This window comes from Sprattus sprattus (assembly GCF_963457725.1).
Source record: "Sprattus sprattus genome assembly, chromosome: 1".
Classification (NCBI taxonomy): domain Eukaryota; kingdom Metazoa; phylum Chordata; class Actinopteri; order Clupeiformes; family Clupeidae; genus Sprattus; species Sprattus sprattus.
Window position 1 is genome coordinate 43,285,795 of NC_137920.1, and position 72,089 is coordinate 43,357,883.

The following is a 72,089-nucleotide window of genomic DNA, read 5'->3' on the forward strand; positions in this document are numbered from 1 at the left end:
CTCGGTGCATTCGGTTCTTGTTGGCGTCCTTTTCGGCGTCTTTCCCCCCAAATCGTCTCCCCACTCGTCTGTCAGATTTTCAGGTGCCTCCTCTTAACTCAACTGCGGCTCGCGGGCTTTTGACAGAAAAAGGCGTTTCGGGGGGGTGAACGAATAAATTGCCTTTTGTCCGTCGCCTCCCAGGACGTTTTACGCGCGTCTATCGCATAGCTTGTTTCGTTCCGGTTTTGTGTTTTCAATCGTTTTCTCTCTTGTCCTTCGCTGTTTAATACTTAATACAACGTGCAGCGGCCGCCCTTTCTGTGTCGCCGCGTTCCTGTCTCCAACGCATTTCTCCCCTGCGTGCACTGAGATGCAAGCCGAAGGAGAGGAAAGGACTGCGGCACGCCACACAAATGAAAGTATGAAATGAAAATGTATCATGTAAGGTGCATGCCAAGCCGAACAAACCAACGTAAAAAAAACTCTCCAGATGTTTCTTCCTCTATTATCTCATCCACGTTGTTAAATGTTCCCTTCACATATTATCAGTTGTTGAAAACCTTACGAAAGTCGTGAAATAATCTTAGCCAGAGAAAGAAGAGCTGAGTCAGAGACGTCACTCCTTTCATACAACGATATGGAGGACTCACACACACACACACACACACACACACACACACACACACACACACACACACACACACACAAACACACACACACACACACACACACACACACACACACACACACACACACACACACACACACACACACACACTCACACACACACACACACACACACACACACACACACACACACACACACACGCACGCACACACACAGCCGCAGCCACACACACATCCGTCATTTGCGACAAGGGCACGTTAACAACAATCCTTCCATTCAGAAAGAATCCGACACTGTACCCCCGCCCCCTGATGGGCTTCGGTGCGAGGAAGAGAACACTCACACTAAAACACGAGAGAACATGACTGATTTTAGAAAACTGGGTTACAGAAAAGTGTTAAACCGTTGGCTTATTGCAGTCATTAAACTAATCAATCAATCAATTAATTAGTTAATTGCATTTGATACTGAAGCTGAAAAACGTTTTGAAAAGGTTGCGATGAGATGCGATCAGAGTGCATTTGCCATTGCCATCCAGTCATTGTGCCACGACGGCGGTTATTAATAAAGATAAAGTGTTTAATATCAACAGTCTCTACAATCTCTCTCTCATTTAACGCACATTTAACGCTCATTTAACGCACTTCCAACCTGAAGCCGCTGCAGCGCTAGCTCCGTATCAAGCCAATGGGCAGAAAGGACGGGCGTCTCGGACGAGCTGATTGGAGCTCATCACAGACTGGGGAGCTGGCACAGATTAGTTTGATTGTATTTATTTGGTTGTTCTTAAGCAGGCACCAAAACAATGAACTTAAAAGTGCCATTCTTACTTCACGTATTTGTGTCTCTACTACTGCAACTCAGTAAGGATCTCAGGCGTGCCAAGACGAAATTAGTCCAGTGAAATTACTGTTGAAAAAAGTTCAAAAAAAGTTGTTTTATTGTATATTTTAAATTTCCAATGAATTATCTTTAAAATAAGGGATACTTTGTATATTTTGGTGCAGCCAATCTAAACAAATGAACAGAGAAGTTTAAGGGATCATCAACATCATCAATAGAAAAGTGTTGAATCAAGTAAATTGAAATGAATGCACAGCCTACTTCCTACCTCTGAGTCTCTCCTCTGAGTCTCTCCTCCTCTGAGTCTCTCCTCCTCTGACTCTCTCCTCCTCTGAGTCTCTCTCCTCCTCTGAGTCTCTCCTCTGAGTCTCTCCTCCTCTGAGTTTCTCCTCTGAGTCTTTCCTCCTCTGAGTCTCTCTCCTCCTCTGAGTCTCTCCTCTGAGTCTCTCCTCCTCTGAGTCTCTCCTCTGATTCTCTCTCCTCCTCTGACTCTCTCCTCCTCTGAGTCTCTCCTCTGACTCCATTCTCCTCAGAGTCTCTCCTCTGAGTCTCTCTCCTCCTCTGAGTCTCTCCTCTGAGTCTCTCCTCCTCTGAGTTTCTCCTCTGAGTCTTTCCTCCTCTGAGTCTCTCTCCTCCTCTGAGTCTCTCCTCTGAGTCTCTCCTTCTCTGAGTCTCTCCTCCTCTGAGTCTCTCCTATGACTCCCTTCTCCTCAGAGTCTCTCCTCTGAGTCTCTCCTCTGAGTCTCTCTCCTCCTCTGAGTCTCTCCTCCTCTGAGTCTCTCCTCTGAGTCTCTCCTTCTCTGAGTCTCTCCTCCTCTGAGTCTCTCCTCTGAGTCTCTCCTCCTCTGAGTTTCTCCTCTGAGTCTCTCCTCCTCTGAGTCTCTCCTCCTCTGAGTCTTTCCTCCTCTGAGTCTCTCCTCTGAGTCTTTCCTCCTCTGAGTCTCTCTCCTCCTCTGAGTCTCTCCTCTGAGTCTCTCCTCCTCTGAGTCTCTCCTCTGAGTCTCTCCTCCTCTGAGTCTCTCCTCTGAGTCTCTCCTCCTCTGATTCTCTCTCCTCCTCTGACTCTCTCCTCCTCTGAGTCTCTCCTCTGACTCCCTTCTCCTCAGAGTCTCTCCTCCTCTGAGTCTCTCCTCCTCTGAGTCTCTCCTCTGAGTCTCTCCTCCTCTGAGTCTCTCCTCTGAGTCTCTCCTCCTCTGAGTCTCTCCTCTGAGTCTCTCCTCCTCTGATTCTCTCTCCTCCTCTGACTCTCTCCTCCTCTGAGTCTCTCCTCTGACTCCCTTCTCCTCAGAGTCTCTCCTCTGAGTCTCTCCTCTGAGTCTCTCTCCTCCTTTGAGTCTCTCCTCCTCTGAGTCTCTCTCCTCCTCTGAGTCTTTCCTCCTCTGAGTCTCTCCTTCTCTGAGTCTCTCCTCTGAGTGTCTCCTCTGAGTCTCTCTCCTCCTCTGAGTCTCTCCTCCTCTGAGTCTCTCCTCCTCTGAGTCTCTCCTCTGAGTCTCTCCTCCTCTGAGTCTCTCTCCTCCTCTGAGTCTCTCCTCCTCTGAGTCTCTCTCCTCCTCTGAGTCTCTCCTCTGAGTCTCTCCTCCTCTGAGTCTCTCCTCCTCTGAGTCTCTCCTCCTCTGAGTCTCTCTCCTCCTCTGAGTCTCTCCTCTGAGTCTCTCCTCCTCTAAGTCTCTCCTCTGAGTCTTTCCTTCTCTGAGTCTCTCCTCCTCTGAGTCTCTCCTCTGAGTCTCTCCTCCTCTGAGTCTCTCTCCTCCTCTGAGTCTCTCTCCTCCTCTGAGTCTCTCCTCCTCTGAGTCTCTCTCCTCATCTGAGTCTCTCCTCTGAGTCTCTCCTCCTCTAAGTCTCTCCTCTGAGTCTTTCCTCCTCTGAGTCTCTCCTCCTCTGAGTCTCTCCTCTGAGTCTCTCTCCTCCTCTGAGTCTTTCCTCCTCTGAGTCTCTCCTCCTCTGAGTCTCTCCTCTGAGTCTCTCCTCTGAGTCTCTCCTCCTCTGAGTCTCTCTCCTCCTCTGAGTCTCTCCTCCTCTGAGTCTCTCCTCCTCTGAGTCTCTCCCCTGAGTCTCTCCTCCTCTGAGTCTCTCCTCCTCTGAGTCTCTCCTCCTCTGATTCTCTCTCCTCCTCTGAGTCTCTCCTCCTCTGACTCTCTCCTCCTCTGAGTCTCTCCTCTGAGTCTCTCCTCTGAGTCTCTCTCCTCCTCTGAGTTTCTCCCCTGAGTCTCTCCTCCCCTGAGTCTCTCCTCCTCTGAGTCTCTCCTCTGAGTCTCTCCTCCTCTGAGTTTCTCCTCTGAGTCTCTCCTCCTCTGAGTCTCTCCTCTGAGTCTCTCCTCCTCTGAGTCTCTCCTCTGAGTCTTTCCTCCTCTGAGTCTCTCCTCCTCTGAGTCTCTCCTCTGAGTCTCTCTCCTCCTCTGAGTCTCTCCTCCTCTGAGTCTCTCCTCCTCTGAATCTCTCCTCTTCTGAGTCTCTCCTCTGAGTCTCTCCTCCTCTAGTTCCCTCACCTCCCCTCTTCCTCCTATCTGTCCTCCTGTCTTGTCTGTATCCTGTCCAACTCCCCACTCCTCCTCACTTTCCACCTCTCTGCCCCTCTCTTATTTTGCCTTTATTCAGTGATATCTGCTATATCCATCTATCTCTTGCATTTCTGACATTTGAACCACAGTGTAAACTTACCAATGATTCACTCTCAGGCTATTATAGAGAGCATGAAGACTGCACAGGCCAGAATGATGATGCATAAAAGGTGTACTGCTGTTATTGTTGATTGTGGTATATTATCTTTACGTGTAACTCATATATAATTAATTCACCATTTTTCTAAAACATCAATTGTTTAAATTCTACTTTAAAGAAACATTAGCCTAAGTAAAAGTGGCAAATATCATGAAAGATTTGAAAAAAATGCTAACAGTGCAGGTTTGACCTTCACATGTTCTTCAGTGCTGGAAAAAAGTTCTACAACTTTTATATGTTTGTTTCTGCATGCCAACTTTAGGTGAGTGTGTGTGTGTGTATGTGTGTGTTTCCCAAGCGCGAGGGCAACACCTCCCTGCTTTAGCGAGCCTTTCTGCAGCTGTTAGAGGGAGCTATTGAAGTCTGCAGCAGCCAGCGATTGTGGTTCGCATCAGCGGAGCCCAATGGCTGTGGGTCGCCCTCTGGGTCGAGTCTCAGTCGCTGAATAGAACCACAAAATGGCTAAAGGACTCGCCGCCTTGCGGGTGTGAAATCGGGAACGTTTGTGTTAAAGTGTTTGGAATGCGTGGAATTCCATTCAGCATTTAATAGACTCTCTGGTAAGAGCTTTTAGCAACTTACAGTGGGTTACTGAAAATGGAGGATATTTTTTAGGCAATGTCATGTCAGGAGGATCAGGCTTCTGACCAGGGCACCGTCTGACAGGTCGGACAAACAGACAGACAGACACACACACACACACACACACACACACACACACACACACACACACACACACACACACACACAAACACACACACACACACACACACACACACACACACACAAACACAAACACAAACAGCGAGAGGGACGGAGAGAGAGAGAAGCAGAGAGGGAGAGAAAGAGGGGGAGAGAAAAAAATCAGAGAGTGAGAGGAAGAGAGAGAATAAGAGAGGGAGGAAGAGAGGGAGGAAGAGGGAGAGAAAGAGGTAGCGAGAGAAAAGCAGAGATGGAGAGAGAAAGAGGAAGAGAGAGAAGCAGAGAGGGAGAGCGAGGGAGGGAGAGGGAGAAAGGAAGAGGGAGAGAAAGAGAGAGGGAGAGAGGGAGGAAGAGAGAGGGAGAGAGAGGAAGAAAGTGAGAGAGGGAGGGAGAGCGAAGGGAGAGAGAGAGAAGGAGGAAAAGGGAGAGAAAGAGAAAGAGGTAGAGAGAGAAAAGCAGAGATTGAGAAAGAGGGAGAGGGAGAGAAGCAGAGAGGGAGAGAGGGAGGAAGAGGGAGAGAATGAGGTAGAGAGAGAGAAGCAGAGAGGGAGAGAGGGAGGAAGAGGGAGAGATAGAGGTAGAGAGAGAAAAGCAGAGAGAGAGAGAGAGAGAGAGAGAAGGAGAGCAGGTAAATAATACAGACATTACATCAAACATCATCATGTAAACATCATGTTAGGCATCTAGCATTAAAGCGCACTATGAGCATCTGACCTAAACCAGCGCATCTCTCCAATCGAATGAACTCTTATGACGCACCCTGTGTTACACACTCGTAAAACATGAACTCTGCCGCCATCTGGTGGTCACAAGAAAAATGAGCCCATCTTTTGAGACGTACAATGATATATAGACGTTTAGGAGTTGATCAATGAGATTAAGAATTAAAAGATGCTGTGCATTCAGAAAGTATTCAGACCCCTTTACCGTTTCCACATTTTGTTATGTCACAGCCTTAAGCATTTAAAAAATCATTGAAATGAATTTCCCCTCATCAATCTCCACTCAATGACTCCCATAATGACAAAGTGAAAACAGGAAATATCAAATTGATATAAGCATTCAGACCATTGAATTAGCACTTGAAGTTGAAGCACCTTTAAAGCTCAGAGTCTTCTGGGGTATGGATCCACAAGCTGAGAGGCTGAAGGAGGTGCCAATCAGAGAGCTCAGAGACAGGGTTATAGCCAATCAGATACCTCAGAGACAGGGTTGTCGCCAATCAGAGAACTCAGAGACAGGGTTGTAGCCAATCAGAGAGCTCAGAGACAGGGATATAGCCAATCAGAGAGCTCAGAGACAGGGTTATAGCCAATCAGAGAGCTAAGGGACAGGAGTGTATCCAGTCGCGGATCTGAGGCTACGGAAAGAGTTCCCAAGAGCACAGTGATTAGTGATTCCATAATTCTTAATTTCAGTAAGTTTGGAACAATCAGGACTCTTTCTAGAGCTGAACAATCAGGAGAGAAGGGCCTTCCTGGAGCTGTCACCCAGCCAATCAGAGCAGGAAGAAAGGCCTTCCTAGACCTGGCGACCCAGCCAATCAGAGCAGGAAGAAAGGCCTTCCTGGAGCCGGCCACCCAGCCAATCAGAGCAGGAAGAAAGGCCTTCCTGGACCTGGCCACCCAGCCAATCAGAGCAGAAAGAAAGGCCTTCCTGGAGCCGGCCACCCAGCCAATCAGAGCAGGAAGAAAGGCCTTCCTGGACCTGGCCACCCAGCCAATCAGAGCAGGGGAGATGGGCCTTCCTGGAGCCGGCCACCCAGCCAATCAGAGCAGGGGAGATGGGCCTTGCTGGAGCTGGCATATTTTTCATGGGCGCACCCGACATACTCAGCTCAGCTGCTCATCCCACAAATGCATGTTCCTTACAAAGCTGGCACCATTTAAAAGGAAAATAAACAGGCTTTCCAACGGTATAAGATTTATTGCCAAGAATCATTGTTACAACAAAGAAATAATCTACCAAACACAAATGTCCTTACTTTTTGTGCTTTGTTTATGTGTGTGTGTGTGGTGTGTGTGTGTGTGTGTGTGTGTGTGTGTGTGTGTGTTTGTGTGTGTGTGTGTGTGTTTTACTGGAATATTTCTGGAAATCCATAATAATTAGTAAGGTTATCAACAAAGACTTCAAGATTTCATGCACAGCAACACGTCGAGTATAATCTGCAGGCTGTAAAATATGATCAGCAAACTGAACCTGCCATAATACTCCGGTCCGTTTGGGGGTGATGTTGCATACGTTGCTGAGGCTGTCACAAGGCGATTACTTTCACGAAGAACAAATCTGAGGAAGGACAGGACGTTCAGACCAGCCTCCTTAGAATCCATCACCCCGACGGGAGGTGTCTGTTGCGGTTCTCGGGTGCACATCGGTTCAGCATCCCGGCTAAGCGTCCGCGAGACGGGCAGCATCCATCACCATGGCTCTCAGGTCGGCGAGCATGCTCCTCGGATTCACGCGCATGATCCCCAACAATGCGTGGAATGCCATGCTTTCGGTGCACGGATCAGCTGGTGAGTCCTCAATCATTAATAACGCCAGTGGATATTTAGGGGTGCCTTTTAATAGGACTGTGATGCAGACAATCAAACAGGCTTTTAGAAACGGGTTACGATCAGACCTTACCGCAGTTAGGTAGTAAGTTATGTGTGTGATTAGGTAAGCGTCTGCTCTACCCAGCAGCGGTCTTATAATAGCTAGCCGGTTAGCTATACCTGCCGTGATCTACTGTTGGTAACGTGCGGACCTCCACCGCACAGGACCTCTATCTATCTCACCGGGAAGCCCGGAGCACGAGATGATGACCTTTGTCCCAGTGGCAGTTATAATATTTATAAATAGCTTACAGTAGCGCTGCTCTGGGGCTGTGTTTAAGTTAAGGTAAAACACGATGTGAGCCCTGATCTTCTTTGATCACACCAAACACACACACACACACACACACACACACACACACTGGATCTACTTTGGTCAGACCAAACTGGGCCGTGGGCATTCCAGCTTCACCCTGAGGGTGTAGTCCTCGTGCCTGTGTCAGGAATGCATCTCTGTGTTTACCTAGACTATACGCACACGCACACATACACACACACACATATACGCACATACGCACACACACACACTTGTGTATCCGCCATATCAGGGCCAGATCAGAGCTCGATCTGTTATGCTGTGTGTGTGTGTGTGTGTGTGTGTGTGTGTGTGTGTGTGTGTGTGTGTGTGTGTGTGTGTGTCGTTCGTCTGTCTGTCTGTCTGTCTGTCTGTCTGTCTGTCTGTCTGTCTGTCTGTCTGTCTGTCTGTGTCTGTGTCTGTGTCTGTGTCTGTGTCTGTGTGTGTGTGTGTGTGTGTGTGTGTGTTGTAGTTGACACATCTCTCTGAGCTCTGTGTGTGTGTGTGTGTGTGTGTTTCTTTATGTCTCATGTTTGTGCTGATTTCTCCTGTCAGCCTTGCTGCTACAAGCTCCTTTGCTCTGATTGGTCTCCTCTTCCTCCCTCCTTTCTTCTTCCTGTTTGCAATGAACCCTCTCAGCTGTGTATCAGTTACAATCCATCCAGCCACTCGCCACCTTCTCCTTCGTTCTCATCCATCCTTCCATCATCATCCCTCCCTTTCCATCCTTCCACCATCCCTTCATCTCCATCCTTCCACCACCATCCCTCCATCCCTCCATCTCCATCCTTCCACCATCATCCCTCCATCTCCATCCATCCCTCCCTCTCATCCCTCCATCTCCATCCTACAATCATCCCTCCATCCATCCCTCTCCTCCCTCTCTGATTGTACTCTCATTCTTATTGGTGTTTTCAGCTGTCCGTCAGAAGAGCACCATCCAGTACGCGTCTCGTCCTGAGCTCCCGCGGCTGGCGTACCGGAAGGTTCCAGGGAAGAGCCCGGGCGTCCTCTTCCTGCCAGGCTTCGCCTCCAACATGGGTGGCCAGAAGGCCGAGGCCCTGGAGGAGTTCTGCACGTCACTCGGACACGCCTACCTACGGTGAGAGGAACCAATCACAACACAGAGTCTCCCAAGACCAGCCAATTACATTCAAACATTTTTGCACTAAAAAGGCAGCATTAATGTGGTGCATATCTGGACTGCTGATATTTCACTACACAATGAGAGACGAAACAGCCAATCAGGTTGATTATCTCACCTCTTGAGAGATGGCCAACATTCAAGTAGATTTTTTCTGTTTATTAAAGGTTTTTTATTATAGTCCATTGTTCTTTTCATTAAATGCAGCGAGTGACATTGTTTGCACTCAGAAAAACTCTGGTGTTGTGGCTCACACCGAGCCAGAAACCATTCCAACCAATCAAAACGTGGCTTCAGGAGGATGAAAGGGAGGGCTGTCATCTGATTGGCTGTTGAGTTCAAACCTCAACAACTTTTCGTTAAGTTAGTGACTGAACCCTAAAACTAGTAACCGCTGTGTTCTCGGACCCCGTTGCCTAGTAACCGCTGTGTTCTTGTCCCCCGTTGCCTAGTAACCGCTGTGTTCTTGTCCCCGTCACCTAGTAACCGCTGTGTTCTTGTCTTGCCAGGTTTGACTACACCGGCTGCGGCTCGTCTGAGGGCAGCATGGCAGAGTGCACCATGGGAACCTGGAAGAAGGACGTGCTGCACGTGCTGGACGAGCTGGTGGAGGGACCCCAGGTGTGTGTGTGTGTGTGTGTGTGTGTGTGTGTGTGTGTGTGTGTGTGTGTGTGTGTGTGTGTGTGTGTGTTGCACTGCACATGCTGGACAAGCTGGTGGAGGGACCTCAGGTGACACGTGCTCCCACTGCATCATGGGACGGGGACAACTTGATAAACAAGCAGAAAGGAACGTAGACGGATACATCTCACCTGTATTTGCCTCTCTGCACTGGCTCCCTGTCAAAAGTAGCATGCACTTCACAGTACTTCTTGTAACATACAAAGCTCTCAACGGCTCCAAATGACCTTAGGGAAGTAGCTGTCCCCTCCTGCCCTCCTAGACCCCCTCGTTCCTACACACACACACACACACATACACGCACACCTAACACAGAACGCTGCTGCTCACTCCTAGACCCCCTTGTTCCCAGGGTGCAGGCTGTCGTGGCACGTAGGAGACCATTGAGCCCCCTCCTGTGGAATAATCTACTTGTCTCCCCACTCGCCTTTTTTTACCTCTCTACTCGGCCATTCCCAAGCAGATGGGTCCCCCATATGAGCTGGGTTCTGCCCAAGGTTTTTTCCTGTTGAAAGGGAGTTTTTCCTTGCCGTGCTGCTCTAGGGGGTCAGGCTCTGGGCTCTGTCAAGCGCCTACAGACAATTTCAGTTGTTATTGGTGCTATATACAATATAATAAAGTTATAAGCGCTGTGGAAAGCAAGCATCAAACAAGCCAATAAAAAAGACTGGGTAAGTTTCAGTGGGTTTTCTGCGCTTTAACCCTGAACACCATATTTTGTGTTTTTTTAATTTGTATTGTGTTGAGTTGCTCGTCAGTCAGTCAGTCTTGTAGCCTGGATACCAGCCCGAACCCCGCCCACACATTTTTGGCCCTTTTTGGTCAGGGAAGTTCGGTCTGGCTTTGAGCAGTTGGGGAGAGAGTTTCAGAAGTCAGGATTCTGTCGTACCAATCAAATTGTCAGGGCGGGCTTTATACGATGATGGACAGATGACCAACCAACGCTTGAGTTGATTACATAGATAGATCAGAAATCGTACCAAGATGGCGGCGGCTCGGGAGCTTAGTGGGACATATTTTATGTGATTTAAGCTATCTACACAACTTTTTTATGTCTACATTGACTCGGTTAGTTGTGTATGTGCAACATGAATGTTGCCGAGGATTGTAGGTCTTAACTGAAGCGCTCCAGACCATTATTGCTTAGACAAAAAATCCATTGAAACTAGGGCTGTGCAATTAATCGAATTTTGATCGCGATATCAATTTTTGGGCCAAACGATCTCCAAACTCATATAATTGACTTGAAACGATTAATTTCCGTAATTCAGTCTTTCCCCCAAAAGCATTCAACGCGGCGAGAGGGAGTTAAATCTTAAACTGGTGTGTGACATCACAAAGTTATATGCCACTAGCCGGACATGCCAGTGAGCCGCCAATCAGCAGCATCAACCGTTGACAGATGTTCATGACAGCACAGGCTCTAGCCAATCAGATCACGATTATTATTATGTCAAAAGCGAAGCAAAAAAAACTAAAGATGGGTGACCAAACTCCGTAGATGGTCTCATTTGCACCTAAAAGTTGGTTGTTTTTACCTTATATTTTTATAAAGTTACTGAGAAATAAGCACTGGACAATGTCAAACCCCCATTATTGTAACTCAAAAATATGTCTGAGAGGATTTGCAAGGTGTCTGAGCTAACTATCATTCACTTTGAATGGGGATCCGTCAACCTTGACTGTTCAACGCATTCCAACGCATATAGCGTTAGACAACAAATACAATTTTTAACGGAAATTTCAAAGTTCTCAGTAAATAAATGCGTCATGTTTTCAAACTCAGAATTAATCGTTTGAATAATCGTGATTTCAATATTGACCAAAATAATCGTGAGTATGATTTTTCCCATAATCGAGCAGCCCTAATTGAAACACATAGTAGCTAGCTAGCCTTGCTGCTAATAAGTACGTGAGCAGGCATATCTCACAGATATTGACAGTGCATTCATTTTGAAAGAGGAACAGAGAAACGCGATCAAGGCATTTGTCGATCGAAAAAATGTTTTTGCCGTCCTTCCTACGGGATCCGGTAAAAGTTTTAATGTATCAGATGGTCATACTATGTTGCTCTGATTGGTTGTAGGTAATCAATTGAGCGAAGAGGCATTTTTTTTCCTGGTTCGTTGAAACACGCCCCATAATCACAGCCCAATGGGTCAGTATCAGACTCATATTCTGACTAGAATTATGAGTATGACCGTCAGGCTATCAGTCTTGATCACTATGTGTTGAATTGTCAGTCAGTCAGTCAGTCTTGATCACTATGTGTTGAGTTGTCAGTCTTGATCACTGTGTTGAGTTGTCAGTCAGTCAGTCTTGATCACTATGTGTTGAGTTGTCAGTCAGTCAGTCTTGATCACTATGTGTTGAGTTGTCAGTCAGTCTTGATCACTAGGTGTTGAGTTGTCTGTCAGTCAGTCAGTCTTGATCACTATGTGTTGAATTGTCAGTCAGTCAGTCAGGATCACTATGTGTTGAGTGGTCAGTCAGTCAGTCTTGATCACTATGTGTTGAGTGGTCAGTCAGTCAGTCTTGATCACTATGTGTTGAGTGGTCAGTCAGTCAGTCTTGATCACTATGTGTTGAGTGGTCAGTCAGTCAGTCTTGATCACTATGTGTTGAGTTGTCAGTCAGTCAGTCTTGATCACTATGTGTTGAGTGGTCAGTCAGTCAGTCTTGATCACTATGTGTTGAGTTGTCAGTCAGTCAGTCTTGATCACTATGTGTTGAGTGGTCAGTCAGTCAGTCAGTCTTGATCACTATGTGTTGAGTTGTCTGTCAGTCAGTCTTGAGTCTTTATGCAAATGAGTTCCCATCCCCAGATTCTGGTTGGCTCCAGCATGGGGGCGTGGCTTATGCTGCTGGCCTCCCTGGCGCGTCCAGAGAAGGTCGCCGCCCTGGTGGGCATCTCCACCGCTGCAGACCACCTCGTCACGGCCTTCAACGCACTGCCTGTAGAGGTGAGCAACACACACACACACACACACACACACACACACACACACACACAGACTCACAGACACACACACACACACGCACTGCCTGTAGAGGTGAGCATGACACACACACACACACACAGGCAGACACAGGCAGACACAGGCAGACACAGGCAGACACAGGCAGACACAGGCAGACACAGGCAGACACAGGCAGACACAGGCAGACACAGGCATGAACACTTCCCAGTCTTTGGTTATTTGAGTTTGGTGTGTGCGTGTTCCTTTGTCAAAATGTTCAGGCCAAAAAGGAGATTGAGGAGAAGGGTGCCTGGACCGTACCCAATCGTCACGCAGAAGAGGGTCATGTGACCCTGAGTCTTGACTTCCTGAAGGAGGCGGAGAACCATCGCGTGCTGCAGAGTCCTTTGCCTATGTCCTGCCCCGTGCGCCTCATCCACGGCCTCAAGGACGCCGACGTGCCCTGGCACATCTCCATGCAGGTGGGACGCACGCACTCACACACACACACATACTCACTCACACACACACACATACACACACACACACACACGCATGCACGCACACACACACACACACACACACACACACACACACACACACACACACACACACACACACACACACACACACAGACCATCTGGTTACAGAATGATTCATTGATTGCAACTTTTAAAGTAATATATGAAATCCCCTGACATTCTTCACACTCTGTAGTTAGAAGATGGTCTGTAAGTTGCTTTGGATAAGTTGTGATGTTCACATAATAATGAGTGTCTGTTATCAAACATAGATGCTGAAAAAGAGGCATTTGACATATGAGAGCTGGGAATAATACATTGTCTGGCCATATGCTATGTTTACTGTATATTATCCCACTGACTAAAATATGTATGGGACAGTATTTTTAGCGATCACTTAGCCTCCTTATGTGTAGGCCTATCACTTTAAATAGGTACGCACCTGGATTGTAGGGGAGAGGTGAAGGCACAAAAGGGGGAGGTTTGTTTATTCTCACAGTGGAGTTTGAATGGTGAAGTGGCGGCAAGCTAAGTTAGAATCTCAATACGACTTAGACAGCAAATGCCAGATGTTATAGCGATCTTTTGTTTATATGTATGTTTATTTAATACATTCCACCAACTGCTTTCTCTGGACCGATCCACAAAGTGAGACATAGGAGTACAATAATTCGGAAGGATTTACTCAGCTTGGGATCTGGTGAGCGAAGCGGTAATTTGTTCCTGGTTTTTACTGCGGTAATGAATTGATATTTTTTATTTGGAAGAGGACTGTTTTACTTCTTGGGACTGTGACTACTTACCTACTTTTTTCTGGATACATTCTAAAGACAATCGCGGAAATAGGCCGACACTGTGGCCTTGCGAGACTCACTGCGAGGTTCACTTTGGACTTGATCACGGATCATTATTGTTTTGTTGTATAAATAACCACACACGCATGACATCGAACACAGACAATATATGTATTGTATGATTGCGGTGTATGTGTTTCTGTTGTGTTTCTTTAGCCTATTGGGTGACATGAGTCAGGAAGATGCAGAGATACTTGACGGGTATAACCCTCCTACCCCTGCCCAAGGAGATTTTGTTACATTTAGAGATCCTGTAGCAGAGGTGGCCTCCTTGAAACTGGGGAAAAGATAAAGTCCTTGGAGGCAGATTTTAGAGGATCAGTAGAGGGCGCTCTAACAAGAGAAGAAGGTTTCAGGCACTATGTAGACACCAGGTTGCTTGAGATGGAAAGCAATGTACAAAAGTCAATGGTTGCACTTGATGAAGCAATTGTGAATTGTTTCCAACAACGAGATGTGCAGTGGGAAGCACGACTCAGCAAGATAAAAAAACTGCTCCATTCGGCATAGCTCTCCTCTAACTCGTTCTGCTTTTGATCAATCATCTGTCTCCAGTGTAGCACAAAGACTTCCTGTTGAAATTGATTTCCCCAGATTTAAAGATTCAAGGGACACAGGTGATGTGTTAAACTTTATTGAGAAGTGCGAGAACTTTTTGACCTTAAGACCCATGACCGATGGTGAACTGACAGGCACACTAGGCACTATCTTAGAAGGGCCTGCACATAGTTGGTGGATGGCGGAAAGAAAGAAAGTCTCCAACTGTGCTGAATTCAGGGAAGCCTTTCTTGGTGCATTTCTCTCTGGGGATTACCAAACGGAAATAGAAGAGAAACTCAGAACCATGGTCCAAGACCCAGAACAATGTTTGAGAGATTTTGCCTATGACTATCGAGCATTATGTCTAAACTGGAAGCCAAACATTGATGAGAGTGATGTGGTCAGAAGAATACTCAACAACTGCAATCCCAAGCTAGCCACTAGTCTGAGAGGTACAGTCACCACGGTAGACCAATTGGTTAAAGTTGGATCTATGGTGGAAAAAGACTGGGCGTCGACCAAAGGCTACTGGAAGAAGGTGCAAGAGCAGCCATCCTCAGAAAGGACACAGAGAAAAGGTCCTACACCCAAGGTCAGCCTGCAGGTGTCAGTAATGGACAATAAAGTTAGGTGATAAGACGACTAAAGGGGCGGATCTTACAATACTGGTAGTTCCCATTGAGGTGCGCGGCTTGAAGCAATTTTTGACACTGGCTTCACTTACTCTTTAATGACTCAACAGCTCTGGAAACAGATTGTGCCGGAAAGAGAGACGCTTGAACCCTGTTCTAATCAGTCCTTTGTGCTTGCAGATGGAAAGGTGCATGCTCCACTGGGGAAAGCTAAATTAACGTATGTCTGGCATGATACTTGCTGGTCACTGGAGACCTATATCATGGATGACAAGAACCTAGCTTTTGCCTTGATTTTGGGGCTAGACTTCCTTTCCAAAACGCACACACACCGTCATCTGGGAGAAAATGAGTACGGACTGCGGGACGTGGTTCACAACAGGTACCAATACTTTCCCTTCCTACCCCACAATAAAGAAACCCTCACCTGGAAAAAGGCCAACACTGGATTATACATGTCGAGTTTCAAGGATCTTCCCATGAGCGGGACGAGAGGAATCTACCAGCTGAGATGCTTCCTCTAGCCAGGAAGTGGGCAACAGTGTGTTCAAGCCAGCTGGAAAGAACTACCCTGGAAGAGCACCGGATTCCAACCACAGACCAAATGCCGGTGCGGAGTCCGGCTTACATGGTTCCACCTTTTAAGAAGGATATCATTCAAGAGCACATTAAAAAAATGTTAAAAGACCAAATCATTGAACCATCCTCATCAGCTTGGGCATCACCAGTAGTTCTAGTGGCTAAACCAACAGGAGAATATAGGTTCTGTGTTGACTATCGGCGTCTGAATGCCAAGACTCTGCAAGATGCCTACCCAATGCCTCTGATTCACGAGATCAGTGAATCCTTGCATGGCGCCACCTGCTTTAGCACACTTGATCTTCAATCGTGATACTGGCAAGTGGCAATGGCAGAAGTAGACAAGGCTAAAACTGCTGTTGTCACCCCTTTGGGGCTATTCAAGTTTCGCTCCATGCCATTCGGATTGCGGAATGCTGGTGCCACCTTCCAGCGTCTGATGGAGCGTGTGTTAGGCAACTTAAGAGGTTGTAATTGTTTTGTCTTCATTGATGACATAATTATATTCTCTCTAAGCCATGAACAGCACCTGAGGGACCTTGAGGCAGTCTTTGCAAGGCTCCATGCTGCCAACCTTTCCTTGAATATGGCCAAGTGTCATTTCTTTCAAGACCAGATTACCTTCTTGGGCCATGTGATCTCTTCAAAAGGAGTAGAGATTGATCCAGCAAAGACATCGGCTGTGACGGATTACCCTACACCAACTAATCTTAAGTCTTTGCAGAGATTCCTTGGCCTTGCAGGATGGTAACACAAGTTAATTCCAAACTTTGCAAACCTTGCAGCACCATTAAATAAGTTGAAACGAAAGGGGTGGAATGGAAATGGACACCTGAATGCGAAACAGCCGTGGAGCAACTGAATAATGCTTTGAGGATGCCTCCTGTACTTGCTCAGCCAGACCACCGTCTAACCTTCCAGGTGCATACAGATGCCAGTGATTTAGGATTGGGAGCGGTCCTGACACAGAGAAGACCAGAGGGAGAAAAGGGTGATTGCATATGCCTCTAGAGGTATCAGAGGGGCAGAATGCAACTATTCCACCTCTGAGAAGGAATGTCTTGCTGTTGTCTGGGCTGTGGAGAAGTGGAGGCATTACTTGGAGGGAGTTAAGTTTGAGGTCTATACGGACCATGCTGCCCTCTCCTGGGCCTTCAATTGCCCGAAAACAAGTTCTCGGCTCACTAGATGGATCTTACGGTTACAACAGTTCAATTTCACTGTCTTCTACAGGAAGGGATGTTTGAACATGGTCCCAGATGCCTTATCCCGGGCGATTACACCTTCACAAGGCTTAATGGCACCATGTGTGTCCGTCACCAAGGCTAAGATCTGGGCTGACATCCCAAGCTCTATGGGGGAGATTTCCCAAGCCCAAGCCAAGGATGATGACCTCACAAGCCTCAGGCCAGTGACTGACTCCGATGACAGAAGTGATCGGATCAGTTTTGAGGAACACCAGGGTGTATTGTACCGACGATTACCCAGTACGGAGGGTGGAGCCAAATACCAATTAGTTGTACCTAAGTCTATGGTTGATGACTTCCTTGGATATTACCATGAAAATCCATTAGGAGGGCATTTGGGCCGGATGAAGACATTGCTGAAAATCATGGACGTTGCTTGGTTGCCGTCCATCCGAAAAGATGTATGGTCCTACATCAAGAATTGCCAAACATGTCAGCAATATAAACCATCCAACCAAAAGCCAGCAGGTCTTCTTCAAACCACAGTCGTAGAAGTGCCAAACTACATGCTGGGGATTGATTGCATGGGACCCATATAAAGTAATACGATAAGGAAGTGTGTGCTATAAGGTAACAAAGTGAGTGTGCTATAAGATAAGGAAGTGTTGAAGAGTGTGATCTAAACAAGATGAAATATGTAGCATTTACCAGTTAGCACTGGGTGGCATTAACTGTTCATGCAGGTGTGTGTAGCATTTAGCCGAGTTAGTGCTAAGCCTCAGCTGGTGCAGGTGGGTTGTGACATTCTGGCATAGGTAAAACTTTTGCACTGCAAATGAAATGTCTCATCTCATTAGTACTTCTGAAGTTAATTAGTATTGAGTCTGTGTAAATCTGCTAGTTGCTAACGGTATTAGCCTAGCTTAGCCTAGCTTGCCTGCTAACTGTGTGTGATGCCGGCCTCCTCCTTCCCAGGTTGCAGAGCGGGTGTTGAGCAACGACGTAGACGTCATCCTACGGAAACACGGACAGCATCGCATGACGGAGAAGGACGACATTAAACTAATCGTTTATACCATTGATGACCTCATCGATAAACTCACAACTCACTGAAGCCGTGGCTGCCGATGAAGCTGCTGGTAGTCTGACCACTCTGGGCGGACATGTGTACGCATACAAAAGACTCAAGCCTACACACACACACACACAAGAAAGGACTCGGACCTGATATAGATTTTATTACTACAATACACACACACACTCTCCCATTCTTACAACACACACACACACACACACACACACACTCTCTCCCATTCTTACAAAACACACACAAACACACTCCCATTCTTACAACACAAATACACACACACTCCCATTCTTAGTATTTCTAAGGCCTTTTTCTTTTGGCCGCTTTCATCTTAAGTCTGTTTACAGTTTCTTTTTTCTGTTTGTTTTTAATTATTTGTTTAGACATATGTTACCATGGCGAAGTTCAGTGTCCACACAGACACCGTTATCCACCGATCTTTCCTGCTGTTGGCATGGAAACACTTCCTGTTCTTCCTGTCTGTTTTTGGTGTGTGTGTGTGTGTGTGTGTGTGTGTGTGTGTGTGTGTGTGTGTGTGTGTGTGTGTGTCTGGGGGGGGGGGGTGTCAAATCCCTCCCTACCACTCGTAGCCATTACATAGTACTGTTAGACAAACGTGTGTGTGTGTGTGTGTGTGTGTGTGTGTCTGTGTCTGTGTTACAATTGAATTGTCTACATTGAACATGTATTTTTGTGTGTGTGACTTGGCATGGACATTTCAATGAATGTGTGCGCTATCTGAATCAATCTGTGTTTGTGTGTGTGTGTGGAATGGCACCAGTATTTAAAATTGCATGAGTGTGCGTGCAGGCCGGTGTGTGTGCAGGATAGATTTGATTGATTAACCTAGTCAATCTCGTGTGTGTGTGTGTGTGTGTGTGTGTGTGTGTGTGTGTGTGTGTGTGTGTGTGTGTGTGTGTGTGTGTGTGTGTGTGTGTGCGCGCGCGCGCGCATGTGATGGGGAGAGGGTAGGCAATCGGCAACATTGATTTGTGTGTGTGTGTGTGTGTGTGTGTGGGGGGGGGGGGGGTGCACACACTAAACCAACCTACCGACTGACCTCATTTTCATTTATGACCGAACTGTTCAGTTCTGTGTGTGTCAGTTCTCGAAATGGGCAGATTTGGATTTGTTGAACTTTATTTGTAGGTTTCAAATATAAATATTCATCAATATATACAAATACTCGTATTTTGTATATTAATCAGGTGCGTGTGCGTGTGCGCGTGCGTGTGTGTATGAGAGGGAGTGTATGTGTGAGAGAGTCCGTGTGAGAGAGTCCATCATATTGGACAGGAACTCGAAGCTGTCTTATGTAATAATATTTTGAAGTTGTCATTCATCATATTTTATATTGTACAATTTGCCAATAAATTATTTTTCTTTTGGTTAAAGTTAAATTGAAAATGTTTTCTGTTTTTGCTGCTTTCAAATGTAATGTAGGTATGTAGGTGTGTGTGTGTAAATGATGAAAATGAGTTCTATCATAAATCTCTGAGCACTTAGTTCTCTATCTTTCTCTGTGTGTGTGTGCGTGTGTGTGTGTGTGTGTGTGTGTGCCTGCCTGCCTGCAGTGAAGACACACACACACTGCAGTATTCAATGGAATCTTCACGACTCCAATCTAGAAAGCCTTTCAGCACGCTAGCCCATAATGCACATGGTTTGGAGCATGATGATGTTAATATGTATGGCGTGTGTGTGTGTGTGTGTGTGTGTGTGAGTGTGACATTTTCCAAAATGAGCGAAAGCTGTCTTAACACACACAACGTGTGTGTGGGTGTGTGTGTGTGTCACTCTGGGTTAGTTAGTTAGTAGTTATTTTTGGATTGAGCCTGAGCCATTTATGATGATAACAGTAGACCATGAAACTGAGACAATGATGAGCATCATCTGAATGCGCAGAAGGAGCTGAAGCCTTAGGCACAGAGGTGGAGCACAGGTGGAGGTGAGTGTCACTGAGAGACAGCTGACTGTGTGTGTGTGTGTGTGTGTGTGTGCGCAGAGGTGCTAAGTGCTCCCTCTGTAAAAGAGAGAGGGGCAAAGCACTTCATCCGGCTAAACGACAGAGCCCCAATGTTGCTCACAATCACTGGGGCTACACAATCCAGGAGCGGGTAAGATACCCCTCTGCTCATTTAGCCGATAAATTATAATTTATACCATCCAGGAGCAGGTAAGATACCTAAAGGTTGTTGCTTTTCATTTTGGTTTGCAAACTGTAATGTGCCACTTGGTGAATGTTTTCACTTGTTTCTAAACCAGTATTAAGTGACTTACTAGGTTTCCTGCTAATAAATAAACAAACACTCATTTACATTGATGTCTGTGGCAAATCTACATTATTCCCATTATAGCCATCCAATCTCTTGCTCTCTAATTTGCAGGATAAATGATGCACACAATGCTCTCTCTTCTTTGGAAGAGCCTTGGATTCTTGCAACATTAAATGTTTTTCCTAGATTTAATCTACTTCTCCACCGCCAGAGAAATGAACTGGTAGCTATTTATATCTCAACTGGAATACGTTTGTATTCTTTCGTTTTCCACCTCTGATGCAAAAGTGATGTTAACTTTCCAGTGGAGATAGGAGAGAGGGTGTGTGTGTGTGCGTGCGTGCGTGCGTGTGTGTGTGTGAACAGACGGTAGAGGACCACTGGAGGAGAGGGAGGCGTGGACGCAAGAGAGCGACAGAGCAGCATCCATCTTTGCCCATACTGTAGGCTAAGTACCCCACCACAAATTAGCTTTGCTTACGCGATAGTTTACCAAATCTAAACTTACGAATTAATTTTGTGATCGTTGGCGTAGGTAACATAACTACTGGACAGTCTACGCGGGATTTATTTACGTGGATTTGTTTATGTTTTGTTGAAACCCTGTCTTGGAGTCGTTTATAAATAAACGTCAGCGGTGAGTAGTGATAACAGCATCGTCATAGCGTAAGGATATTTGTGCAGTTTTTGTTTTGGAAGGATAACTTTACGGCTACGTCCAGAGATTCATGTTTTAGCCTTTTGTTATTCATATTACTGGAATATTTTTTTCCGAGATATATAGAAACGAGATGGTTTCTGTCTTTGTCGAGCTCCTTCATAAATAAAATATGAAAAATGTTCATGTTGTGTGTGTGTGTGTGAGAGAGAGAGAGAGAGAAGGGGGGAGGGGAGAGAGAGAGATGAGGGGGTATGGCGAGAGAGAGAGAGAGCTTTTCTGTTTCTGTGACTTCAATGCCATCCACAAACTTACAGGTACCACACATAGATGGATACAAATGGATGCAAATAAATGGATGAATACTGTGGGAGTAAAGGTCTCTCCCTCTCTCTCTCTCACTCTCCCTCTCTCTCTCCCTCTCTCCAATCTCTGTAATCTCTCCATTATTCTCTATAGTTCTCCTCTGTGTCTCTCACTTTACAGCTCAAAACCAACTAACCCTAACTCAACATCTATGGATCTGTCTGTCTGTCTGTCTGTCTGTCTATCCACCAACCATCCTATTTTCCTATTTCCCCACACACCTAACCCACCCATCCAGTTGAGTGTAACTCTATTCATTCGGTAACCACAACCTCCATATATTCGTGGTCGCGGTGAAAATGGCAATGTTCTTGAGTGTGTTTTATTAACCACATCAACCTGCTTACACAGGCCTTTGCCCATGTTTATGAGAGATAGTAATACTGTGTGCGTGTGTGTGTGTGTGTTTGTGTGTGTGTGTGTGCAGTCATGTCTAACCGAGGGCCCAGCTACGGTCTCAGTCGTGAAGTCCAGCAGAAGATCGACCAGAAGTACGACCCGGAGCTCGAGAGCCGGCTGGTGGACTGGATCATCGGTCAGCTGACCAATGGGAGCGCAGCGTCCGGGGTGGAGAAGCCGTCGCCCGGGAAACAGAGTTTTCAGGAGTGGCTGATGGATGGCACTGTGAGTGGAGCGTTACCGTGTAAACAGCCTCTTGCAGACAGAGAGTAGGGTGGGAGAAGGAAAGGAGGGGTGTCTCCAGGGTAACATGGATGGAGGGATAGTGACTTTTGACAAACTGAGACACAGTTAATATATAGACATGTACTTTATACAGCTCTGAACCTTACCTTGAAAGAACAGACAGCTAATATAGACGTGTACTTGATACAGCTCTTAACTTAACCTTTAAAACTAAAGAACAGACAGTTAATATAGACGTGTACTAGATACAGCTCTCAACTTCTCTTATAAAACTAAAGAACGGACAGTTAATATAGACGTGTACTTGATACAGCTCTCAACTTTACCTTTAAAGAACAGACAGTTAATATAGACGTGTACTTGATACAGCTCTTAACTTTACCTATAAAACTGAAGAACAGACATGGTAAACTTTATAGACAAACATGCACCATTCTTGAACAAGCAACTTATTCAAACTACTACTCTACTCTACTCTACTCTACTCTAAAGACACTATACTCTACTATCCTCTACTCTTCCCTCCCTTTCATAAATGTGCACATAGATAAATAGATGGATTGTCAAGTAGCGGGATAGATAGATAGACAGATACAGATATTGTCCGAGAAATGGATTGTTGATTGATTGATGGATTAACTGGATGACTGGCTGATGGATGACCAGCTTTGGCTGTGTGGTGTTGTACAGTAAATCCTTCTGCAGTGCTGTGTCATCCTTTATGCATCAGAGAGGGGACGCATGGTGTTGGAATGGGCAGCAAGATATCACACACACACACACACACACACAGACACACACAGACACACACAGACACACACACAGACAGAGGTCTCTAACAGTCCAGTCAGGCACAGTCCACATTCTGACGCAGTCATTCTCTGTTGTGTTTTTCCCTCTCTCTCCCTTTCACTTTCAGTCTTATCATTCTAGTTTCATCTGTCTCTCATTCTTGTTCCATTCTCTCCATGTATGCCCTGCCCCCTGTGAGGAGTGTGTGTGTGTGTGTGTGTGTGTGTGTGTGTGTGTGTGTGTGTGTGTGTGTGTGTGTGTGTGTGTGTGTGTGTGTGTGTGAGTGTGTGTGTGTGTGTGTGAGTGTGTGTGTGTGAGAGAGAGAGAGAGAGAGAGAGAGAGAGAGAGAGAGTGTGCGAGCGTAAGTGTGTGTGTTTGAGCGTGAGTGTGAGCGTAAGAGAGAGAGTGTGTGTGTGTGTGTGTGTGTGTTTTACACTCCCCACTATGCTCACATAGGGTACCATCTGTTCTCTCTCTCTCCCTCTCTCCTCTCTCCCCTTTGTCCCTCCCTCTCTCCCTCCCTCTCTCACTCCTTCCTTCCCTCTCTCTCTCCCTCCCTATCTCCCTCTCTCCCTCTCCCCCTCTCCCTCTCTTCCTCTCTCTCCTCTCTCCTCTCCTGAGTAACGGTGTGATCGCTCTTTATTTACTCATGCAGAGATTATTTCCCTCCAGTCCAGTCTGTGTGTCTCACTAGACACGTGGAAGGAAGGAGGGAGGGACAGGAGGAATAGGAGAAAAGGAAAGAGGGAGGGACAGGAGGAATAGGAGAAAAGGAAAGAGGGAGGGACAGGAGGAATAGGAGAAAAGGAAGGAGGGAGGGACAGGAGGTGTGACAGGAAGTGAAGGTGGCCCAGAGATGGAGAGAGGTGAGGTGGACGAAAGAAAGGATGGATAGAAGGAATAAAAGGAGAGAGATAGGGATCACTACCGGAGGAGAGAGAGATGAATGGAAGAGGGGAAACAAAGAGTGAGTGAAAAACACAGATGGCAAAAGAGGGAAAGAATGAACCCTGAGGTGAAGTCTCCACATCTACCTCTCCTACTGGTGAATAACAGCTCTCTCTCCCTCTCCCCTCTCTCTCTCCCTCTCTCTCTCTCTATGTCTCCCTCTATCTCTTTCCCTCTCTCCCTCCAGATTCTGTGTCGTCTCATCAACAGTCTCTACCCCCCGGAGACCCCGCCCGTCCGGAGGATTGCGCAGACCAAGATGGCGTTCGGTCAGATGGAGAAGATCTCTCTCTTTCTCAACGCCTCGGAGATGTACGGGGTCAGCCGCAACGACATCTTCCAGACCGTGGACCTCTGGGAAGGTGAGGGCTCACAGGTGTAAGATCAAATTTGAAGTAACAACTCACAATGACCAAGCAGTCTGCAGAACACTGTGCTATGGGTCAAGTAATAGATGTTGAAGGCAGTTAGACAGTTGAGATGTGTCAGCAGATCAAGAAATGCAGAAGTTCTGTTAGCAGGGATTTTACAAGAAGCAGAGAGTGTACAGAGTGGACCAGACGGTATGTCACCATCCCATGATCGATAGATGGCCAGCTTGTGGGCCCAGAGTGACATCACTTGGCTAGGGCTTTAAATGTTTGAACATTGTCTGTATGAAGTCAGAACCAGCTGTCGGTGTAGTGCTGATGTAACATTTTTGACTGCACTGCATTGACGGCTGTATTGTATCACCATTTACCAAGTAAACTTATCTTGCTACAACAAAAAGCTTCGTCCGGTGACTCCTCTCTAAACCAGCATGCAGGTAGAAAATACCTAACACAGTGTCACGGGGTCACGGGGTGAAAGGTCACTGGTAGTGTGTGAGTGCTGCAAAAACTGCACGGTTACATACATCTACGGTGTCTGTCTATCTGTCCGTCTGTGAGTCTGTCTCTCTGTATCTCTGTCTGTCTGTCTGTCTGTCTGTCTGTCTGTCTGTCTGTCTCTCTGTCTGTCTCTCTGTCTCTCTCTCTGTCGTGTCTATGCGACTACTTATTAATAAAACAATCAGGCTCACTCGGAGGTTAAGTTCACACGTGAAACATCACTTGGTTTACTTGAGGTTCTGCATTAAAAGTATACATGCGCATGGCGAATAACCAATAGTAGAACAATGCATAGGTGAGTGCTTACACATAAGAAATAGATCCTTATTAAACACTACACTCCTCCCTTTTTAGATTAACACTCCACAATTAAATGTGCAAAAATACAACAAAACATTCTGCTTTACAGAACCTGTTTGAAATTGTACAGTGGTTGCATTAGTACATTGTTTTTTTTGTTTTTTTTAACATTCTATAACTTTGTTACAGCCACCTGTAAATAAGACAATTAATTACAACTCCAGTCTTTTAGGTGGTGCCCTGGTTCTTTCTGGGTAACGCCTTGGACCCTGTGGTGTCTTCTCTGGGGACACACTTTCCTTTGCAGGCGTCATAGTCTTTGGTGTGTCATGAACAGGAATGAGCTGTGTGTTTGATGGTGTATCTGGTGTTGGGTCTTGTTGGTTGGATGCAGGCAGCTCAGAGGTACTGTTTGGCTGCTTGTCAGTAACTGATCGACATGACGTCTCATGTCTTCTCTCCAACATCCACCTCGTACATCAGTGGTCCATTTCTTGTCACAATCCGTCCCGGTGTCCACTTGTTTTCTCGATAGTCACAAGCCAGAACTTGCTGTCCAACATCAAAGCTCCTTGCTGCCTCACTTGACAATGTGTTGAATTGTTTGTTCTGCACTTCCCTCCGCAAGTTGGGTTTTAGGAGGTCAATGCGAGCTCTCAAAGGCCTGTTCATAAACAGCATTGCTGGAGTTTGATTTGTTGTTGAATGGACAGAGTTCCGATACACAAAAAGAAAATTGTCCACTTTATGCTGAAGGGTGCAGTTTTCCTTTGCCATGGCTTTGATTGACTTCTTAAAGAGACATGGCCTGCTCATTGTGACCAAATTCGGGAACTTTTCCAACATCTTTCCAACATCTTTCCTCTGCCAGACTTACCATCAATCTGGCAAAATGCGAATTTGGCAAAGCGACAGTGACCTATTTGGTCAGGTGTGTCCTTTGGATGCAAAAGTCTCTGCCACCTGTGACTTTCCTGCCCCTGCGGATCGCCGCAAGCTCTGACGTTTCCTAGGAATGGTGGGTTACTACCGTGGGTTTTGTAAAAACTTCTCTGCGGTAGTGGCGCCACTAACTGACCTGCTTAGCCCTAAAGTGCCGTTTCAGTGGACCGAACAGTGTCAAAAGGTCTTTGAAAACGTGAAGGCATTGTTGATTTCTGCACCGGTGTTGGCCGCACCCGATTTTTCAACACTGTTCTTTCTGGCCGTTGACGCTAGCGACCAAGGTGCTGGCGCTGTCCTTCTGCAGAATGGTGCTGAAACTGTCGATCACCCCCTTTGCTACTTCTCAAAGAAGTTTAACCACCAGCAACGGCGGTATTCGACCATTGAGGAGGAAACGCTGGCCCTTGTTCTAGCGGTCCAGCACTTCGAGGTGTATTTAGGAGCATCTGAACAAGTTGTCGTATTCAGTGATCACGACCGCATGAAGTTCCTCCACCGTATGAGAAACTCTAACCAGCGTCTGATGCGGTGGAGCTTGATCTTGCAGCCATTTAACCTCTTGATCAAGCATATTCGCGGCACCAATAATGTCATCGCTGATGCCTTATCACGGGTGCCTTAGCCCTAATTTACCTGCCTATGGTTAGGAATAATCGTATGTCGCGGTTCTCTGTTTGTTTTCGTCATGGATGTGTTTTTGTACGCCTGGGAGTGTTTGACTGTGTTTGTTGCCGATTGTTGGTGAGCCTGTGTGCATGCTTGCGTTATGAGTGGTGAGTATGAAAGTTGTACTTTGTGTGCAGCATGGCCTTTGTTTACTGTAATTGCGCTGCCGCACGCATCCCTGCCAGTGGGTGTGGTGCATAGCAAACCCTTTGTACATAGTTAGTTATGGAGACTTTAGTCACCATTTTGTTGGGGAGGTGTTACGTCCTCCTGCCTAAGGGGTCACTGTTTTCCCTTATTTCGTTTGCCATTACTTTTGTCTACTGCTGTATTGTGTGCAGGTGTTGCCTGTCAGCCGTGGGAGGAGCCCGTTATGTTTTAAGGCCGGGATCGTCGACCAGGACGTTCTCCTTCAGCTGCGTGCCACCACGCTATTCGGGCCTTCCTCGTTGTTCTATTTTGGAAGATCGAAATTCTCTGTTGCATTTAGCCTTTTGTTTAATAAATACCCCCTAGATACGAGCCCATTCTGTTCTGTGCTTCATTTGTTGCGTATCAGATGAGCTGGTATGTAACAGTTTGAACAAACCGTTCTGCCAACCCATTTGTTGCAGGGTGGTGTGGAGCTGACTTGAAATGCTTGATGCTAGTGTAAACTAGTCTGAAGTAAACTGTGGACCATTATCGCTCACAATGTGCTCAGGTATGCCATTCCTGGAAAAGATGTTCCTAAGTACAGAAATAGTCCTTTCTGAGGTTGTGGTTTTCATTTGTATTACCTCTGGCCATTTTGAGTGGGCGTCCACAGCTATTAAGAACATGGAGTTCATGATCAATATGCACTCTCTGCCAGGGTGCCGATGGCGACTCCCACGGGTGTAAGGGTGCCGGTGGGGGCACATTCTGAACATTGTGGCATCCTGCACAGGTCTTGGTGATATCTTCAATCTGTCTATCAATCCCTGGCCACCATACGTAACTGTGAGCCAGGCTTTTCATTTTAACAGTGCCAAGGTGACCTTCGTGTAGATTTTCCAACACTCTACCGCGAAGCTTGGGGGGTACAACTACACGTGATCCACACATCAGAGTTCGCTGGCAAACAGAGAGCTGGTCACGTCTCACTGAAAAGTCTGGAAACATGGCATTTCCATGTGCTGGCCAACCTTGTACTATGATGTCATACACTTTTGATAGTGTAGGATCTTTTTGTGTTTCTCTCTGAATCACAGAGTTTGTCACTGGTAGCTGTTCCACCAACGTTGTATGGAACACTTCTGCTGGAGCTCCAGCTGTAGGCTTTTCCTCCTCAGTTGTCAACAGTGGGAGGCGTGACAAGCCATCAGCATTACAGTGTTGCTTCGTACCCTTGAACTCGATATCATATGAGTGAGCTCCCAGGAACAGCGTCTGTCACTAGCGTGAACCTTTGGCCGAAAAGGTAGTGGTGAAACTTCTTTATGCCCCACACCAGGCTAAGGGCCTCCCTGTCGATCTGGGCATAATTGCGCTCAGCACCCCTTGACGTGTATGCAATTGGACGCTCAGACCCATTAGCCATGGTGTGTGACAGGACGGCAGCAATGCCATAAGGAGATGCGTCGCAGGCCAGGCGTATGGGCCGTGATGGATCATAATGGGTAAGTAGCTTATCAGAGGTTATCAGTCTTTTTGTTTCCTTGAAAGCTTTTTCACATTTTTCTGACCACTCCCATTTAGTTCCCAGCTGTAACAGTGTGTTCAGTGGATGCACTACTGAAGCGAGGTTTGGTAGAAACTTGTGGTAATAGTTGACCAGGCCCAAATATGATCTTAGCTGTGACACATTTTCTGGTCTCGGGGCTTTTAGCACCGCTTCCACTTTGTCTTGTGATTTATGTAAGCCAAATCTGTCAATGACGTGACCACAATAAGATATCTCACTCTTAAAAAACTCGCATTTTTCTCTCTTCGCCCTTAGGCCATAGTCACTTAGGGCCTGATTTACTAACAGGATTGCGGCCATTTCTGGCGTAAAATAGCGGTCGTAAACATAAAACGGTATTTACTAAGGGGTCGCATTTGAGTAGAGTCGCATATTAACGCTTTGAGGGTGTGTACCTGCAAACAGGTGGGATGGTTCGGAAACTTGGGTGGTAACGTAGGCGTGAAGCGCTATTTAATGGGAGGAGTGCGCCTAATGATTAACTGCGTGGTATTTACTAAACTGCCCGGCGAGCGCACATCTCTGATTTGCAGGCTAATTCTCCGCCTCATAAAAGCACGTCTTAACCAGGAAGCGCATTTCCACTGAGTCTGAAAACGTTGATATGGCAGCAGCAAGGCAAAGACATAGACAGAGACAGCGAACAGAAATATTTTTTTCAACTTATATAATTCATATATTCATATGAAATTAAACTTTCAGAACGTAATTGGAGAAATTGATCGCACCCACATGCAAACAGTCCCACCGTCAATCCACAAACACGTTTACCGAAACAGAAAGCACACATATTCAATGAATGTCCAGGTCATATGTGATGCCAACATGACCATTACTTACGTGGTAGTGGTCTGTCTATGACAGTTTTATCTTCCGGAATAGTGCCATCTATCCATGATTGAGCAACGGTGATTTTGGAGAGGCCTGGCTACTTGGTGAATGTATTTGTTTCAGTTGGGATATATTGTAGTGAACCCATGTCCCTTTTAGAACGTATTAATCTCGCCATGTACACATCTATATTGTTATAATAGACAGTTTATGCATTAATGCCACCAATAGCACATTATTTATAATCGTGTTCTTTTAAACATCTTGCTGTAGGTGATGGCGGGCAAAACAACAATATAACCCATTGAATCAGGTTCAGTGATTGAGCGAACGGGAACCAATATATCTATCTCGCTATCTATTCGCTGAACCTTAGTTTTTTCTTCTTCGAATCTCCATGGTGGCGGTAACTTGCTGGCAAGTTCTCCAGTCTTTTAACGCTGCGCTAAATAATGATTGCCCAGCGTGTATCTGGCTTGATAAATATCACGGAAAATGGGGGGAATCACCGTGCGTTAATGTGCGCCTGGCAAAGGCGCAGATTAAGATGCGTTAGCAAATCAATCTTAGTAAATCAGGCTCTTTAAAGGGCGGAGTAAGCACAGTTTGCCCAGCGCAGATCTGGCTTGATAAATACCACGGAAAATGCGCAAAAACATTGTGCGTTAATATGCGAACGCAGATTAAGCAGCGCTCGCATATTAGTAAATCAGGCCCTTAGTCTTTTGAGCACTGTGCTGAGGTTTTGGAGATGTTCTTCCTGCACTGTCAAACGTAGGTCAGCTCACGCCTCTTGTCAAACCCCATGCCAGAAACCTTGGTGTCATCCTCGACTCTGAACTCTGTCTTGACAAACAGATCAGCACTGTAGTCAAAAATTGTTTTTACCAGCTCAGAGTGATCTCCCGCCTCAAATCCTTCCTATCCCACAACGACCTTGAGATAGTTATCCATGCCTTTATTACATCACGGCTGGATTATTGCAACTTGGCCTCCCCCAATCCTCACTCACACATCTGCAGCTGGTCCAAAATGCAGCTGCGCGTCTTTTAACTGGCACCAGGAGGCACGAGCACATCACACCCATTCTGGCCTCCTTGCACTGGCTCCCAGTTATTTTTAGGATCCAATTTCAAATTGTTTTATTCGTTATAAGGCACTCAATGGACTGGCCCCGGGCTATATCACTGAGCTTGTTCAGCCCCACTCTGCCCAAAGGTCCCTCAGATCCTCTAACAAAGGGCTTCTGTATGTGCCACACTCACGGCTTAAGCAGAGAGGTGATAGAGCCTTTGCCATTGCTGCTCCACGTCTGTGGAACCAGCTCCCCCTGGACATTAGATCCGCCCCCTTCATTTCTGCCTTCAAATCTAGGCTAAAAACCCACCTCTACTCCCTGGCCTTCCTTGCCCCTTGACCTTTTAGCCTACCTCCTGTTCATGTCTGTGTTGTATGCCTGGGAATGAATGTTCCCCCTTTTTATTGTTATGACCTCTATGTATTATTGTGTTGTTGTATTTTATTCACTTTTGATCTTTATTTATTATTATTATTATTATTATTATTATTATTATTATTATTATTATTATTATTATTATTGTTATTGTTATTTTTAATTATCATTATTATTTGTATTATTTTTATCTTATTGTACAGCACTTTGGTCAGTGTATGATGTGTGTAAATGTGCTCTATAAATAAAACGTACTTACTTACTTACTTACTTCCTGTGATCAAGATGTCATCGAGATAACACTGTGTTCTTGGTATATCCTGAAGTACTTGTTCCATTGCTCTTTGCCAGATGGCTGGAGCGGATGCGACGCCAAATACAAGCCTATTATACTGGTACAATCCCTTATGCGTGTTGATGGTTATCAACTTCTTACTCGATTCCTCCACTTCCATCTGAAGGTAGGCCTGAGACAGGTCAATTTTGAAAACTTCTCCCCTCCAGCTAGAGATGAGAAGATGTCTTCGATTCGTGGTAGAGGATACTGTACAGTACGCAGCACCGGATTAATGGTCACCTTGAAATCGCCACATAAGCGAACACCTCCACTATTCCCTTTTTTAATCACTGGAACAATCGTTGTAGCCCAGTCGCTCCAGTCAACTTTGGAGAGAATGTTAGATTCCTCCAGGCTCAGAAGTTCTGCATCAATCTTTGGATGCAGTGCATATGTCACTGGACGTGCCTTGTGAAATCTCGGTGTCGCATTATCATCCAATTCAATCTTTGCTTTAATGTGTTTCAGCTTGCCAATGCCTTTCTCGAACACTTTTGCATGCTCTTCTAAGAGCTGAAACAGTCTTTGTTTAGAGCTACAGTTGTGGCTCTTGAGGCTTAGAGATATGTTGAGGGCTTTAATCGCATGCCAATCAAGCTGGATTTTTCTTAACCACTCTCGCCCGAAAAGAGCTGGTCCACCATTTTTCAACACATAGAGCTCCAACTTGTGTGGCTTGTCACCATAAGTCACATCCACTTTAAGTTTTCCTTTGGGAGACACTTTCTCACCAGTGTATGTTTAACATCACTGGGGTCTTTTCTAGCTGTAGCTTTTGTAGTCAGCTTCAGAGATTATGGACAAAGCTGAACCTGTGTCCAGCTCCATTTTCAACTTCTGTTGTTATCCATTTGATTTTCCTATCTGCTTCTGTGATGTTGTGCAGTTCTAAGCATGACAGGTCTTCTTCATCACTATCTGTATTATCAGAATTTCCATATTCTGTCACTTTGTGCATGTGTTTTGCTTTTTGCCTGAAACTTTTGTTTTTGTCAGTTGTTTCTCTTTGGCTGTGCTTTTTGTCTGATTTACACACTCTTTCTACATGTGACCTTGTTTGTGGCATTTTCTGCAGGTCTTGTCTTTGAACCAACAGTCATCTGCTTCATGAGAGGATTTTCCACATCTGTAACAATTCTGCCATTTTGTGTTATTTATGGTAATTTTATGCATTTCATTTTCAAGGCTTTTCTTTTGTAATTCTGATGCATCCTTAGCTGCTGTTTCCATTGCAATTGCAATAGCCAGTGCTTTTTCTAAGTCCAAGTCCTTTTCTGACAGTAGCCTCTTTTGTGTGCTTGAGCAATGCATGCCACATACTAGTCTGCCCCTTAATGCATCAGAAAGCCAATCTTTGAAATCGCAATTTTGTGAAAGTTTGCGCAGTTCGGCCATGTAGTCAGAAATGCTTTCATCCTTTGCTTGATCCCTTTTATGGAATCTGAATTTTTCCACTATCACTACAGGTTTAGGCTTAAGATGGTTTTGCAAAATCTTCTGAATATCATCGAATGTCTTGCTGGACGGTTTGGCTGGGCTAACTAGGTTGCGTAGGAGATTGTATGTCTTAGCTCCAATTAGACTGAGCAGAACGGAAACTTTTTTATCTTCCTCCACATCATTGGCATCACAATACAATTTCACTCTTTCCCTGTACGCTTCCCAGTCTTCATTAGCACTATCAAACTCGTCTACCTTCCCAACGTAAGCCATCTTTAGTCTGATATTTACCGTTTAAATGTAGGCTACTGATGCGTCGTTTAATGTGAGCTATTCGCGTTTACTCACTCATCCTCCATTAGCCTTGCTACTCCTCTATTGCTGTTCGTTTCACTTTCCTTCCCTCCAGTCAACGTCTCATTCCATGAACTTTAAAACTCCATTTGCTTGTTAGGTTTGTAGATTTCTCGTCGCCAATTTGTCGTGTCTATGCAACTACTTATTAATAAAACAATCAGGCTCACTCGGAGGTTAAGTTCACACGTGAAACATCACTTGGTTTGAGAACTTGAGGTTCTGCAAGTATACATGCGCATGGCGAATAACCAATAGTAGAACTATGCATAGGTGAGTGCTTACACATAAGAAATAGATCCTTATTAAACACTACACTGTCTGTCTGTCTGTCTCACTGTCTCTCTCTATCTGTCTGTCTCTGTGTCCGTCTGTCTCAATGCCTGTCTCTGTGTCTGTCTCAATGCCGTTCTGTCTGTTTTGTCTGTCTGTCTTGTTTCAGGGAAGGACATGGCAGCAGTTCAGCGGACTCTGGTGGCGTTGGGCAGTGAGGCTGTGACTAAGGATGATGGATATTTCCATGGCAACAGAGACTGGTTCCACAGGTGAGCAGATGCTCTTTCAATCTTTCACTCTCTTCGTCTGTCTGAACATCTCTCCTTCACTCCTCTCTATCTTTCATCTGTCCTTGATCTGTCTATCCCTTCATCTCTCCTTCACTCCTCTCTATCTTTCATCTGTCCTTGATCTGTCTATCCCTTCATCTGGATCTTACTGTATCTATTTTCTCTCCCTCTATCTCTCCCTGCCTTTCTCTCTCTCTCTCCTTCTCTCCCTCTCTCCCTCCCTCTCTCCCGCTCTCCCTCCACTGTGGGTGTGTCTACAGGAAGCCAAAGGGAAATAGGCGGAGCTTCACTGAGGAGCAGCTGCGTCATGGGCGGAGCTACATTGGGCAGCAGATGGGGGGGCACCGGGGGGCGTCACAGGCGGGCATGACAAGCTACGGCACCCCCCGCCAGATCATGTAGAGGTGTGTGTGTGTGTGTGTGTGTGTGTGTGTGTGTGTGTGTGTGTGTGTGTGTGTGTGACCAGCTACGGCACCCCCCGCCAGATCATGTAGAGGTGTGTGTGTGTGTGTGTGTGTGTGTGTGTGTGTGTGTGTGACCAGCTACGCCACCCCTCGCCAGATCATGTACAGCTGTGTGTGTGTGTGTGTGTGTGTGTGTGTGTGTGTGTGTGTGTGTGTGTGTGTGTGTGTGTGTGTGTGTGTGTGTGTGTGTGTGTGTGTGTGTGTGTGTGTGTGTGTGTGTGAGCAGCTACGGCACCCCACGCCAGATAATGTAGAGGTGTGTGTGTGTGTGTGACCAGCTACGGCACCCCCCGCCAGATCATGTAGAGGTGTGTGTGTGTGTGTGTGTGTGTGTGTGTGTGTGTGTGTGTGTGTGTGTGTGACCAGCTACGGCACCCCCTGTCAGATCATGTAGAGGTGTATGTGTGTGTGACCAGCTACCGCACCCCACGCCAGATCATGTAGAGGTGTTTGTGTGTGTGTGTGTGACAAGCTATGGCACCCCTGTGTGTGTGTGTGTGTGTGTTTGACCAGCTACGGCACCCCGCGGCAGATCTTGTAGAGGTGTGTTTGTGTGTGTGTGAGTGTGAGTGTGTGTGTGTGTGTGTGTGACCAGCTACGGCAGATCGCGCCAATTCATGTAGAGGTGTGTGCCTGTGTGTGTGTGTGTGCCTGTGCGCGTGTGTGAGTGTGTGTGACCTGTTATGGCACCCAGGGCTATATGATGTATGTGTGTGTGTGTGTGTGTGTTTTATGTAATGGGTGGGGGTCATTGTGAGCCCTAGCTGATGGTAGGCCATTCTCTCTCATTGTGTTCTGTTCTGATGTAGGTGTGTGTGTCTGTGTGTGTGTCTGTGTGTGTGTGTGTGTGTGTGTGTGTGTGTGTGTGTGCGACGGTAGGCCACTCTCTCTCTCATTGTGTTCTGTTCTGATTCTGATTCTGTCCTACAGGGATCTGAGGATGGAACACGGGAACAGAGATGTCATGGCGATGAACATGTCTAGTGTTGCCATGCCAACAGGCCTAGTGGTTTAGCAGCTGTGATGCACATGGAGTAATATTGAGCTCAGCTTCAGTTTCACTTTTTATTGAGGAAATTATTACCTATATTTATACTTTTCTTTATATTCCAAATATTATTTTAGAGAGTTTTTATTTTGATTGTTTGATTAAATTATTGATTTTCATTTCTTGTGACACTTATTCAGGGATGTTAAAGTATCTATTTATGGAATGATGTCACATATAAAGGTTACTGATGTCACATGAATGCTCTGTTGCCAAATTTGCCATAAAAAAGTGTCTTGGCAGCAACAGCAATCTAAAAATAACTGTTTAAACTGTTTGTTTTAGTATAGTATGACATCACAGGTTAAATCTGAATGTGTGTGTGTGTGTGTGTGCGTGCGTTTGTGCATGCGTGCCTCTGTGTGTGTTGCATGATGATCAATCTCCAACATGTGGCCATTAAGGCAGATAACCCTATAAAGAAACCACTCAAAGATACTGTGACTCATCACAAATAAGACGCTGCATTATTGACCAGACAATCTGAACTATATGCACAATCCAAATTATATAGTATATATCTATACAGTATATAAGCCAAACATAAAGTATTGCGAGTTCTTTAAGTATTACTAAGAAATAAGAACTTGCTGGTATCATTATTTGTGTTCATATGAGTTTTAGACTGAAATGATAAGATGGCGTTGCTGTGGGAAGGGTTTTGTAAGGGTATACACATGTTCTATCCACCATGAAGAAGCAATAAAGTTTGTTTAACACGACCCATAACTCATCAGAGGGTTAACATCCTTTACTCCTGACGACACAGAACTCATCAGAGGGTTAACATCCTTTACTCCTTACGACACAGAACTCATCAGAGGGTTAACATCCTTTACTCCTTACGACACAGAACTCATCAGAGGGTTAACATCCTTTACTCCTGACGACACAGAACTACTCAGAGGGTTAACATCCTTTACTCCTTACGACACAGAACTCATCAGAGGGTTAACATCCTTTACTCCTTACGACACAGAACTCATCAGAGGGTTAACATCCTTTACTCCTTACGACACAGAACTACTCAGAGGGTTAACATCCTTTACTCCTGACGACACAGAACTCATCAGAGGGTTAACATCCTTTACTCCTGACGACACAGAACTCATCAGAGGGTTAACATCCTTTACTCCTTACGACACAGAACTCATCAGAGGGTTAACATCCTTTACTCCTTACGACACAGAACTCATCAGAGGGTTAACATCCTTTACTCCTGACGACACAGAACTCATCAGAGGGTTAACATCCTTTACTCCTGACGACACAGAACTCATCAGAGGGTTAACATCCTTTACTCCTTACGACACAGAACTCATCAGAGGGTTAACATCCTTTACTCCTTACGACACAGAACTCAGAGGGTTAACATCCTTTACTCCTGACGACACAGAACTCATCAGAGGGTTAACATCCTTTACTCCTTACGGCACAGAACTCATCAGAGGGTTAACATCCTTTACTCCTTACGACACAGAACTACTCAGAGGGTTAACATCCTTTACTCCTGACGACACAGAACTCATCAGAGGGTTAACATCCTTTACTCCTGACGACACAGAACTCATCAGAGGGTTAACATCCTTTACTCCTTACGACACAGAACTCATCAGAGGGTTCACATCCTTTACTCCTTACGACACAGAACTACTCAGAGGGTTAACATCCTTTACTCCTTACGACACAGAACACATCAGAGGGTTAACATCCTTTACTCCTTACGACACAGAACTCATCAGAGGGTTAACATTCTTTACTCCTTACGACACAGAACTACTCAGAGGGTTAACATCCTTTACTCCTTACGACACAGAACACATCAGAGGGTTAACATCCTTTACTCCTTACGACACAGAACTCATCAGAGGGTTAACATCCTTTACTCCTTACGACACAGAACTCATCAGAGGGTTAACATCCTTTACTCCTTACGACACAGAACTACTCAGAGGGTTCACATCCTTTACTCCTTATGACACAGAACTCATCAGAGTTAAAGGCTGATTTAGGGTCGTTTTAGACGCAGAACCGTAAGCACGTAATTTACACAAGGGACTTGTTTTAGACAAGTTTTGATTCACGGTTCCTTAAGGTTCCCTAAGGATTGTGCGTGTTGCAAAGCAAATCAACGCCAGAACTGTAGGTTTAATTTTGAGTGAAGTAAGCGTATTTATTGCAGCAGGACAAAGGAAAACAACTTACCGGAGCGTGAAAGTGTAGTGGGCGAAAGGCTTGATGTTATGAATACATGTGTTACACAAAATACAAAGGTTAGCAATTCAGTACCAGTGGCGAAAAAGACAGATCACATGATGCAGAAGTTCGTTTATTGACACATCTTTTAATGACGGCCAAAACGATGTGTTTATGAGTTACCTTATTCAAAGATGAGAGGTTAACAGCGAGAGAATCACCAGGTATACCATCATGTTGCTGCTTTTAAATACAATGGTGTTCATATCCAACTCGTGGGTGCAATTGATTGATTCACTTCAATATGAACTCAATGAATGATATCACCATTACTCACAAGTGGTGGAAAATGAATATGAAAGTATTTGTTCAGTGAATTAGCACATTCTCTCCAAACAATCGTGGGTGAGAATGGGATATTCTCTCCATAAATTTGCGGTCATTTGAGCGTCCTTATAAGTGTTTAAAGAGGGTTTGTAAAGGAGTTCATGTCTTCGGACCTCTTCTGCTATGTTTGTTCATAATCCACAAGAAAAGGCTTGTGAGACGGTCTGCAGGGTATTCATGATTAAAAAAAAGTCTGGGTCTAAAAAAGACTGTAGTATGCTATGAAACCGGAAACGTGAGACTCTGTGAACGTCTGTGGTTAGCCAGCCAATCACCGTCTTTGCGAGCTGCGTGAGGCCGGAGGCTCTTTGTCGGAGTCAGACATTTTGGGCGACGCACTTAAGCACGTAAGGGGGGGTATTTTACTGCGCAAGGGGCTCTTGTGTATCTTACGTGCTTACACGTTGCGTCTAAAACGGAGCATATATCACCCTTAACATCCTTTACTCCTTACGACACAGAACTCATCAGAGGGTTAACATCCTTTTCTCCTTACGACACATAACTCATCAGAGGGTTCACATGCTTTACTCCTTACACCACAGAACACATCAGTAGGATAACATTAGGATATAAAACACACCATGTATTTTGGAAGGAGTACTCTGAAATCACTTTTGACAGGGAGCCAGTGCAGAGAGGCAAGTACAAGTGAGATATGTTCATATTTTTTATTCTTTGACAGGGACATCAACACATGTTTATTCTCATAGATATTTTTGTATTGTATACAGAAATCATTAGCATTTGATTATAAATATAATTTAACAAATTACTGATAAATAATGGATTCACTGATATTCTTTGATACTAACATCTGAGTTTTGCTTATCATCTACAGCGGGTAAAATAAGTATTGAACACGTCACCTTTTTTCTCAGTAAATATATTTCCAAAGGTGGTATTGACATGAAATTTTCACCAGATGTTTGTAACAACCCAGGTAATCCAAACATACAAAGAAACCAAAACAAATTAGTTCAGAAATTAAGTTGTGTCTAATAATATGAAATGACACAGGAAAAAAGTATTGAACACGCTTACTGATATTTATTGAATACTTTGTACAAAAGCCTTTCACAGCTTCAAGACACTTCCTGTATGGAGAAACTACTTGTATGCATTGCTCAGATGTGAGTTTGACCCATTCTTCAACACAAAAAGGCTTCAATTCTTGAAAGTTCCCTGGGCCTCTTCTATGAACTCTGATCTTCAGTTCTTTCCATAGATTTTCAATTGGATTCAAGTCAGGTGATTGGTTTGGCCATTCTAGCAGCTTTATTTTCTTTCTCTGAAACCAATTTAGAGTTTCCTTGGCTGTTCATTGTCTTGCTGAAATGTCCACCTTTGTTACATCTTCATCATCCTGGTAGATGGCAGCAGATTTTAATTAAGAATGTCTTGATACATTTTTTCCATTCATCCTTGCTTCAATTGTGTGACATTTGCCAGTACCATATGCTGAAAAGCAGTCCCACACCATGATGTTCCCACCTTCAAACTTCACTGTTGGGATGATGTGCAGTGCCATGTCTCCTACAAACATGGTGTGCATTATGTCATCCAAAGAGTTCAATTTTGCTCTCATCTGACCAGACCATATTCTCCCAGTATTTCACAGGCTTGTCCAAATTTCGTGCTGCGAACTTTAAACGAGCTTCAACATGCATTTTCTTCAGCAATGGAGTCTTATGTGGAGAGCGTGCATACAGGCCATGGGGGTTGAGTGCATTACTTATTGTTTTCTTTTAAACAACTGTACCTGCAAATTCCAGGTCTTACTGAAGCTCTCCACGAGTGGTCCTTGGCTCTTTGACAACTCTTCTGATAATTCTTTTCACTCCTCTGTCAGAAATCTTGCGAGTAGCACCTGGTCGTGGCCAGTTTATGGTGAAAAGATGTTCTTTCCACTTCTAGATTATGGCCCGAAATAGTGCTCACTGGAATATTCAGAAGTTTAGAAATGCATCTGTAACCAATGCCATGAGTATGTCTTGCAACAATAAGGTTGCAAAGGTCTTGAAAGAGCTCTTTGCTTTTACCAATCATGAGTTGCTTCTTGTGTGACACCTTGGTAATGAGACACCTTTTTATAGGCCATCAGTTGGGATATTAATTTGCACTGACTAGGGGCCAGATTGCCTTCTAATTACTGAAAGATTCCAGCAGTTTTTTTGGCTTTCCATTCCTTTTTGCACCTCCCTTTCTTCATGTGTTCAATACTTTTTTCCTGTGTTATTTCACATTAATACACATTACTTAATTTCTGAATGTATTTGGTTTTTTTCTTTGTATGTATGGATTACTTGGGTTGTTACCAACATGTGGTGACAATTTCATGACAATAGCACCTTTGGAAATATATGAACTGAGAAAAATGGCGACGTGTTCAATACTTATTTCACCCGCTGTATATGCATCTAATTATGTCATAACAAACACACACACACAGAGAGATGGAGAGACCAAACACACACACACACACACGGAGACGCCTTATTGAGACCACTCACTGTAGCCACCTGCATAGTGCCGAGCCCTGAGAGAGAGAGAGGCGGGGGGGGGGGGGGGGGGGAGAGAAAGAAAGAAAGAGAGAGGGGAGGGGAGAGAGAGAGAGGGGGGGAGAGACAAAGAAAGAGAGAGAGAATGAGATACTTTAATTTAATTGAATTTTACAAAAAACTTTATTGGATAAACAGCATTGCAAACAGTGTTTTACACCAGTGGCGGTCCGTGCATTTCACGACTGGGCCTTCAGCGATGTCCTACACGATGTTAAACTGAGTGAATCCACCTCCTAATACCATCATTATGACGCCATGGCTCTCGAACCATTATATTTATACAGAAAGGCAGTATAAGTGAGCATTGCATCACCTTAACATAGTCGAGTACAGCAGACTTTATTAATATTTACGGAGCTTTTAAAATCAATACACCCGTATTAACAATACATTAAGAGTAGTAAACTCTCAGTTATGATCGCTTGGATATTACTGTCACAACTTAAAAATAAAAGGCGATTTTCAGGGATTAGTCTACTACAAAGTTTTATTAAGTCCACCGAAAGTAGCCTATGTGAGCTTAAACAAGTTTGTCCACTAAACATCGCATTGTCCCACCTGCAAAGCAGTTTCATTAAACTTCCCATCCTCACGATATCCAGTTTTTCTTGAAAGTTCCATCTTGAAAATGGCGTTGTAATTGTATCAAAAACTGGAATTATCAAGTTGGTGTAAACTAGTTTATTTGAGTTGGTTAATGTAATTATATTTAGTCTTACCAATTGAAACAACTAGCATAATAAGCATTGAAACCGATGTAGGTCGTTTTCGCATTAGCCAGCTAAACTGAGCACTGAAGCACTGCACCGGTCTGCCTCAGTATCCAATCAAAGGACGTTTACGTGTCACGTTCAACGCGAGGAAAGAAATCTTCCGGGCCTTCTAGAAGGCCCAGTGTCGCCAACTCGAAATCTGATTGGTTGTCACAACTGTCTGTTTCAGTTCATTCAACTTAAATGAACTGAAACAGCCAGTTGTGAAAACCAATCAGATGTACACGGGCCTTCAATGTGAATTCTGAAGGCCTCAGGGAAGAATTCTGTTCTCGGGGAAGGTTTCTCGGAGCGTGGCAACACATGATAGCTGAAATATGATTGGATGAAAGCTCTAACATACATTAACAATGCTGGAAGCTATGAAATGAAGATAATGGACTATGGGGAATAATTGAATACATATTTATGAAAAGAAAATATTAAAATTAAATGTATTTTATTACATTTATTTTCTGATGATGTTTAGGCCAGCAGAGAAGGCCTTGAAGGCCCTGACGGACCACCACTGTTTTACACATTATTCAAAACAAAAGGAAACAAAAACTCAAAGACAAAAACTTAATCATCATCATCAACTGAGCACACAGCTTTTTTGCAGCACCACTGCGCAAAAAAAGTATCCAAGTGATCCATTGCTTTGTAGAAACAAAAATCAAGTGAGACTTTCGACATCAGTAGATTCCTTAAAACAGGTACCACATGACAATCTGACATTTGATGCATTTTGTTTTTCTACTCATGTATATGGCAAGCTTTGCTTGCCGAACAATAAAGTTGATCAGCTGACATTTAGCTCTTCGCTTCTGACTGTAAGGGAAACCAAGTACAAAGCTCTGCATTGAGCACACCACCCCTAAAGGGTTAAGTAAACAGTTAAGAAAAATAAACATAGGCATTAGTCTGGTACATTCCATAAAGCAATGAAAGATGGTTTCCCTTTCGTTACGGTATTGTCACTTATCATTCACATCAGGATTCATTACTGCCGTCACAGCATTCACTGCTATGGCCCCATGCAATATGCTCCATTGAAGATCCCCTGTCCTTTTGGTCAATGGTGGCTTGTAGAAAACTCTCCGAACAGGCCTAGTTCTCCATCAATCCCTAACTTCTCCCTTCATACTGTATCAGATGATTTTTGATTCATGTTACTTGAACAATAGCTCTCTTAAAGGGCTCTCTCTCCAACATTCAAAAACCCAAGCTGTTTCGCTAGTACTCTACTTGCATACCTCAAAGACCTTACCCCTAAAGCAGAGGCCAAGGCTCTGGCATTCTTTAAATCATTTCCAGCTTTTTCAACAACATTTCGCAATTGAAAACAGCACAAAGAATATTCATCAGTCCTGGGGTATCTTCCCCACACAAGTCAAACCGAGCTCCAAGAGTATCAGGTTCTTCAAGCAACCAGTGTGGTGATGTTTCTGGTTTCTGGTGCAGTGTTGCCTAAAGAGTCCAAAGGCCTTGAAGCAGCTTTGATAGAAAGACTTACAGCCCCAACTATGCTCTCTGCTGCTCGGCTCTCTGGCATTGGGGAAATATTCCTAGCTAGGGCTTGCACAAGAACACATAAGGTGCTGCCTCTACTTGACTTGACAGCCCCTGCTTTTCAAAAAAAATCGTTTTAATGATCTGTTCAAGTCCCACGTGAGATGTTACCTGGCTAAAGAGGAAACTAACGCAGCAAGCGTAGCTTTATCCAAGTTAGCGAGGCCAAGGTTTTGTTAGACATTGACTAGCTAGCTTGCTAAACCTTAGCCTAGGAAACACTTAAAATGACTAAACATGGATCCTGCCATTCTCAAGAACATTCAACCACGTATGATAATCGGTTTAATAAGATTAGCAAGCTATATTTCACTAACATTTGGTGTGCAGCTACCAGATGCCATTGCTCCTGATCTCAGGCAGGACTGGGACAATGGTCCTCATTCTCGATCATTTTCTGTAATTCTTCAGAAATGTTTCTTACACGACTTCGCAAAAACAACGTAAGGGAAATGCTTCCGCTGCATTCCTGCACGCTTGAAAATGCGTTCATAAGCAGCCGAAGTCTTCTCAGTTGTGTTCCCTCGGATTAGTTTCTTAAATTGATGCACGTTCTCGTGAAATTGGATTTGCATGCATACACGCCCCGCCAGCTCCTTATTAGAGCACGCAGCCATAGCAATGTTTGCTGTCGGAATCTCCCGAATCCAAACGAAAGCAACTCGTAACAGGTGTTCATTAATAAGGTGGAGATATTTTCTTACGTTGAACTTCCGAGGTCCGTTTAACACATTTAAGAAGTCACTTTAAAAAAAAAAAAATCGAAAAATAGCCACCATAAGTGTAAAGACAGGTCACGAGTAGGAGTATAAAATGCAGTCAGTGCATGAAGTAGTTCTTAGAGATTGGGTTTAGTGTTTATTTATTTATTCCCTTACATTTACAGTGTTTGTGTACATTTATATTAACATTCAGTCATTTAGCAGACGCCTTTGTCCAAAGTGACGTACAAGGGAGAGAACAGTCAATCTACGAGAGACCTAGTGTAACAATAAATACTACCTCGTAGAATCATGACTATAAATGTGAAAAGTAATTGTTAATGATACAAATATTCTCGTATTTATTATTATTATAATTATTTTAATCCGAGGATGTCTGTAGAGTTGATGTGAACGCAATCACCAACGATTTCTCACAAATTCAGCCGTTAAGCCTTTTAACACTGACAGATTTTAAATGTGATTCCTCAAATAAACACAAGATGGCCCGTGAAATCGCATTTGAGAAGATTCCGAAAGAGTTACGACTGCTATTTCGTGTTCTGAAAGTCTTCTGAAGTTCAGAAGAAATCGCAGGTGAGAAAACTATGGAGAATGGCAAATGTTTTCCTAAATCCACAGAAGTGGAGTTCCTTCTGAAGTCCTTCTGAAAGTCTTCCCAACTGCTGTCGAGAATGAGGGCCAATGTCCGTTACTATGACTGGTGCACTGGGCAAAATAGGCTGGAATCCGGAGATCTTGTGTTAGGAAATTTCCAATGACAAAGCACATCTCCGGAGAAGATTTTGGTCATATCCGGACTAATTAAAAATCCTGGAAAATATTGATGATTTCTGGCTCCGGATATGTGAATGCAAGTTTCCGGCGATCTGGTGACTAGAAATTTTAAATTACGTTTCCGTTACCAACACAACCCCATGCGCCAGAGTCCTCCTATCGCATTCAGAATGCTTGCTACGGGGTTACAAACTTTTCTAACGTATTGCCTGTGCACATTACTGTATTTCATTGTCGTCTCACAATGAGGAGGTGACTCGTGCGGTCATTCAGACCATTGTGGATTCAGGGGAAAACTGGGGAAAGGAGAGCCTAATAAGAAGTAAGATACTGTTACTGTTAAACATCTATAACTTTGCAATTATTTGGTTTTCTGTGCTATGTAGTCAAGTCTTTTATTGTCAGATGCACAGTACAACAGAGTCGGACTGGGCACTGAAATTCTTAGGACAGGACACCGCACCACAACTAACATAACATAACATAACTTAGTTTTGCTGATGTTAAGAGAGAGGTTATTGTATTCTTCTGTTTTATTCATTGGTTTGTTTCAAACAGGAGCCTGCAACAGGTACTTTGAAAACTTAAAAAATCAGTGGAAAATGGACCTGGTGGGGAGGACAGAGGAAGTGAGGAGAAAAAAACTTCTCCGAAGCAGGCGAGAGCGGGTACGTGGCATGAAGTGAAATAAAAAAATATCACCCCATCTGAAAAGGAGTCAATTTTCATGCAACCATTGTTTGACACTATGCCTCTTTCTTTTGCAGCTTTTCCAGAAGCGCCTGCTGGCGGCGCGGGATCTGCTGGCACCAGAAGAACACCTGTTCTTCAAGGAGGCAGACGCCAGCTTCATGTCTGATGAGGAGAGTGATGAAGAGGACAAGCTTAAAATCAACGTCCTGCCTCCCAGGTGGAGGTGCGCTCTGCGCTGCCAGCAGGCGCTCGAAAGCAATGGCCGGAGGGGCGTCAAGCCGGGTGATACCAGGCGGCGAGTGACAGAGAGGGGCCACTTTTCTACAAGGAGCCCTCCAGCCCAAAAAGAGGCCTATGTTGAGAATTAAAATAAAAAAAATTAAATAATTAGTGTGCTTGCCCGAAGGGAAGCACAGTATTGTTATCGTTAAGTTTTCTTTATTTATTCTGCCCGATTTTCTTGCAGCTAACTACTCCTCGCCCGTTTGAGATAGAGACCCCATTCAAACACCGAAATGTCCAGCTCGATCCGGTGCAACCTGCTATGACTTTTCGTGGCGGTACTCCTTGTCACTCCTTTTTTATTCCATTTTTTCATCCCCTTTTTCTCTCATTGACTAACATGGGGAAGGTTGAGCCATTGTGACGTCACCCGCTCTATCAGTCGTTCTCCATTCAACTGTAGGAATATTAAGAGACACCTTGGAAACAACTGACAGGGTCGCGACTCCAGGGTTTTCGACGGGACCAACAGCAGCAGCAGCATAATCATCATCTGGATTTACTGACATTTTCGGTATATATAAACACATAATATCAATTGGTAACTGGTGTGTTGTATCCTGTTTATGTCTGATACTTTATAAACATTTATGTTTTACGTTAACTTATTACACTAGGCAGCAGTATTGTGAAGTAGAGCTAGAAATGGCTTTGCTAGCTCCCATATTGTAGCTCACACCAGCAACTGCTCAATTTAGGACAGAAAGGAGTTTGGTAAATTAGCTTGTAACTGTCAATGATAACTAGCTATTAGAATATATTAGCCAACGTTAAGTTGACTTCAAAGGGGCAGTCGAGTGTTTAGGTTGTGTCAGCTAGCTTGGAAAGCTAGCTAATAATTTTTGATTGAAGCTTCACGTTAGCCTCTGTAAACGTTTAGCTAGCTAACGTTAGCTAACTATGAGGTAGCATATCCCAAGTAACTTGTTGTGACCGATAGCGTGAGTTAACATTAACCCGTGTCCTGGGAGTAATGATTCATGAGAGACCTTGAATCATTAGGTTAACTGAAAAACGTTTGAGGATGTACACACAGCGTAGCTGTTGTAGTGTGCTCAGTTTTCGAAAACTAGACTGAAACTAAGAAGGATAACTATGACTAAATGTGACTAAAACTAATATGCACTGAATCTAAAATAGCTGCTGAATCTAAAATAGCTGCCAAAATGAACACTGAGATGTATTAATTTTGGCAGCTATTTTAGATTCAGTCTTAAGACAAAAATGCATATTAGTTTTAGTCACATTTAGTCATAGTTATCCTTCTTAGTTTCAGAAGAGGTTTTTCATGGTTGCTAGCTCTAATCAGATGTACTATAGGCTTATAAGAGAAGACTAACTTTTTATGCCAACGAACACCAATAACTAGAACTAATTTGACAGACTATAAACCAATGTGATACACGTGCTCTCTAGCTATACAGTAAAAGTGTTGCTTACGTTTGATACTAGACCTACAGTCTAACTCTAACTGCATTAAGTCTAACATATAGGCCTATCTTACAATAAACTTTAAGTAAAGCTGGCTATGTAACCGCATTCATTCCAATATTGTTGCAGAGATGTTTCCTTTTACCAAGATAACAATTTCAACAATTCACTTAGCTCAGTAAGTCAGTATAACGAGACTCTGGAACTATTAGGCTATGACCAAATGTAACACACTAGACCATTTCACAATAAACAAGCAAACAAACAAACAAAAACAGAACAACAAAGATACCCTCATATGTCTAAACGTCAGTGGAGCCAAAATATAATGGTTGAGCTTGGTTGCTTGCTAAAATATATTGGAAGAAGGCCCCACTACACTGATTGAGTAGATGTAAATACATGTTAATTCATTGGCACTTGTTCTCTCTGTCACAGAGCAAGCACACTCTCGCAGTTCGTTCACGAAACGCATTCTAGTATTGTTTTTGTTGTCATAGTGTGTAACTTAGTACCAATCAGTCATAGAGGTTATAGATGGGTCATGAATATCCTAACCGTAGTCACTTGAGCAACTTTGTTTTTACTTAGGTTAAGAAGGAGGATTTACTGTTTGCATGGTAGACTTTGGCCAAATGGTGCTTCATTACAACTTCAACATGGATAATTGAAGATTAAGATTTAAAAGATAAAATGTTTTATATGATAAAAGGGTTGATACATGCCGATTTATTATTTAAATACTGCAATGTTAAACATAATATACTACTTAAAACATGCATGAGATAAATGCCAATAGACATTCGGGTCCTGAAGCTTTTTAGATCGCGTCGCGCGCGTGGCCCGGGCCATGCTGTGGGTATACGGAGTTAAACACCCACGGAAACGATGACTGTCAGGAGCGTTTCCGTGCAGAATATTAGATACACGGGCGATTTCTGGTGAGTATCCGGGGTCCGGATTTGTCGTGTGTGACATAGTCCCATTCCGGAGTCAAAACATGCTCCGGATATGAGAATTGAGACTAACGTTTCCAGCGTGTTTCTGTCCGGATTTTTCCGGAAAGTCTAAATATCAGGTAGTCTCACGTTATTAAGATCTCCGGAAATAAGGCGTTTTAGCCCAGTGGGTTGTAGTCCACAAAGACACGATAATGTGATCAAATTAAAAGAGGCTAAAATTGGAGATCTTAATTAAGAAAGTTCCAAAAATCCACACGAACGAATGCAGGGATTTGTAACTCGTGTTCGTCAGGTTGCAAACAAATGTCATGTGGCAATTTATTTGTGAATCGCAAAAAAAAACATTTGTGAATCGTGTCACATTCATTTGTAAATCATGAAATACATTTGTGAATTGCGTTTGTTTGAATCACGTTTTGTTTGTTTTAATCGCGTTTCATTTGTTTGTGAATTATGAAACTAATCTAACTCCATATAATTACAACACCATGCTGGGTGGCCATGTCGGCTTTTTCAGCAAAACTAAGGAAAAGCACAATGGCTTTATTCATCCGTGAACCTGAGAGCACATGCTCATGCCCTACGACCTAACCTATCTAAACTACACTCCTCCACTCCGACCTGGGATTCCACTCTAATTGCGTGAGATCTCGTCAAACACTCAAGAAACTCCATTGTTCGCCCACACGGTGCAGGCAGTGACCAGTGACTGCTGAAGCTCACCCCGCAAGAATCACAGAGCGCAAACTTTTTAGACAAATAATTATACTATATACAAACAAATAAAGTGTGTGTGTGTGTGTGAGAGTGTGTGTGTGTTACCTGTCTGTAGTGTGTGTGTGTGTGTGTGTGTGTGTTACCTGTGTGTGTGTGTGTAGTGTGTAGTGGGTAGTGTGTATGTGTTACCTGTGGTAGCCCAGTCCCCTGATGATCTCCAGGGCCTCTGCGCTGCGGCGCCCCCTCTGGCAGTAGAGCACAACATCAGTGGCGTCCGATGGAGGAAGCACTGCCCCATAGCGTGCTCTAAACTGATCTGGAGCCCAAACGCCTCTCCCAGCTCTCCAACTTCACACACAAACACACACACTCTAAACTGATCTGGAGTCAGCCCAAACACCTCTCCTAGCTCTCCAACTCCACACACACACACACACACACACACACACACACACACACACCATATCACTCAAACATATACACCATATAGCACTCAAACATATACACCTTACTCAAAGTTTATGTGCCTTTGTGACCAAGTTACGGGGACCTCTTCTTTGTGTACATTGTGATTGGGTAATATGGATTGGGCAATAAGGATTGGGCAACAAGGATTGGGTGATATGGATTGGGTGATATGAATTGGTTAAGTGGTTTCTGTGGGAGAGAGTTACTTTCTCTGGCCTGTACTTGTAACTTTGCAGATTGTTCAAATGCACAGAAAGCTCTTCAACAACACACACACACACACACACACACACACACACACACACACACACACACACACACACACACACACACACAGATTGTTCACATGCACAAAAAGCTCTTCAACACACAATCACACACAATCACACACACACACACACACACACACACACACACACACACACACACACCCACAGATTGTTCACATGCACAAAAAGCTCTACAACACACACACACACACAGATCGTTCACATGCACAATAAGCTCCACAACACACACACACAGATTGTTCACATGCACAAAAAGCTGTACAACACACACACACACACACACACACACACACACACACACACATACAGAGAACACAAAATGCTGTCCAACACACACACAGAGATTGTTCACATGCACAAAACGCTCTACAACACACACACACAGATTGTTGACACGCACAAAAAAGCTCCACAACACACTAAAGAAAAGGGGAAACCCTGAAAAGCATAACAGGTCCCTTTAAAGCTTTACACCAACTTTAAGTGAGTCGTTTCCGGATCTACCTCTCCTGTATGTCTCATCACCTCAGACTTGAGTTGGTGACGTGTGTGTGTGTGTGTGTGTGTGTGAGAGTGTGTGTGTGTGTGTGTATATGTGTGTGTGAGGTGTGTGAGTGTGTGTGTGTGTGTGTGTGTGACGAATGTGAGTGTGTGTGTGAGTGAGTGAGTGTGTGTGTGTGTGTGAGAGAGACAGAGAGAGAGAGACTGACTCACGTGGTTCATTGACAGCTGTAGGTATCTGTCCCTCTGCAAACTCATCAGTGTTGCGGACGTCAAAGAGTCTCACTTGTCGTTCGGCTAACAAATGCTTTAGCTCTGAATAGGTGACAACTAGCACGCGCACACACAAACACACACACTCACACACACACACACACACACACACACGGAGCCACCAAACACAAACACACACACACACACACCCACAAAGAAATATAAGTACATCAGAAATATGAAATAGAGTTGATACAACCAAGGCATGCAACTCACCACGCACACACACACACACACACAGACACAAACACACACACACACACAAACACACACACACACTTACACACACACAAATCCAGGGTTCTCATACTCCCTCCCTCTCCCATCACTAGATACACTAGGGTAGAGTAGAGTCACCTGTGAGTTGAAACAGGTTGGTGTGTCTGAAGAGGCACAGTCACGAAGTGGCAGGGTGTGTGTGTGTGTGTGTGTGTGAGAGGGTGTGAGAGGGTGTGAGATTGATAACTGTGCACAGGAGCTGGCAGAGATTAGAAGTCTGTACGTCACACACACACACACACACACACACACACACACACACACACACAGACACACACACCGACACACACACGACAATGTCTCCGGATACAACCTTTATTGTTCTGGAAAATGATTTCTTAAAATGAGAGGGAATGTGTAACATTGAAACACGCACAAACACAAACACAAACACAAACACACACACACACACACACACACACACACACACACACAGAGGGAATGTGTTACATTGAAACACAGACACACACACACACACACACAAGAGGGAATGTGTTAAGGCCTTTTTACAGTACTACGATTCTCTCCGATTTGGTCGTAGAGGGACACTTTGGCACGCTTTGGCACGCCTTGGTAACACCTTCACCCAGGTGTTGACGCCCATCCGAGCCGTCGGAGAGCTGGTCGGAGACAAACGCTTTTTTCTAACTTTTCTTAAAGAGTCGGAGAGAGTCGGATACCCCCTTGGCTGTGATTGGCCAGCTTACGGCATCATTTACAAACAACATCATTTCCGGAATCACACATGTCAGGACCTCACATTTCCTGTTTTCTGTCAAAATGTTTTAGTACGACTTTGGTAAACTGCAAAGCTGCACAGCAAGTAGCATTACGGCTACCGTATTTTATATAAACCCTCGAAAAGTACATTTCTCCCGACCACTGTTGGTCTCTTGGCTGGTGGCTCGGTGTTGAAAGTGCCTTCTCCAACCAGCTTCAACTGACATCTAACGTAATTTGCTACGGAGTAATGCTGGCAGCATTACTTTGCATCTATTAAATAGGAAATGTATTTCATGTATGTGTAGAACCTATTTAGAATGACTGACTTTACATAAAACGGCAGTGAAAGACATTTGAGGCAAACATTACTTTTGCCTCAATGAGGGTGGCGTGTGAGAGCATAATCTGCACGATAACGTTGTACTTATTAGCAGCGAGGCTAGCTACATTAGCAGCACACTTTTGAGATCTAGTAAACGTACGTACCACCTGTCTCCTGTTCTGTTGTTGTTGTAGTTGTCGCTCAAATCGCTACAAGCACGTCCTCTGCTTATAACTCAAACTAGTCCAGCTCCACCATCAACCATTGTCTGTTAGTTGCCATCATTCGCTGTTGTGAGGATTCCCGGGAGTAGGTATTTATACAATAAACGACTACCACACACACAACGATTTCTCTAATAACGTCTTCTTGAAAATTGGGCATTAAAGGTGTCCAGGCAGAGGATCATAAGTGAGTGTGCTCCTGTATGACTGTGTTTTTCATCATATTCATGGTTGAAAAGGCAGTCTCACAACTGAATGTTGAGGTATCAGAATCAGAATCATGTTTATTGGCATGTATGTGTATGCATTCTCTTGTTGTGTTTCTGATATAACTATAACACTGCATGTGGATTGGTATGAAGATTGCAGTGGGTTTATTTTTCTGCCCCTTACTTCATAGTTCTACGGGTATTTCTGTTCGAAGTGTGCATGCTTTGTTTTATAGTGACGTTTCACGCTAACACTTTTGACAAGGACAACCGTCTCGTTGCAGATTAAACACATCGGTTTTGTCCTGCCCACAAGCAGCACAAATGCATAGCCAGTCAGTCCACTCCGTCTTAAATTCGAGATTTTTGGAATCAACTTTTCGTGTGTGAGGTGTGAGAGCCTGGCAGAGGATCATTAGTAAGTGTGCTCCTGTATGTGTTTTTCAACATATTCATGGTTTAAATCGCAGTCCCACAACTGTATGTTGAGGTATGCATGTTCTTGCTGTGTCTTATATAACTATAACACTGCATGTTGATTGGTATTATGAATACCGTGGGTTTATTTTTCTGGCCCTGTCCTCAGAGTTTGGGGGGTAATTTTGTTCGAAGTGTGCATGCTTTGTTTCATAGTGACACATTCACGTTACCACTTTTTGACAAGGGCAACCGTCTCGTGGCCAATGAGTGCATTGTCATAGCGTTGTAGTTATGGTTACCCAGTGATCATTGCAAATATGAATGTGACAAAAATACCGAAGAAAATAAGAACGTATTCATTTTATTGGATCATTTTATAATAGTTTCTGTATTGTATGTAAGATAAGCATATCGTTTTGTTATAAATCGCTACTATGTTTTTCACAAAAAAATGACCACCACGATGGAGATACATTTGCCTTCTCAAGTGAATATATAGCATTAGACATGCTCACGGGGACTGAGCTACTTGTCTCCAAGGCCCATGTGACGACACCTGCCCGACAGGTCCTGAAGCCGGAAGAGGACGGAGAGGGATGCAGAAGTATATCGAGGCCTTTACACTGAAACACACTCAGTGTTTGAATACACATTATTTAGGTGTCCCTGTTATTTAAACGTTTAAGGGTTTACCCAACAGAACCATAGAGACAATGATTTGGGAATATCTTTTTAGTTTAGTTTCTATGAAATTAAAACATGACATTTTCACTAGCCGGTCTCCCCGTGCCTTGTAATTAACTGCACTACCTGTCCTGACAAAACACACACACACACACACACACACACACACACGCACGCACACACTTAAAAAGTTCGTTCAGAGGCAATGGGCCTACCTGCACACACACTCACACACACACACACACACACACACACACCCACACACACACACACACACACACTTAAAGAGTTCGTTCAGAAGCCTACCTGTGGAAGATGTTTTCAAGTCGGAGTCCCTTTGCGGTTTCCCGGCACAGAACTCACCTCCCTGCTCATGTTTACTGTTGACGCCATTTTGGGTCGTAAAGATTTATAGGGTCAGCAGCAGTAAGCATACGGTGATTGTCATTGTAATAGCTAAAGTTAAGATACTTCACTTCTCTCAACGAAAGCGTGGACCGATCTGAACTCTCTCTCAAACTCTCCCATCAATACCGCCCAAGAATTACAGCCCCTTGCGTCATTCCGTCATCAGGCTTCCAGCTACGTGCATGATGGCATGAATCGGTGACTTTCATACACAGCCACACGACCACACACACACATATACACACTAAAATAAATAAATAATCACACTCGCCTTGGCCTTAGCTCAGTATTGTTGTCTTTGTCATTACAGCGAATACGAAGAGACGTAAACAGTTAGGTTACTCCTTCCACAGTTTGTCTATGTGAATCTCCCACTCATAGTTTTACTGACGGTGTGTGTGTGTGTGTGTGTGTGTGTGTGTTGTTCGTTAAAAAAGTTGAAAATAGCCTATTAATACAGCCAGATAAACACATAGCCCACAAACTTCAGTGACAAGCTTGTGAGTGATTGTGGACAAAAAGGTACAGGGACTTTATACAGATCACGAGTACCAAACACACAGAGAAAATGTTTGTGTTGTCACGTAAATCAAATGTGCATATTTAAACTTGTAGTTTCAGCGAGAGGCTTCTGACGTAGAAGTGCAATACGCAAGTACAACCAGTAGGGGGAGGCCAAGCCTTGGACGGATAGAGACAAATTGTAATTCTCAGCAAAACTTTCCTCTAGCTTTCCTTTCAGTATGTTCGCAGAGTCCTGGCTCTAGAGATGGGAAACAAACAGCGGCTCGGATCGAGCCAGACCACATGTAGAACTCTAGAACTCTACTCACTTTATTTTAAATTTGTGTTACTTGTTATATGTTACAATGTTATATGTTATTTTTGATTCAATGTTGTATGTTTTTTTTTTATATGTCGCATGTTTGTATCTTGTTTGCCGTCTACTGCGTGGATGTTTCCTGCCAAGTCTTAAGAATTTCGCTGCACTGAAGCAACTTGGTGCATGTGACAATAAACACTTTGACTCCACTTGACTTAGCTTACACAACAACACCTAACAGCAGTGTATATGTGTGAGTGTGTGTTTGATAATCAGGGAATATGGAGTCAGAGCGTCTCTTTGCACAGACCACATGTAGAATTCTAGAACTCTACTCACTGTGGCTCAGACCACATGTAGAACTCTAGAACTCTACTCACGGTAACACAGACCACATGTAGAATTCTAGAACTCTACTCACGGTAACACAGACCACATGTAGAACTTTTTGTGGCCAATTCTTAGTATTATAAACTAATTCACAATAAGAAGATGGATTACAAATGCTGGTTTCAGTGCGATTTAATTGCAGATCTTTAAGCCACAATTAGAGAAATACCACCGGCAGCAATTCTGCAGAGCTGCGTTCGCGGGCTCATATTTAAAAACATGAACGACACTCCCATCTTCCTCAGGAGTGGTTGAACTCCTCACCCAATAAAATGACCTCCTGTACTCTAACTCCAACCAATCAGAAGGCTTATAACCTAAGTCTAACGACCCTCCCCTTCTCACTCATCTTAAACCGTTTGCTGTGTGTGTGTGACTAAAAACCCCTTGAACTAATTAAATGATTTGCTATATTTCTTCTTACTTAATTGTTACAATCCATCATAATTCCCCCCTTTGTGTCTGACCAGACACACTAAACATAATCTTCATTACTCTATCAAATACACACTATCAATCCCCTATATGATGAAACAATTACCTTTGAACTCCTATAAATCAAAACCCATTTTTAGCATTATTTTAAACAGTCCATTCACTCCCTCTAAACAAAATTTAACTAAAACCCCCTATACTATACCACAGTCTCATTAGGGCAGTCCTAAATGAGCACACAGTAATGTTTACAGTCTCAGGTGGGCAATATACGTTCACATAAAAACATACAATACAAAACAATAAACATCCAGTCATGTATGCAGTGTTGTGCCTTTGAAACAGTCCTTATGTGTATGAATGTCCTTTCTGGTATTCTTGACATCCTAGATGGCATTTCCTTGACCTCACAGGCAAGAGCGAAAACCCCTTTTTCTTCAATCTTCAAATTTATATCTTGGGGAAATTCTCTTGCTGCCTCGTCTTCGTACGACGACACCCCTTTTCGCGAGCTGTGAGTGACATCATGGATCTCTTATTCTCATTTCTGATACAGTTGTGTATAACATGAAAGTCCCATTCATGTCTTGCTGTCACTGCCGTCCAACCGGTAAGATGAATCTCAACGGCGATGATGATGATGGCCTGGTCCTTGCATCAGGTCACTGGCTCCCTTGCGTTCCTTGTCCTCTCTCTGCTACTTTTCTGAAAACCAAACAGAAAAAAAACTACACCAGTATCACGAAGTCTATAGAATATCCTTCATTAAACCAATACAAACAAAACTTAAAAACATATAGGAATAAACAATTCAGCTCCAGTTGTGAATGCAATGTTATGCAGATGATCCGTCCTAATATGTATGAATGTTCTGCGCCGTTCTAGAATTGTTGTGGATGTCCCACAACAAGCATCTCCTTCAAGTTCCACTGATGAGGCCTTCCATCTGATTCCACCAGAGAGCATTCTCTGAAGATGTCCCATCAGGCTCCCTCCCTCAAGGATGGGACCCATCCATCTTCTGCAGCATATCCATGACCTTGGCAACCTCTCAGCCAGGTCGAGTTGCATCCAAATGGTCTCCAATAGAGCATCAGCTCCTTTGAATCATGGTCGTCCCACCGCCTAGTGATCCTACGCCCTGCAAAACAGTTGACACAGTACAACACAATTAATCCTTCTACCTCCCAGCCCTATTGGCTGGAGGCTCCACGGTTTTAAGAACCTTAACCCATAAACAGTCTCCCGACTGGACCAGTCCATATGCGTCCACCTGTGTATACATAATTTCAAAGATTAAAAACAATCTATACACATTATTTTCACATATTTCCTAGACATACTTCAAAAGTGTGTTGTACAATATCCAGAGCTTGCATTACTTTACTGCATATTTCCCATAAATGTATTATTGCTATACTATACTATTCCCAAACTGCTTGATTAAAACAAAGATTCCACAAACAAAGATTTCACATAAAACCTATACTTACCTGCAAGTGTGCTGAACCATTCCTCAGTAACCCCTTTCGGCACACTCACACACCCATTCCTTCCTTGACATTCACACTTCCAGCTGCATTTTCTCTCCAATCACTCCTCTGATAATGCAGCTGACAAACATTCAGTTCATCCCCTCACATGCTCCTTCAATTAACTCTCGTGTCCCACCATGACTGCTCCGTGTAGACTTAAAAACTTCTCAGTAGTTTACCTAGTTACCTTACATATAAATATAAACCATTTCATCTTATCCATAATTATTCTTTACTCACCATAACTTCAGTTCCTCAAATAAACTACCATCAGTTCAGCTACAGTATCTCTCCCACAGCTCATGACACTTACCATCTCTTGGCTTCAGTTCTGTCATCAGACATACCTTTACCCATCATATAAATATATCCATCACTCTTCTGTAATGTCTATTCTAGTTATACCTTATCATATATAGTACACTACCTGTACACTTATACCTTTCAGTATAATACATCCAGGAAACAATGAAATTCAGCGGCCCAATCCATGGCTTTCACCTTTATTTTACCGCTGAGCTCAGGTAATCAAGTTTTCCTGAACCATAAAAAGAATAAAAAAGCATATCAGTGAGTAATGCCTGTACTCACACCCCATAACATGCCCCAAGGTCGATCTTTACTCCTTTATTCATCAATATAGATGCTACAACCGTAGCATTATGCAAAATTTTACTTCCCATATATGAATGACCAAAAACCCATAAATCTAATTTTCTGTATCCTCCCCCCTTACACACTTAAAACTAAAAGTGTGTGTAAATAGACAAGGCAGATAACATGTATGAAGTTGCCATGTGGCCACAATAGCAACTCCATATTTTAACACGCCTGCTTTTTTAACCCTTTTGAAATATGTTTGGTCTATTCCCCTGACCTAATGTCATCACATACGTACCAATATCATTTACTACTAAGCTTGGCTTTAACTGAATTGTTGAGGACACTGTTTTAGCAAGACATCATGCACACATGGCCTTTCAAAGCATGAAGGCACACCCCCCTTAGTTACATTATAATTACAAAGGCTGACTTTGGTAGGCTCGAATACTAAAGTACCCCACTCACACCTGGATCAATAATCAAACCATTTCTTCCCTACTTCCCATCAACCAACGAAAACACAAACCATCTCTCCACTTTCTTGAGATATTTTCACCAATCCTGTAAGACACTTAAAACAATGTTATTTTCACATACATATTTCCTCACAACAACCTTAAATATTTTCAATCCATCCCACAACCTGGTTCCAGGTTCCACTGTGCTTGCGCACAGCTTCTCTCTCTGTCACTCCTCTCATCTGTATGTGAAAACTAAGCGAAACATTACATCTCCTATCCCTCTTTCTCTATATCTCTTTTAACTTTACATTCACTTTCTCATTCTTACTTTACATTTACCCTCTTCAAGCCCCCTTTCTTCGTCTACCCATTGTCCACTTTCTTCTATCTTTAAATGCACATCTAATTTCCCTGTTCTTAATGTTATTTCAGGATTTATCTTATGTGTTACCCCCTTATTTATTACATCTTTTATTCCTAGTTCATATTCTAACATCAACTTCTTACACCATAGCATAATTCATATAATTCCTATCCTTGCTTATAAATAAACCCTTCTGTCTCATCAATCATTTCCACAGCATTCTTCTACAACCCCCGATGCCCTTGCATATTCTAATCTCCTTCACTCTCTCTCCTGCTGTTTGGCCTGCAACAAAGAGATTTCAACACAGATCATTATCAAACAGTTTTAAACCAGAACCCCTAACCTAACTAACTATATACCACAATATTTATATTGTAATTAGAATCACATTCTTGTATTCTAGCTGCAGCTATCCAACTTCCAGCATTTATCCAATATAAAACCCATTTTTCAACCCAATATGCATTTCCCCAGTATTGAAATGTATTTCCCCAATAAACCTAATTTCATATTCTTAAACTGTTAATAATCCCATGTGTGAAACTCAATACATACCACTAGCAAGGAGCAATCACCAAACCTTATAATTCATTATCCAATATTCATATAGCCATACTTTATCCAACTATTCAATTATTTATTTGTTTATTCCCACTAAGTCCTATTCATACTCCAATTCCAATCACTATACCAATAAGATAAACCCCTAATTTCATTCTACCAATCTACAATCCTCAATCAACACCCATGTAATTAACATTTTAATAACTAAAACTATTCCTTCATAACCATCATATATACAGTATAGATTCCTGCAAAGTTCACTCATTGTATATTCCTCCCCCGACTCTCTCACTCAATCACTCTGACTTCTTGAGGCTCCCCCGTTAAGCGACCTGAATGTCTGATTTGCATTAAGGTGTTATCCTGTGACACTTTCACGTCGCCTTTTCCTAATCCATTCAAAGGCAGCCACATGCTGGCAATGGCTCTCTTCATCATTTTACCAACATCGCTCTCCTTAAACCCAAGACCCACTTTAAGTGTAACGTGTGGTGTTATGTTTCCAACATCACGGGCTAAAGTGTACAACGATGGGTCCAATCTTACCAATGCTGCCACGCCTTCAGGTCCCACAACTATACACTTAACCTTTAGCCAAACCACTGTCCTTCCATATAATGCCTCTCTCCATTTCTCATCGTACTCATCATTCCCTCCTGTATCCATAACATCCTTTACCATAACAGCACAATGTATTTGAACACAAGGATTTCTGAGACTCCCATGCCACTTATGAATAAAGGCTCCCCACTCACTCCAGATCTTTTCTTCCCATTCTAAGCCAAACAAACCTATCCAATATATCTGTTTAATTTGAGATGAAATGGGTTCTTTCAAATCAATAACCTGGTGTTGTTTCTCTCTCCCATCAAACTGAATTAAACCTGAATTTAACAATGACCCTTAATACATGGAGCCAAAACCACCGGGTTTACCCACCTGTGGCTTAATGTCTCTCTGTTCTCCCACCTCCTGTCTGTTAACACAATGTCTAGAAATATGTCCCATTTGGCCACAAACCCAACACTTCCGGGGCTCATCTCTTTTTCTCTGTCCCATTCCAATGCCTGGCCTGCTGCTGCTGCCTGCTCCACCCCCTCTGTGTCTTACCTGACTATCTCCCCACTCTTTGGCCTGATTCTTAAGATGAGGCTGAGGTGGCCGTTCCCAATATGGCTGCCTATGTATTTGCGGTGATGGATCATGTACTATTTGTGAAAATGGTGTTGTCCGCTGTGCCTGGGCAAATATGCCTATTCGCAGTGACTGTACTTGACCCTTTTTTATCCCTTCCTCCTCTTTCAACTGGTTCTGAACCCACTTCCTCTGTCTTTCACCAGCTTGTTTTTCCAACTCAGCATCAATCTTCCTCTGTGCATTAACAAAATGAGTAACAGTATCTCTAAATTCAGCCTTTGACATAATTGCAATCCGATCGTTTTTCTCCAGTTTTTCTCTCACCAACACTGGAAGTGCTTCGATAATGGCCTTCCTCATTAATTGCTGCATCCCCTTATCAATATGTACGTCTGTCTCCATTTGCACACGCCAGTACGCCTCAGCCCCTTCCAAAAATGCAGCGGGAGTTTCATCTGATCTTAACCTGTTAATAGACAAACTTGACAGAGACAACTTATTCGGGTACGCCACTCTCAGAGCTCTCCACACATTGTTTCTGTAATTATCGAATGATGCCTCATTCACCAGTGAGTCCCCCATAATGCTTCCTAGTCCCACTCTATCCAACACCTCGGTAGCCGTCTTTTTATTGAGAATCTGATTTAGTAACATCTTAATGTCTCCTATAGCTAAACGCTTCCCAATCATCTCCGCTTCAAACTTTCTTATCCACATCCCCGCTCCCTCTTGTAAAGTAGGAAGCCGTAATAGTAAACCGTCCAAATCTGTGTGCCCGAATGGCTGGTACTGAGAACCAGTTCCCTTTGTAATTAAAGGCATAATCAAATCCACTTTCCTGACTGGTGACTTCATACAATCTCTCTCCCTTTCTTCCTTCTCCTTCTCCATCACCAAATGTTCTAACTGTTTAACCTTGTGTTTGATCTTCCTCATTTCGGCCATTTGTTTCTCCAAATGCAATTCCATTCTAAGCATCTCCTGTGCCCCTGCTGTTAACTGACCATCATCCTCATCTCCCTCCACATCTTCTGATAACAGAGGAACTACCCCCACTTCTAAATTAACATTTTCACTCCTCTCAGACATGTGGCCTGGCAAACTGTCCTCTGTCTTGCTCACGCATTCCTCCAGATCAAACAATTCCCGGGTCATCCACTCTTCTCCAGCCCCCATATCACCTTCAGCTCTTTCAGTCCCTTCTGTAGATTGTGATAAATCTTGCCTGTGCTTAATTTCCTTTTCTTTAGCAACTGTCATAAACAATGTTAAAGTATATAACTCCTTCTGTCTTTTCATTTTCCTCTTTCTACTTTTATCCTTAATTTTGTAATCCAAGATTTTACCCTCCATCTGAGTTAAAAGCTTTATATCACATGAACCCTGATCAGGCCATGAAATGTTGTGATTTTCAGTTCTCTTTGACCATACAGTGATGCCTTACCAACTTTCCATCTAATGGATATAATTCAATTACTACCTCTAAAGGCGTATGTTTTACTTCCACTGAAGCCATCTCAAAATAAAACTATCAATTGAACTTTTAACAACTGCACGTGAGATCTGAGGAACCACCTTCCCCCCTTACAGAAACACAGACTCACAAAGAAATGCTTCCTTGGATTCAAAATCCCACCTTTCCTAAACAAAGGAGTATACAACACACCTCCACGTGGACAACAAAGAAATGCAAATACACCCCACTTCGCAATAATATATATTCTCCAACTACAAAGTTTATATAACTATGAACTTTCGTTTTTAAAGTACATAGTTACCACGTCTCCTAATAATAATCCAACCACACTATTCACAGTATTCCAATCTAAATCAAGCCTTCAGCCAACATTACAAGTCGAGTCTTCGTTTTTAAAACCCACGTGTATACAAAATGCTTACCTACTCACAGACAAATAACAGCCAGCCTAGTATTGTTATTTCCAACAACACACAAATCTCCTTCGTGTCTACAAAGTGTCAATATGCGTCGCCGGTACTAATATCAATGTATTAGAATAATAAACACGTTAAACAGTACGTCGCTCGTGTTTTAATACCACAAATTCAAACTCCTCTATCTCATGAAACAACGGAACCCACAATTCCTCTTATTACAATGAAACAAATTCATCCGAATTGTATACTATACTTTCAATAAGGATAACAGCACAATTTAAAATCCCTTTAACCAGTAAGTATCACAACCACTATAGTCAAAGTGGACAGAGAATCGCACTGCGTTCGTATGTGGTCAGATATTCTAATAACAATTCAAAATGACTTGGCTCCTGAATCACATCAGTAAGTTTATCAAGCTGAATGCAAAATATGGCGATGTGATATTAATATAATTACCAGATAAACTTTCCCAAAGATTTATCATTCAACCCATCTTTGTTCGATTTAACTGCTGTTTAGGAATACATAGCCTACATACATTCATTCACCCACGTGCACACTATTGCAGCAATTCCTATATGCTGAGTTTTAAGCACTGCTTTTTACAGAGATCTTTAGTTATCTCATAACAGTGAAATATCCCTATCACACAAATCCCAAACAAACGTTCCTTTTTCAACCCTCGCAGTCACACACTCACACAACGCGTAGATAATAAAAAAATCCTATCTCCCGTGAGATTTAGCCTTCCTGGCTTAGGACTTACTACCAGCCTCCGTGGCTGTAGGCCTATTACTTTCCCTTTTTACCGTCAAACAAAACAAACCCAAGAATAAAAAACTACAACCCCACTGAAACTTCCCATCTACAATCCAATCTGTGTTCGTTTTAGCAAAGACTAACAGAAGAGAGTTCAGTTCCGACTCAACTTACATCCATTAATAAGCAGAATTCACTTACTTTTTTATACGAGGCCTCTCGGACAAAGTTGAATCAAGGCTGAAACTCACAGTTTTCAATCTTTTTGCTATCACATCGGGCCGTCACCAATATTTTGTGGCCAATTCTTAGTATTATAAACTAATTCACAATAAGAAGATGGATTACAAATGCTGGTTTCAGTGCGATTTAATTGCAGATCTTTAAGCCACAATTAGAGAAATACCACCGGCAGCAATTCTGCAGAGCTGCGTTCGCGGGCTCATATTTAAAAACATGAACGACACTCCCATCTTCCTCAGGAGTGGTTGAACTCCTCACCCAATAAAATGACCTCCTGTACTCTAACTCCAACCAATCAGAAGGCTTATAACCTAAGTCTAACGACCCTCCCCTTCTCACTCATCTTAAACCGTTTGCTGTGTGTGTGTGACTAAAAACCCCTTGAACTAATTAAATGATTTGCTATATTTCTTCTTACTTAATTGTTACAATCCATCAAACTCTAAAACTCTACTCACTGTGGCTCAGACCACATGTAGAACTCTAGAACTCTACTCACGGTAACACACATAGACATATAGAATTACTAGATACATTATCCGCGTTGCCGGCCAACGGAGTCGAACGTCCGCAGAGGTCGGCCATCTTACCCCGGGCAGATCGCTCACCGTAACATTGTGGTGGTAGTGAAAAATGTACTTTTTAAATAACCATAGCTTGCTCAATTTTCAACCGATTTTTAAACGGGTTGCTTTGTTATAAACGTCAGAGATGTAGCTATGACACTATATACATATAAATACTTACAGTGCATGAAATGCCCCGTATTGTTATTCCTTCGTTTCTTATACTTTTTATTCTTTGTACCGACTTCTGTGCTTAATTCAGCCCGAACACCTTAACGTAGAAACTTCATTCAAAATGTGTTGTGTAGGTCTTGTAAAGGACACTAGGATTATGTATTTCTCATATTTTTAAACGTTATACTTTTTAAAACATTAAAGAAAAACTAATACAATTTTTCCCATTGACTTACATTGGGCCATCATGACGTCATAATATGTCTTTAAACTGGCTTGCAACTGTGCTTCACTGACAATAATGATCTAAAGTAGGTACAATATTTCCCTATACAAATATACATCAAGAAATGATGCATGTTGAAATCCCCACCCTGTACAGAGATGTATTTATGACACTGCATACTTATGAATAATTATAACCATGGGTTTTCATGTGAAAATAACATTAAACAGAACAGATAGGTGTAATAAATACACACATGCACAAGGTGTTTTTATTACCTGAATACAGTAAAAGACAGTTAAAGACACAAAACTCAGGAAAACCATGACAATGTACAAGCACCGCCTCGCCATCGAAAGAGGCAGACACAGGCAGACCTGGCTGACCGGAGAGGTTGTGGGTACTGTACTTTTACAATAAATTACTGGCTACTAGTTGCATTACTTTCACAGTTATTTATTTTAAATATTTCACAGTAAAGTACTGTACATGTTTCACAGTAATTACCTGTAAACATTTCACAGCAAAATGCAATGCAACTACAGCGGTATATTGTAACTTCACAGTTGTCATGCCATTGGATTACTGTGATATAGTGGTATGTAGCTGTGGAATTACATCGTCTTGCTGTATATAAATTACAGTAATTGTCTGTTTTGTTATGCTTTTTACTGTAAAGGTAATGCAACTAGTAGCCAGAAATGTACTGTACATTTACAATTTAAATAACTCTGCAAAATACTGCAAATTTGACTTGTAAACTGTGATTTATAAAAATGCACACGACAAATTCACATTTACAAAGACCACTCAAAGTCCACGCCTCTCCTTCGAGCCTTGTTCTGAGTAAATGCCCAAGATGCACCTGTAAACAATAAGCAAAGACAACTTTCAGTTTTACAGATTTTATATTGCATTGTTTTTAAAGGCACATGCAGTGGTGCCCCTTCCCCTTTAACCAAATCGCACACCAAATAAATTAGTATTGAAAGCCAAGCCAGATTGATATAAGAAATTGGCTTCCATCGTAGGGAAAAGACCTTAAAATACAGTTCATAAATATATTTTAAGGAAATATCATCCTTATATAAATATCATCTATAGCAACTTTGTAGTGATTCATGAATATAAGCTTAATTTGATCAAAATGTAATTTGCTAGTTTGATGAAACATTCAATGACGGATCAAAGTACAATAGTAAAAAGAGAAACACTTATTTTTCCCATCAGATGAACTCGTTTTTTGCCCCTTTGGCAAGGTGTTCTTTTTACCTCAACAGCCTGCTCCACTCTTGTTAACTGCCTCTGAAAAAGAATGGAGAGCAATTACTGACAGATACTGAGAGATAGTAGTCTAGCAAATACTCATGCATATCCTTCCTATTGACATGTAAAGACCACCAAATGAAAACACATAGTTTGCACCTTCCTAAGATATAAAATACTGTATTGTCTGTGATGCGAGCTTTTTGGAGAAACACAGCTTTGAAATTACTTAGTTGCTGCAGCTGGAGGCTAACATTAGCTCACTTTTGCGCATATTTGCACTAATAACTGCGTATTCTCGACCAAATAACTGGCACGCTATGCTTCTTAAAGACATCAGGGGACCATTACGAAAACACGTAATTTGAGCTTTCCAAAGATATGAGGCAAAGCTTCGCGGGGGGAAACGCCTTTAAAATGACTTAGCTGGTTACTGCAGCTGGTGGCCAACGCTAGCTAACTTTAACTTTCACGCTAATTCGCGTATTCTTCATCGAATAACTCGCACACTTGATCCAAAACATCGTTAATTTACTAACCCAGACAACAAACAATATTATAAAGTTGTGACAAGCTGTCTGTCAAACTTACCTTCGAGCTCTTCTATCATCCTCCGTGGATCCAAGTTCAACTGTCTCTTCTTCAGCCCACAATGCAGCGCAGTTGTTCAAACGTACAGTCATTTATTAGGTTATCTCAAAGGAGGATTTGAATAGAGTATATTACTGTGGAATAACAAAATGCTGTGAAATCACTGTATCATTTTTTTCACAGTAACTTACTGTGTCTATTGATTTCACAGTAAATTCTACATTACAACATGATATTGTGATTATTACAGTTAAAGTATGTAAAGTTATAATACGATAATTTATTGTGAAATAGATAGGTACTTTATTTATATCTGTATGGACAAATTCTTGTGTCCACACAAATAGCTGGAAAGCTACAAACAGTCCTGAAAATCGTTCATGTTAAGTTGGATATTGTAGCGATCTCAGTCACTATGACTTTACTTCAATGTTCTTCAATGACTTGGTCGATGCAATATTACCGTTATTCGCTAACAAATATCAACAGCAACGAAATCAGGAACGTCTAGTTTTTTCATCCGCATAAAACGTGTTGTAATCATATTCATAATTATGATTAAACGTGTTCGTACCTTTGTTAAATTACATGGAAAATCCTATTGGTTTGTTAAGGTTTACTATGGGCAGGGGCGAAGTTTGCCACCCGGAAGTAAGATATTTGTTATTGTGACGTCATGCTGAATTGACGTATATTGTACATACTTAGAATAATTATTCTATTGTTTAGAACATTAAATGATTATTCATAAGTATATAGTGTCATAGCTACATCTCTGACGTTTATAACAAACCAACCCTTTTAAAAATCGGTTGAAAATTGAGCAAGCTATGGTTATTTAAAAAGTACATTTTTCACTACCACCACAATGTTACGGTGAGCGATCTGCCCGGGGTAAGATGGCCGACCTCTGCGGACGTTCTAGACTCCGCCGTGAGTTATCTAGTAATTCTATATATCTATGGTAACACAGACCACACATATAATTCTAGAACTCTACTCACTGTGGCACACATAGACATATAGAATTACTAGATACATTATCCGCGTTGCCGGCCAACGGAGTCGAACGTCCGCAGAGGTCTGCCATCTTACCCCGGGCAGATCGCTCACCGTAACATTGTGGTGGTAGTGAAAAATGTACTTTTTAAATAACCATAGCTTGCTCAATTTTCAACCGATTTTTAAACGGGTTGGTTTGTTATAAACGTCAGAGATGTAGCTATGACACTATATACATATAAATACTTACAGTGCATGAAATGCCCCGTATTGTTATTCCTTCGTTTCTTATACTTTTTATTCTTTGTACCGACTTCTGTGCTTAATTCAGCTCGAACACCTTAACGTAGAAACTTCATTCAAAATGTGTTGTGTATGTCTTGTAAAGGACACTAGGATTATGTATTTCTCATATTTTTAAACGTTATACTTTTTAAAACATTAAAGAAAAACTAATACAATTTTTCCCATTGACTTACATTGGGCCATCATGACGTCATAATATGTCTTTAAACTGGCTTGCAACTGTGCTTCACTGACAATAATGATCTAAAGTAGGTACAATATTTCCCTATACAAATATAGCCTACATCAAGAAATGATGCATGTTGAAATCCCCACCCTGTACAGAGATGTATTTATGACACTGCATACTTATGAATAATTATAATTATAACCATGGGTTTTCATGTGAAAATAACATTAAACAGAACAGATAGGTGTAATAAATACACACATGCACAAGGTGTTTTTATTACCTGAATACAGTAAAAGACAGTTAAAGACACAAAACTCAGGAAAACCATGACAATGTACAAGCACCGCCTCGCCATCGAAAGAGGCAGACACAGGCAGACCTGGCTGACCGGAGAGGTTGTGGGTACTGTACTTTTACAGTAAATTACTGGCTACTAGTTGCATTACTTTCACAGTAATTTCACAGTTATTTATTTTAAATATTTCACAGTAAAGTACTGTACATGTTTCACAGTAATTACCTGTAAACATTTCACAGCAAAATGCAATGCAACTACAGCGGTATATTGTAACTTCACAGTTGTCATGCCATTGGATTACTGTGATATAGCGGTATGTAGCTGTGGAATTACATCGTCTTGCTGTATATAAATTACAGTAATTGTCTGTTTTGTTATGATTTTTACTGTAAAGGTAATGCAACTAGTAGCCAGAAATGTACTGTACATTTACAATTTAAATAACTCTGCAAAATACTGCAAATTTGACTTGTAAACTGTGATTTATAAAAATGCACACGGCAAATTCACATTTACAAAGACCACTCAAAGTCCACGCCTCTCCTTCGAGCCTTGTTCTGAGTAAATGCCCAAGATGCACCTGTAAACAATAAGCAAAGACAACTTTCAGTTTTACAGATTTTATATTGCATTGTTTTTAAAGGCACATGCAGTGGTGCCCCTTCCCCTTTAACCAAATCGTACACCAAATAAATTAGTATTGAAAGCCAAGCCAGATTGATATAAGAAATTGGCTTCCATCGTAGGGAAAAGACCTTAAAATACAGTTCATAAATATATTTTAAGAAAATATCATCCTTAAATATAAACATCAACTATAGCAACTTTGTAGTGATTCAAGAATATAAGCTTAATTTGATCAAAATGTAATTTGCTAGTTTGATGAAACATTCAATGACGGATCAAAGTACAATAGTAAAAAGAGAAACACTTATTTTCCCCATCAGATGAAATCGTTTTTTGCCCCTTTGGCAAGGTGTTCTTTTTACCTCAACAGCCTGCTCCACTCTTGTTAACTGCCTCTGAAAAAGAATGGAGCGCAATTACTGACAGATACTGAGAGATAGTAGTCTAGCAAATACTCATGCATATCCTTCCTATTGACATGTAAAGACCACCAAATGAAAACACATAGTTTGCACCTTCCTAAGATATTATACTGTATTGTCTGTGATGCGAGCTTTTTGGAGAAACACAGCTTTGAAATTACTTAGTTGCTGCAGCTGGAGGCTAACATTAGCTCACTTTTGCGCATATTGGTAGGCCACCTTACTAGAGCTATAACCAGTCATTGGCCGCTGGTGTGTTTCCTCAACTCTTCAACTATCGGTCGCCGCGGTAACTGCCATATACAGACTCGTTCGACGAGGTAGAATCCCGGACAATTTAGGAATCCCTGCCGGACGCTTTTTATAGGTCTCAAAAAGAGGACATGTCCGGGAAAAAGAGGACGTCTGGTCACCCTAGCATATTTGCACTAATAACTGCGTATTCTCGACCAAATAACTGGCACGCTATGCTTCTTAAAGACATCAGGGGACCATTACGAAAACACGTAATTTGAGCTTTCCAAAGATATGAGGCAAAGCTTCGCGGGGGGAAACGCCTTTAAAATGACTTAGCTGGTTACTGCAGCTGGTGGCCAACGTTAGCTAACTTTAACTTTCACGCTAATTCGCGTATTCTTCATCGAATAACTCGCACACTTGATCCAAAACATCGTTCATTTACTAACCCAGACAACAAACAATATTATAAAGTTGTGACAAGCTGTCTGTCAAACTTACCTTCGAGCTCTTCTATCATCCTCCGTGGATCCAAGTTCAACTGTCTCTTCTTCAGCCCACAATGCAGCGCAGTTGTTCAAACGTACAGTCATTCATTGGGTTATCTCAAAGGAGGATTTGAATAGAGTATATTACTGTGGAATAACAAAATGCTGTGAAATCACTGTATCATTTTTTTCACAGTAACTTACTGTGTCTATTGATTTCACAGTAAATTCTACATTACAACATGATATTGTGATTATTACAGTTAAAGTATGTAAAGTTATAATACGATAATTTATTGTGAAATAGATAGGTACTTTATTTATATCTGTATGGACAAATTCTTGTGTCCACACAAATAGCTGGAAAGCTACAAACAGTCCTGAAAATCGTTCATGTTAAGTTGGATATTGTAGCGATCTCAGTCACTACGACTTTACTTCAATGTTCTTCAATGACTTGGTCGATGCAATATTACCGTTATTCGCTAACAAATATCAACAGCAACGAAATCAGGAACGTCTAGTTTTTTCAGTTGATCATCCGCATAAAACGTGTTGTAATCATATTCATAATTATGATTAAACGTGTTCGTACCTTTGTTAAATTACATGGAAAATCCTATTGGTTTGTTAAGGTTTACTATGGGCAGGGGCGAAGTTTGCCACCCGGAAGTAAGATATTTGTTATTGTGACGTCCTGCTGAATTGTCGTATATTGTACATGTCACGATAGGAGAGACTCCGGTTGCAGTTCAGTACAATATTTATTCACTGGTAACAACTTACAACTTTGGTCCTGGAGCTAACTGATATACCACTGTTCAATATCACAGGTATTACTAGACATCACTGAATGATAACTAGATATCACAACATCTCCCCTTTCCCAAAGAGAATATACAAATGTTTGTCTGCCTCTCTTGTTAACATATTCCTCAGGACCAATTAACACACAGAACAACTTTGCATTTTTCAAAACATTATCTGCTACCCTTATTAACTCCCTTGCCATTTTCAAATATTAAAATCAAATGAATATGTTTTTTTTTTCTTTTATATATATTTTCTAAACTAGGACATCGGGGTAGACTGCCCTCCGTCCACAGTAACTTAGGGTTTATTCTGCCCTCAAACAGTCACTGTTCCTAGAACATAAGCCATATTATCAGTATTACTTTGTTGCTCTTTCTTGAACATAAGAGTCTTTGAACCTTAGAGGGGTTTTAACCTCTCTACCTCTAGAGGTTAGTCTCACAGCCCTAGGGGTTGTAGGCTGCTCAGTAAACCTTGGTGGAGTGCTTGTAGTTGGCTGGAGCACTGGCTGGGTCCCTCCAGTTGATCCAGGAACACTACTGTTTTGCTGGTCTGGCATCTCTGAGGAAGATGACTCCGGGACAACTTGAAGATGTCTTCTGTTCCGACGACAGTTCTGATGACATAGGATCTTGGCTCGGGAGATTTACCCAGGACTTTCGCTGGTGTTTTCCAACCTTTCTCACCATCAAGTTTAACTCTCACGCTCTGGCCGGGGTGTAAATCAGGCAGAGCACGAGCTGAATGTCGGCGGTTATAGAAAAACCGATAGGCTTCTTTGGCTTTGTCGTCCCTCTGAAGCACTTGTTCATGACTGATGTGCTTAGGCTGCAGTTTCTTGTCCAGCATCGGGAGTGTTGTTCGGATCTGACGTCCAGTCATGAGCTGCGCTGGACTTGCTCCAGTTGCACTGATGGGGGTTGCACGAAATCAGTGCAAGATGAGGATCTTGTTGCTTCAGGATACGCTTGGCTGTTTGTACAGCTCTCTCAGCAGCCCCATTCGCTTGAGGGTAATGAGGACTTGAGGTGGTATGGGTAAAACCATACTGATGTCTGAAATCTTGGAATTCAGAAGACGTGAACTGCATAGCATTGTCGCTTACCAACTCCAGGGGAATGCCCCATCTCACAAACATAGACTTGAGTCGCGTGATGACTTGTTGGCTTGTGGTAGTAGTTAGGTGGGCTATTTCAATATCTCTGGAGTAGTAGTCCACGACAATGAGGTATTTTCTGCCCTCAAGCTCACACAGGTCGGCTGCAACTTTTTGCCATGGACCCTTAGGTAAGGGGGTTGTTTTGAGTGTCTCTCTTTTCTGTGTTGGTCTATGCTCCACACAAAACGTGCATGACTTCACAATCTTTACAATGTCTGTACTTATAGCTGGCCACCAGACCGACATCCTGGCTCTTTCCCTGCACTTCGTCAGCCCCTGGTGACCCTCATGAATCTGTCGCAGTACCTCTGCTCTCTGTGTGGCTGGGATGACAATCCTGTCTTGGTACAGTACGAGGCCATCTGACTCGGATAGATGTGCTCTCGCTATGTAGAACCCCTGCAGTGATGGCAAGTATGCCATTCTCTGTGGCCAGCCTGTCCTGGATCCACCCAATGACCATCTGGAGATCAATGTCATCGCGTGTAGCCTCTCTGATGTCATCCAGTCGATGTGCTGACATCGGTCTGCTGGTCACCACACTCTCCACGAACGCCTTAACATCCTCCTCGGTGTCTGACGTTGTCTCTTCCCTCAGTGGGTTTCTACTGAGAGTGTCAGCCACTATAAGCTGCTTCCCTGGCACATGAACAGCCTTCACATTGAAGCGCATAAGGCGCATCAGCAAACGCTGACACCTGAGTGGCGCTTTATCCAGGTCGTACGTGTTGATTAATGGAACCAACGGCTTGTGATCAGTTTGTAAACAGAAACTCTCCATACCTTGTAAGTAGCGGGAAAAACGCTCACATGCCCATACTCCTGCCAGGCACTCTTTCTCTATTTGAGCGTATCTTTTTTCAGCTTCCGTTAATGTGCGTGAACAAAAGGCGACTGGCCTAAGCTCACTTCCATGTGCCTGTAACAGTGTGGCTCCTAGGCCGTAGCTACTCGCATCGGCACTGACGACTGTCACTTTACTGGCGTCATAATAGGCTAGTACAGGTGCTGATACTAACAGCTCTTTTGCTCTGGCAAACGCCTGCTCTTGTGGCTCACCCCAGATCCAGGCAGTCTCTTTCTTTAGCAGCTCTGTGACTGGGTGCAGTGTGGTTGACAGGCCAGGCAAGAATTTCCCCAGGTAGTTGACTAGTCCAAGCACTTGGCGTAGCTCATTGACATTAGTAGGACTCGGCATCTCGGATATGGCTTTAACTTTGCTGGTATCAGGCTTTATCCCGTCCTGTCCAATGATGTGTCCAAAGTACTGTATTTCAGTTTTTCCAAAGTGACACTTGTCTCTGTTTAGCTTTAGACCTGAGTCTTTGATGGTTTGAAGCACTGTGCTCAGGCGACGGTCGTGTTCTTCCTTATCTCGTCCATAGACTAGCACATCATCCATCACGGCAACGGTTCCCTCGTGATCCTTTAGGAGTGTAGTCATCTCCCGCTGAAAAATTTCAGGGGCTGAAGAAATCCCGAATGGGAGGCGGCGGAAGCAGAACCTCCCTACTGGGGTGATGAAGGTGGTTAGCTTCCTACAACTGGCTTCCAGCGGAATTTGCCAAAATCCACTGGAGGCGTCCAATGTGGAGAAGATCTTTGCCCCGACGAGCTTGGGGGCTATGTCCTCTAAGGTCGGCAACATGAACCTCTCCCGCCTCACTGCCTCATTGAGTTTCTTTAAATCAACACATATTCTGACTTTACCTGTCTTTTTGATCACAGGCACCATAGGTGCACACCAGTCAGTTGGTTCGGTGACCTCTTCAATGATGCCCAGCGACTGCATTCGCTTCAATTCTTCCTCCACTTTCGGCATAATGGGGAAGGGCACTCTGCGTGGAGTGGCTAAGCTGTATGGGTTTGCATCTGACCTCAGTTTTATTTTAACAGGCTCACAGTTCAGTAATCCCATATCACCAAACACGTCTGTGTCAATCTCGTCGACTCTCAGGACTAGACCCATCTTACATGCTGCAACTCTGCTAAGAAGATTGTTTGCATACGGCCCTTTTATCACAAAAATCCAGAATGTGTACTGCTGTCCCTTA

The 72,089-nt window shown here is 43.2% G+C and overlaps 2 protein-coding genes and 1 pseudogene across 3 annotated transcripts; 2 read left to right on the forward strand and 1 right to left on the reverse strand.

Annotated features, from left to right (window-relative positions):
* Window positions 1-7,170: 7,170 nt before the first annotated feature.
* On the forward strand, window positions 7,171-18,895 carry abhd10a (abhydrolase domain containing 10, depalmitoylase a). Its single transcript, XM_080833294.1, has 6 exons — window positions 7,171-7,389; window positions 8,684-8,867; window positions 9,419-9,530; window positions 12,416-12,553; window positions 12,832-13,032; window positions 17,839-18,895. The coding sequence occupies exons 1-6, from the start codon at window positions 7,296-7,298 to the stop codon at window positions 17,974-17,976; spliced, it is 867 nt and encodes a 288-aa protein (XP_080689420.1). The 5' UTR covers window positions 7,171-7,295; the 3' UTR covers window positions 17,977-18,895.
* A 2,784-nt stretch (window positions 18,896-21,679) lies between these two features.
* Window positions 21,680-33,506, forward strand: LOC308377642 (transgelin-3-like; the record flags this gene model as incomplete). The annotated part of the gene is made up of 4 exons (XM_080854371.1): window positions 21,680-21,874; window positions 23,823-23,997; window positions 32,981-33,083; window positions 33,365-33,506. 4 exons carry the CDS (start codon window positions 21,680-21,682, stop codon window positions 33,504-33,506), a joined length of 615 nt encoding a protein of 204 aa, XP_080710497.1.
* A 6,189-nt stretch (window positions 33,507-39,695) lies between these two features.
* Window positions 39,696-52,512, reverse strand: LOC308363594 (thiosulfate:glutathione sulfurtransferase-like; annotated as a pseudogene). Its single transcript has 5 exons — window positions 52,371-52,512; window positions 49,144-49,260; window positions 48,048-48,088; window positions 47,861-47,982; window positions 39,696-39,738 (listed from the first exon to the last, which is right to left on the reverse strand). The product of its transcript is annotated as a thiosulfate:glutathione sulfurtransferase-like (transcript).
* Window positions 52,513-72,089: the final 19,577 nt, after the last annotated feature.

Coding starts and splice junctions, on each gene's coding strand:
- abhd10a (XM_080833294.1), top strand. CDS start 7,296: ATGGCTCTCAGGTCGGCGAGCATGCTCCTCGGATTCACGCGCATGATC. Junction 7,390..8,683: donor TTCGGTGCACGGATCAGCTG/GTGAGTCCTCAA, acceptor TGGTGTTTTCAG/CTGTCCGTCAGAAGAGCACC. Junction 8,868..9,418: donor CTCGGACACGCCTACCTACG/GTGAGAGGAACC, acceptor TTGTCTTGCCAG/GTTTGACTACACCGGCTGCG.